At 45.3% G+C, this 71,871-nt stretch overlaps 2 protein-coding genes and 2 non-coding genes across 4 annotated transcripts in view; 3 read left to right on the forward strand and 1 right to left on the reverse strand.

The window, feature by feature from the left end:
* The first annotated feature begins 9,642 nt into the window (after positions 1–9,642).
* HSD17B2 (hydroxysteroid 17-beta dehydrogenase 2) lies at positions 9,643–39,821 on the forward strand. Its single transcript, XM_038753800.1, has 5 exons — positions 9,643–10,108; positions 26,298–26,510; positions 27,403–27,588; positions 37,342–37,479; positions 38,242–39,821. Exons 1-5 carry the CDS (start codon positions 9,832–9,834, stop codon positions 38,598–38,600), a joined length of 1,173 nt encoding a protein of 390 aa, XP_038609728.1. The 5' UTR covers positions 9,643–9,831; the 3' UTR covers positions 38,601–39,821.
* On the reverse strand, positions 24,113–24,250 carry LOC119935362. The gene has a single exon (XR_005453247.1). It is a non-coding gene; the product is annotated as a small nucleolar RNA SNORA7 (small nucleolar RNA).
* A 20,144-nt stretch (positions 39,822–59,965) lies between the features above and the next one.
* Positions 59,966–60,102, forward strand: LOC119935358. The gene has a single exon (XR_005453242.1). It is a non-coding gene; the product is annotated as a small nucleolar RNA SNORA7 (small nucleolar RNA).
* Positions 60,103–68,701: 8,599 nt separating this feature from the next.
* Positions 68,702–71,871, forward strand: part of LOC119934774 (arylamine N-acetyltransferase, pineal gland isozyme NAT-10-like) — a 3,415-nt gene continuing 245 nt past the window's right edge. The window contains exons 1-3 of the mRNA XM_038754316.1: positions 68,702–68,765; positions 70,838–70,945; positions 71,363–71,857. Of these exons, the coding sequence (XP_038610244.1) occupies positions 68,702–68,765; positions 70,838–70,945; positions 71,363–71,857 (667 nt within the window). The remainder of the gene's footprint in view (positions 68,766–70,837; positions 70,946–71,362; positions 71,858–71,871) is intronic.

Here is a 71,871-nt window from a genome sequence, read left to right on the forward strand (position 1 = left end):
CCCACCTCTGCCACTTGTCTGCTGTGTGACCTTGGACAAGCCACTTAAATTATCTGTGCCTCAGTTACCTCATCTGTAAAAGGGGGATTAAAACTATGAGCCCCATGTGGGGCAGCCTGCTTACCTTGTAAGAACAGTGCTTGACACCTAGTAAGTGTTTAACAAATACCGTAATTATTGTTATTATTGTTATTAATATCTCTCTCCCCCTCTAGACTGTAAGATCCTTGAAGGGAGGGAGTGTTTCTACCAACTCTGCTGTGTTGTATTGTACCCTCAGAAGTGCTTAGTAATAATAATAATAATGACATTTATTAAGCACTTACTATGTGCAAAGCACTGTTCTAAGTGCTGGGGAGGTTACAAGGTGATCAATTTGTCCCAAAGGGCAATCCCAGTCTTAATCCCCATTTTACAGATGAGAGAACTGAGGCACAGAGAAGTTAAGTAACTTGCCCAAAGTCACACAGCTGACAATTGACAGAGCCGGGGTTTGAACCCATGACCTCTGACTCCAAAGCCCGGGCTCTTTCCACTGAGCCACTCTGCTTCTACTGTGCTCTGCACAATAAATAAATAAATACTATTGATTGATAGGCAAGAATAAAAATAAGCTTTCGCTACATTCAGTATAGTTTTGGAACTACTTTTCAAATACTGTGTTTAATTTTGGCCTCTGCTTTGCCACAGTGAGAATCTGGTACTAGTTGCTAAATAAAATGAAGAATCAATCAGTCAGTGGTATTCTGGGGGTGCTTGTGTGTAGAGCACTGTACTAAGGGCTTGAAAGAGTAACAACACAGTTGATAAACATGTTCCCTGTCTTGTAGAAACTTTTAGTCTCACAAAGATATTCATTCATTCAATCGTATTAATTGAGCGCTTACTGTGTGCAGAGCACCGTACTAAGCGCTTGGAAAGTACAATTCAGCAACAGATAGAGACAGTCCCTACCCAACAACGGGCTCACAGTCTAGAAGGGGGAGACAGACAGCAAAACAAAACAAGTGGACAGGTGTCAATACCATTAGAACAGATAAATAGAATTACAGATATGGTGCCTGCCTTCGAGGAGCTGGAAGTTTACAGAGTACTAGTACCTTAAATTTTTTTAAATTAAAAAGCAGTTGATAATACCTTTAAAAAACTGTCCTTTAGAAGTTGCTGAAATAACTGTCTATTAACTGGGAAAGACATTAAGGGATGGAGTTTCTCTAATGCTTATCCTCCACTGCTGTTTACAACCTAAATCGTCTTTTACGTACCCAGCATTTAGTACAGTGCTTGGCACATAGTAATTGCTCAACAAGTGCCATAATAATAATAATAATAATGATCCCTGCAGTCCTAAGCTTTAATGGACTCTCTCAGAATAGCAGACAGGGACCATGATTACTAGAATGTTTCTGTGATCATCTATGCCATTCTACATTCAAAGATAGATGACAAAAGTTTTCACCATGAGGGAAATTATGACCTGATTGTTGAAATAGTATTCTAAATGCAAATGGGGTGAAAGAAGGAGTTATGTATAGAATGTGTGAACTGTATGCATAGACAGAAATGACAGCCCTAAGATTTGCATGAATGCAGGGCATAGATAATGAATAATCAAAGTTCTCAGTTAATCTTTGATGGTGCTATTACTATGTCTTTTTTTCTCAATTTAATTTTTATCCTTTTAACAAATAGCCAATTTCAAGGAATATGTCAGTAAAGATGAGACTCACTATGATACTTCAGTGGAGAATGTCAGGAGCTGTTTACATAAAGTCTATTTTCTTTTGTCAATTGTATAAGTACCGCATGCCAGTTTTGAAGCTTCATCGGTTATCCAGCTAAAAGAATCCTTTCAAAATCAGTCAAATCTATAAACCATACACACGTCTCTGATCCTTATTCACTCCGGTGTTACTAATATTTTGTCCTATAGGTCTGCTGTTCTGATTTTCATTCATCTTCTCATCGTCATGGCAAAGTCACCCAGCTCTGAATATCACTGACTCACCCACAGGATAGGATTAACCTAGAAACCCACATATTCAATCTGTCACTAAATCCTGACAGTACAACCTTCATAACATAACTAAAACCCACTCTTTCCTCTCCAAACTGCTACTCCAAACTGTTAATCCAAGCCCTGATCTTATCCTGCTTAGATTACTGTACCAGCCTCCTTGCTGACCTCCCTGCCTCCTGTCTCTCTCGACTCCGGTCCTTACTTCACTCTGCTGCCTGGATCATTTTTCTACAGAAATGTTCAGTCCATGTTTTGCCACTTCTCAAGAACCTCCGGCAGTTGCCCATCCACCTCCACATCGAACAGAAACTTCTTAACAACGACTTTAAAGCTCTCAATCACCTTACCCCCTCCTACCTTACCTTGCTGCTGTCGTACTACAACCCAGGCAGCACACTAAACTCCTGTATTGCCAACCTACTCACTGCACCTTGATTTTGTCTATCTTGCCTTTGACCTCTCGCCCATGTCCTGTCTGTGGCTTGGAACATCCCCCCTCTCCATATCTGACAAACGATTACTCTCCCTACCTTCAAAGCCTTATTGAAAGCACATCTCCTCCAAGGGGCCTTCCCTGATTGAGCCCTCATTTCCTCTTCTCCTACTCCCTTCTACGTCACCCTTGCACTTAAATTTGCTCCCTTTATTCAGCCCTCTCTCAGCCCTGCAGCACTTATGTACATATCTGTAATTTATTTATATTCCTGTCTGACTGTAAGCTCGTTGTCGGCTGGGAATGTGTCTACCAACACTGTCATATTGTACTCTCTCAAGTATTTAGTACAGTGCTCTGCACAGAGTAAGCGCTCAATAAATATTATGGATTGATAAGAAGAAATCAGGCAAAGGCCTGCTGAATGATAGGGTAATGTGCACTTTTCTGGTGGGCGGAAAGGAGAATGAAGTCTTGCCCTTGAGTTCTGCTCATGGGAAAGTCAGACGAACTTATTTTCCTGAATCCCCCACTTAGAAGAGCATTTTGGTTCTGGTAATCCCACCCGGAGTCCAGCTCTCATGGAAATTTGTGAATCCTTCCCCTATTAATCCCTCTTTCCCCCATTCCCTCTCCCTTCTGCATCACTCACACACTTGGATCTATACCCTTTTAGCATTTGATAATCACCCCATAGCCCTGATGTGCATCACCATAATTTATTCATGTTAATATCTGTCTGCCCCTCTAGACTGTAAACTCTTTGTGGGTAGGGAACTTGCCTGCCAACTCTGTTGTGTTGTATTCTCCCATGTGCTTAGTACAGTACTCTGCTGCACAAATTGTGTTCTATAAATGCCATGGATTGATGCCATGGGCTAGGAAGCAGCATGGGAGAGTGGGTAAAACACAGGCCTGAGAGTCAGAAGTCATGGGTTCTAATCCCAGCTCCGCCACTTGTCTGCTCTGTGACCTTGGGCAACTCACTTTGCTTCTGTCAGACTCAGTTACCTCATCTGTAAAATGAGGATTAAGACTTTGAGCCCTATGAGGGACGGGGACGGTGTCCAACTCAATTTGCTTTTGTCCACCTCAGCACTTAGTACAGTGCCTGGCACGTAGTAAGTGCTAAACAAATGCCATCATTATTATCATTATAATTAGCCCGAACCTAGTAATTAGTAACGATATTTTCTGAGGGCTGACATTGTGGGGTACAACAAGATCATCAGACCACACACGGCACCCATCCCACATGGAGCTCACGATCCAAGTTGTAGGAGAGAACAGGTTTCTTAGCCTCAGTTTCATTATGAGGGAATTGAGAAGCAGAGAGGTTAAGTGTCTTGTCCAAGGACACACGGCAGGTCAGTGGCAGAAATAGGACTGGATAGGATGATTTAATTCCATTTGTTCTGACAACTTTGACACCTGTCTACATGTTTTGTTGTCTCTGTCTCCCCCTTCTGAACTGTGAGCTCTTTGTTGGATAGGGACCGTCTCTAAATGTTGCCAACTTGTACTTCCCAAGCGCTTAGTACAGTGCACTGCACACAGTAAGCACTCAATAAATACGATTGAATGAATGAATGAATGAATGAAAGAATCATTTAGTCTCTTCTCTCTTTGTAAAAAATATCGGCTGGGATTAATAACCTAGAGGAGCTACTGCTTGGGATAGGAGTTTGGAAAATCAAATTTGCTCAGGGAAGGAATCGAGTCCTAGACCTAAAAAATGGATTATATTCAAATATGTAGGGCCTAGGATCCTTAGAAGTTACCATAGATTTTTATCCATTACTTTTCAGAATTCATAAAGGAGTCCCCGAAGATTGGAAAAGGGCAAAGTTGTGTGACAGTCTAAAAAAATGTGGTATTTGTTAAGTTCTTACTATGTGCCAGGCACTGGACTAAGCACTGGGGTCGATACAAGCAAATTGGGTTAAATAATGTCCTTATCATTCATTCATTCATTCAATTGTATTTATTGAGCACTTACTGTGTGCAGAGCACTGTACTAAGTGCTTGGGAAGTACAAGTTGGCAACATATAGAGACAGTCCCTACCCAACAGCGGGCTTACAGTCTAGAAGGGGGAGACAGACAACAAAACCAAACATATTAACAAAATAAAATAAATAGAATAGTAAATATGTACAACTAAAATAGAGTAATAAATCTGTACAAACCTGCATGGGGCTCACAGTCTTGATCTCTGTTTTACAGATGAGGTAACTGAAGCCCAGAGAAGTGAAGTGACATACCCAAGGTCACACAGCAGACAAATGGTGGAGCTTGGTTTTAGAATCAAACCAAACAATCAATTTGCAACTATCAGGAAGAAACACTAGCTCAATCAATAAATCATATTTATTGAACATTTACTGTTTGCAGAAGCACTGTGCCAAACACTTGGGAGAGTACAGTATAACAGAGTGGATGGACACATTCCCTGCCCACCAGGAGCTTACAGTCCAACGGTCTTTTTTAACTCACAGGGAGCTTCCACCACGGTTTTGTGAAGTTCATATCAATCAGTCAATCTGCCAGTCAGTGGTATTTATTGAATGCTTACTATGTGCTGAGGACTCCTCACTCTTGGCTTCAAGGCTGTCCATCGCCTCGCCCCCTCCTACCTCACCTCCCTTCTCTCCTTCTCCAGCCCAGCCCGCACCCTCCGCTGCTCTGCCGCTAAGCTCCTCACTGGGCCTCATTCTCGTCTGTCCCGCCGTCGACCCCCGGCCCACGTCCTCCCCCTGACTTGGAATGCCCTTCCTCCGCTCATCCGCCAAGCTAGCTCTCTTCCTCCCTCCAAAGCCCTACTGAGAGCTCACCTCCTCCAGGAGGCCTTCCCAGACTGAGCCCCCTCCTTCCTCTCCCTCTCCCCATCCCCCCGGCCCTACCTCCTTCCCTTCCCCACAACACCTGTATATATGTTTGTACAATCAATCAATCAATCGTATTTATTGAGCGCTTACTGTGTGCAGGGCACTGTACTAAGCACTTGGGAAGTACAAGTTAGCAACATATAGAGACAGTCCCTACCCAACAGTGGGCTCACAGTCTAAAAGGGGGAGACAGAGAACAAAACCAAACATACTAACAAAATAAAATAAATAGAAAAGATATGTACAAGTAAAATAAATAAATAAATAGAATAAAAAATATGTACAAACATATATACATATATACAGCTGCTGTGGGGAAGGGAAGGAGGTAGGATGGGGGGATGGAGGGGGGGACGAGGGGGAGAGATTTATTACTCTATTACTCTATTTTACTTGTACATATTTACTATTTATTTTGTCAATGATGTGCCTCTAGCTTTACTTCTATTTATTCTGATGACTTGACACCTGACCACATGTTTTGTTTTGTTTTGTTGTCTGTCTCCCCCTTCTAGACTGTGAGCCCGTTGTTTGATAGGGACCATCTTTATATGCTGCCAACTTGTACTTCCCAAGTGCTTAGTCCACTGCTCGGCACACAATAAGTGCTCAATAAATACGATTGAATGAATGAATGAATGACCATACCAGACACTTGGGAGAGAATAGTTCAGTAGAATTCATAGACACGTTCACTGACTCAGTAAATACAATTGATTGATTTGGAGAGTATAAAATGAGTTGGTAGACACATCCCCTGCCCACAACGAGCTTACAAATAACAGCAGCCTAGTTGCTTTCACACAGATGAGAAAGGGGTCTTAGAGATGAGAACACATCACTTGATCTGTTATAGAGTTTGCAGCATTAAAGAAAGGGTCCTATGAAGACCACCTCTTTCATCAACATGTGAACCCCTATCCTTCACATAGGTATTTGATGAAGTTGCCACTTGTGCTTAGAGCTTAAAAGATGGGAGAGCGCCCAGATTTAATAGTGCACTGATTGAGATGAGCCAACAGGGAAGTGATGAATGGCACAAATGCCTGCATAAACCCTTCCTCAACATCTGGAACTTTGAGAAACTGCCACATGCCATCATTACTACCATTCTCAAGAATAAAGGCCAAATCCGTATTCTGGAAACTCTCATGGAAATTAATTGCTTTCTGTTGTGTTTTTTTGTAAATGGTATTTAAGTGCGTACTCTGTGTCAGGCACTGTGCTAAACGCTGGGGTAGATACAAAATAATCAGGTTGGACACAGTCCGTGTCCCACATGGGGGCTTATAGTCTTCATTGCCATTTTACAGATGAGGTAACTGAGGCTCAGTGAAGTTAAATGATTTTCCCAGGGTCAGACAACAGACAAATTGCAGAGCCAGGGTTAGAATCTGAGTCCTCCAAATCCCAGAACTGGGCTCTTTTCACTAGACCTTGCTGCTTCTCTGTTACTTGTACGAACCAAGCCAGGGTCTTTCTGGACTTGTTACTAAAAACATTGCTTACCAGATTCTTTCAGCTTCTTAATGTGGCTTCAGACCACATTGGGTCTCAGTGGGTACAATCTCTGCAGTTGTTCAGATGCTAAAGAAGAGCAGAGAATAGCAGTAAACATCAAACATCGCCCGGGAGAAACACCTGCCCGAGGACACTGAGATCTCTCTGCTGAGATGAGGATGGTAAACCCCCCCTAACTGTGGGGGTCCCTCAAGGTTCAGTTCTGGGTCCCCTTCTATTCTCCATCTATACCCACTCCCTTGCAGAACTCATTTGTTCCTGTGGCTTTAGCTACCACCTCTACGTGGTTAGTATCTCTCTGGCTGCTCATTCTCAGTCTCCTTCACGGGCTCCTCCTCCCCCTCCCATCCCCTTACTGTAGGGGTTCCTCAAGGATCAGTTCGTGGCCCCCATCTGTTCTCCATCTATACTCACTCCCTTGGTGAATTCATTCGCTCCCACGGCTTCAACTATCATCTCTACGCTGATGACACCCAAATCTACATCTCTCTCCTTCTAGGCTCATATCTCCTCCTGCCTTCAGGACATCTCCATCTGGATGTCTGCCCACCACCTAAAACTCAACATGTCCAAGACTGAACTCCTTACCTTCCCTCCCAAACCCTGCCCTCTCCCTGACTTTCCCGTCACTGTAGACAGCACTACCATCCTTCCCATCTCAGAAGCCTGCAACCTTGGTGACATCCTTGGCTCCGCTCTCTCGTTCACCCCACATATCCAATCCATTACCAAAAACTGCCAGGCTCACCTCCACAACATCACCAAGATCCGCCCTTTCCTCTCCATCCAAACCTCTACCTTGCTGGTTCAATCTCTCACCCTTCCCTGACCAGATTACTGCATCAGCCTCCTTTCTGATCTCCCTCCTTCTGTCTCTCCACCCTTCAGTCTGTACTTCACTCTGCTGCCCGGATTACCACTGTACAGAAATGCTCTGGGCATTTCACTCCCCTCCTCAAAAATCTCCAGTGGTTGCCTATCAACCTTCAAATGAAGCGAAAACTCCTCACTCTCTGCTTCTAAGCTCTCCATCACCTCGCCCCCCCCTACCTCACCTCCCTTCTTTCCTTCTCCAGCCCAGCCCGCACACTTCTCTCCTCTGCCGCTCACCCCTTCACTGTGCCTTGTTCTCACCTGTCCCGCCATTGACCCCTGGCCCACATCCTACCTCTGGCCTGGAATGCCCTCCCTCCAAACATCCACCAAACTAGCTCCCTTCCTCCCTTCAAAGCCCCACTGAGCACTCACGTCCTCCAGTAGGCCTTCGCAGACTGAGCTCCCCCTTTTTCCTCTCCACCTCCTCCCCTCCCCATCACCCCCCTCCCTCCCTCTGCCCTCCCCCCTTCCCCTCCCCAGAGCACTTGTGTATATTTGTACATCCATTTTATTAATGATGTGTATATAGCTATCATTCTATTTATTCTGTTGGTATTGACACCTGTCTACTTGTTTTGTTTTGTTGTCTGTCTCCCCCTCTAGACTGTGAGTTCACTATGGGCAGGGAATGTGTCTGTAGTTATAGTGTACTCTCCCAAGCACTTAGTACAGTGCTTTGCACACAGTAAGTGCTCAATCAATACTATCGAATGAGTGAATGAATGGAACACCCTTCCTCCTCATATCTGACAGACAATTACTCTCCCCACCTTCAAAGCCTTATTGAAGACACATCTCCTACAAGAGGCCTTCCCTAAGGCCTCATTTCCTCTTTTCCCCCTCCTGTGTCGCCCTGACATGCTCCCTTTATTCAGCACTCCCAGCACGTATGTACACATCCGTAATTTATTTATACTATTGTCTGCCTCACTATTGTCTGCCTCCCCATCTAGACTGTAAGGTCTCTGTGTTGCATGCTCCCTAGAGCTTAGTACAGTGCCCTGAGCAAATAGGTGCTCAATAAATCCGATGGATTGATTGATTCTACATAAATAAAGTGGGCCCAAGAGCCTCAATTTTTCTGTATCTTTGATTGTAAGCATAGAACTTGGCGCATAGCAAGTGACACCTAGAGAAGCAGTGTGGCCTAATGGATAATGCACCCCAGTGCTTGGAACGGTATTTGACACCTAGCAAGCACTTAACGAATACCATCAAAAATGCTTAATAAGCACCATGAAAATAATAACAGCAATGTCTATATCCCAGAGGGCCTTCATATCTATCATCTCACTGAGTCAGTTGAGGGAGGGAGAGAGAGACATCACCAGTAGGCTAAAGACCTAGTTCTTCATAGCCTCCTGCTTCCCGAGGGCATACATTGCAGCTCTTTCCTTTGGTCCCACAAAAATGGTACAAGAACCAAGTCAGAGTGGTGAGCTATCAGGAGATTCCCCCCCGATTTGAAAGAAGACGAACTACCCCATTCGGTTGGTGGATACAATTCTATTTTAATCAGGAAAGGGTTTTGGGGTCCTGGACCCTGGCCTGTTTTCCTCATGGAAATCATATCCAAGTGGTTAGTAGGGTGCATCAAACCCTGCGGGTGCTCAGTAAATACCATTATTACTACTTTTGTGTGTTGGAATATTGTGTGCTTCCAGGCTGCGGGGAAAGATTCATCCAGTCCATGACTCAACATATTTCTTCACAGAGGCTCCCTTTGGAAAGAGAAGGATGTTTAAGCCGAGCAGTCACATTTCCTCTTAGCTTAAGGTTCGTTCGTGATTGTTCAGTGCTGACTCTGTCAATCATTATCCAATCCATGCTATCGCTCTGAAGGTGGGGTTTCCTTCTCTTTTTTCAAAAAGAAAAGTCGAGGAAGTGCTTTAGTATTTATAGAATTGCCACTGGAGGTTAGAGAACCCATTCTTAAGTATAGAAGTATTTTCTTTAATCCATGCCCATAAAAGGTGTGCCCTTTTTTTTTTCTTCCCTTTCCCCCTCTTCATATAGCACTGACTGCTGTTCGCCAGAGGTTCCTCGCACACCTCGCTTGCTCCGGCTGGGCAGGTGAATTTGCCCTCAGAGAGAATGAATGCTTTCTTCTCTGCAGCGGGCTTGCTTTCCTTGGGTGCAACTGCAGTGTTTGGAGGAATAGTGCTGTATAAACTGGAGAAGAACCATGGCAAGATAGGGAATAAGGCTATTTACAGTATAGCTCTCCTTTTCTTGGGTGAAGTGTACTGCTTTTCCAGCCTGTCATATTTTTGGGGCTTCAGTTTGTTCTCTCTGGCATGCATCATCTCCCACATCTATTTATCTGGTCAAGAAATGTTACCCGTGGATCAAAAAGCAGTACTAATCACAGGTAAGAAGCAATGTATGAAATCTTGGCTCAGGACAAATTAGCAACTTACTTTTCCTAACTTTGAAATGTGTGTTTGTTTTTCCTCCATGAGGACTGAGACTTGCAATTAAGTCAACTCAAACACTTACCAGAGTCGTTTGAAATATTTTTCACTGCTCTGTGCTCTTTGGTCATTTTTGGTCCATTCATTGGGGGAGATTCACATCCATTTCCATTTTGAAATACTAGGTGTTTGTGGTGAGGTTTCTATCAAAAAGAGGCAGAAGGAAGTATTGTCTCTTTTTTTAAGTAGTAGTGACTACCAAGTCTTTTTAACACTCCCTGTGACTTAATGGGATTTCATTTTCCAGATGTGCTGGAAAGTTTATATGGTAATACTAGGTTCTTTTAAGTACGATTTCTTTCTTTCTGTGGCTTATAAATATTGAAAACATTCCTCTCCGCTGAAAGTGCTGGTGTCTTTCTCTCTTTCGAAGAAACTCTTTTTCTTTCTGAGATTTTTCCTCTTTTATTTCATGACAACTTTTTTCCGCTTGCTTAATAAGGTCATTCTGGGATTGCCTCACACCGCTTGTGTACAGAGCCCTGCTTTTCTTTCCTTTTGTGTTTTTTTAGCTGCAATTCTAAGGCTATATTAAATTACTTTGAGTTGTAAAACTGGTTTGTTTGGTTGCGAGTTTGAGCATGGATAGTAATTTAATTAAGATCACCAAGTGTTATCCTAGGTAAGCAAAGATGAGAGACGTAACAATATCAGCATGAGATTCATTTCTGTTCCCTTCTTTTGGACAGTCTGACTGCTGTATCCGGGGAATATTAACCTGAAGGAGAGAAGCAATGAGTGGGAAGGCAATGCTCATTGAAAATGATAAATGGTTAGAGAAATTTGCTCTAAACTGGTTTAACCTAGTGAGAATCTTGATTCAACCAGCTAATGAAAGTCTCACATCTCCAGTTGATTCTGGAAAAGCATAGTTCCTTTCATTATGCATTAAATGATTGATATATATATATTATTTGTATATACATGCATATATACACACATATAGTATTGTATATACTATATATAAATATATATATACTTCATGGTTTTTCAGAACGGCAAAAAGTCTTCTCTGGTTAATACTGTGGATACTTTGGACAGAACAGGGTCAAAAGTCTCTGAGTTTGCTGTATTGTGTTCAGTGAAAGCCCATCTTGGGCTTCGGATCTTGGGAAAGGGAAGTCAAACCTCAGAAGACAGATGTTTTGGATAATTTATGATTTCCATTTTGCAACAATTCAGAGAACCCCAAAGGTGCCTGCAACTTTTCAAGTGTGTGACAAAGACTTAAAATTAGGTTTACTTTAAAGCCATTAAGATGAAGGAGGCACAAAGTGATTCAGAATTTATGCTCTGCATACCCCCAGATTCAGCAGCATTCATGAGCCTAATAAATAAGAACTGAGGCAGAATAAGGACTGTTTTGGAGAGAGGGGAATTTAGCTTAAAACAGAATTATTTACCTCATAAAGAGGCACACTGAGGGCTTGCAATTTCCTTCAATACTTGCTTAACATTCATTCATTCATTCAATCACATTTATTGAGCGCTTACTGTGTGCAGAGCACTGTACTAAGCGCTTGGGAAGTACAAGTTCACAACAGATAGAGATCAATCAAGGAATGGTATTTATTAAGCCCTTACTGTAGGCAGAGCACTGAACTAAACACTTGGGAAAGTACCATCCACCTGAGTTGGTAGACATATCCCCTCCTCATCTGAATGTCTTATAGTTTTGGCTTCTTTTTACAGATTTAGAAAGTAGTAGTAGTAGTAGAAATATTAAGTACTTACTGTGTGCAAAGTATGTATATATGTTTGTACATATTTATTACTCTATTTATTTATTTTACTTGTACATGTCTATTCTATTTATTTTATTTTGTTAATATGTTTGGTTTTGTTCCTGTCTCCCCCTTCTAGACTGTGAGCCCACTGTTGGGTAGGGACTGTCTCTATATGTTGCCAACTTGTACTTCCCAAGTGCTTAGTACAGTGCTTTGCACACAGTAAGTGCTCAATAAATACGATTGATTGATCGATTGATATTAAGCATTGGAAAAGAAGTACCTGAGTGGGACATAGACACTACCCCTGTTCCTCAAGGGGCTCACCTTCTAAGAATAAAGTGAGGAGGAGGTTAGTGATGGAAATGAAAAGAAAGGTGAACAAAAATGTAAAGTGGTTCAGTGGAAAGGGCACGGGCTGTGGAATCAGATGTCATGGGTTCAAATCCTGGCTCCTCCAATCGTCAGCAGGGTGACTTTGGGCAAGTCACTTAACTTCTCTGTGCCTCAGTTACCTCATCTGTAAAATGGAGATGAAGACTGTGAGCCCCCCGTGGGACAGCCTGATCACCCTGTAACCTCCCCAGCGCTTAGAACAGTGCTTTGCACATAGTAAGTGCTTAATAAATGTCATTATTATAATAATAATAATTATTATTAAAGGACAAGGATAATGCTAAACATGAAAGCCACAGCAGACTCCTCATGGTGCAGACTACCACAACTGTGGCTCTGACAGTATTCTTTTCACCAATTTGGAAGTTGAGGCTATCTCACCTTTTAAACAGAGGCTTTTCGAGGGTTCGGGGCAGTGGCCAGTGGGCATTCTGTGCCATGAGGGATGGGGCAGTGTCCCTCCCACATGATTGGACCCTGGAAATCGGGTGTAAAGGAGGGCAGTGGATGGCTTACGAGGCTGCCTCTGTTTGATTCCTCCCCGACCTGGAGTGGAGCCAGAGCTGGTGAGAGTCTTGGTGACTTTCTAGACTGTGAGCCTGCTGTTGGGTAGGGACCATCTCTATCTGTTGCCAACTTGTACATCCCAAGCACTTAGTACAGTGCTCTGCACACAGTAAGCACTCAATAAATACGATTGAATGAATGAATGAATGACTTGGAAGTGGGGCAGTCTCTTTCCCACAGGGCTGGACACCGGAGAGCATCTGTAAGGGAAGCAGAGGATTGCTCAAGCTACTACCTCTGCAGAGGCTCTCCCTAATAAAGGTTTCTAGGTGACATATTCATTTCTCCTTCCTTCCTTCCTTCCTTCAGCAGAACTTAATAATAATAATAATAATAATAATGATAATGAAGGCATTTGTTAAGCACTTATTAGGTGTCAGGCACTGTTCTAAGCACTGGAGGGGATACAAGGTAATCAGTTTGTCCCACGTGGGGCTCACAGTCTTAATCCACATTTTCCAGATGAGGTAACTGAGGTGTAGAGAAGTAAAATGACTTGCCCAAAATCACACAGCTGACAAGTGGCAGAGCCAGGATTAGAACCCATGACCTCTGACTCCCAAGCCTGTGCTTTTTCCACTGAGTCACGCTGCTTCTTTACTACTACTACTACTACTACTACTACTACTACTACTACTACTACTACTACTACTACTACTACTATTAATTGTGGTATTTGTTAAGCACTTACTATGTACTGGGGTATATACAAGCAAATCAGGGTGGACATAGTCTCTGTCCCACGTGGGGCTCACAGTCTTCATTCATTAATTCATACAATTTGATTTATTGAGTGCTTACTGTGTGCAAAGCACTGTACTTAGCATGCTGGAGAGTACATTACAACAACAAACAGTCACATTCCCTGCCCAGAATGAGCTTACTAGAGGTGGGGGAAACAGACATCAATACACATAAATAAAATAAAATTACAGATACATTCATTCATTCATTCATTCAAGTGTATTTATCGAGAGCTTACTGTGTGCAGAGCACTGTACTAAGTGCTTGGGAAGTACAAATCGGCAACATATAGAGACGGTCCCTACCCAACAATGGGCTCAGAGTCTAGAAGGGGGGAGACAAACAACAAAACAGAACATGTAGACAGGTGTCAATACCATCAGAATAAATAGAATGATAGCTATATATACATCATTACTAAAATAAATAGAGTAATAAATATGTACAAATATACAAAAGTGCTGTGGGGAGGGGAAGGGGGTAGGGAAGAGGGAAGGCAGAAGAAAAAGGGGGGACTCAGTCTGGGAAGGCCTCCTGGAGGAGGTGAGCTCTCAGAGGGGCTTTGAAGGGAGGAAGAGAGCTAGTTTGGCAGATGTGTGGAGGGAGGGCATTCCAGGCTGGGGGTAGGACGTGGGCCAGGGGTTAGTGGTGAGATAGGCAAGATTGAGGCACAGTGAGAAGACTAGCACTAGAGAAGCCAGGTTTGTGGGCTGGGTTGTAGAACGAGAGAAGCGAGGTGGTAGGAGGGATAAGGTGGTGGAGTGCTTTAAAGCCAATGGTGAGGAGTTTTTGTTTGATGCGGAGGTGGTTGGGCAATTTTTTGAGGAGCAGAGTGGAATGTCCTGAACATTTTTGTAAAAAAATGATCCGGGCAGCAGAGTGAAGCATGGACTGGAGTGGGGAGAGACAGGAGACAGGGAGGTCAGCAAGGAGGCTGATGTAGTAATCCAGGAGGGATAGGATGAGTGATTGTATTAACATGGGAGCAGTTTGGATGGAGAGGAAAGGGCAGATTTTAGTGATGTTGTGAAGGTGGGACCAACAGGATTTAGTGATGGATTGAATATGTGGGCTGAATGACAGAGAGGAGTCAAAATGACGCCATGGTTATGGGAACAGGAAGGATAGTGGTGCTGTCTACAGAGAGAGAAAAATCAGGGGGAGGATAGGGTTTGCTTGGGAAGATAAGGAGCTCTGTTTTGGACATGTGAAGTTGGAGGTGGTGAGTGGACATACACGTAGAGATGTCTTGAAGGCAGGAAGAAATGCGAGACTGAAGAGAGGGAGAGAGATCAGAGCTGGAGTTGTAGATTTGGGTATTATCCGCTTAGAGGTGCCATCTTGGGTATATAATGATATGCCTAATCTGTACATGTTTGATGAAGTGTGTAACCAATTTTTTTTTCTTGGTTGTCCAAAATTCCGGTGTCAGGAGTTGGGAATTTTTAACCTGGAGTTTATAATGGACCTGCCTAAATGGAATAGAATAGTGTCTAAATCATACCATAACTGAAAGATAATGAAGTCAGAAAACTGGGGACATTTTTGGCAAGTATTGTTGAAGCACGGTCTCAACTTCCTCATCCCCAGATAATGCCATCAAAGAGGCATGGGAGCCCCTTGGGAGTTAGAATACTTTTGTACTGTGTAGGAAAACTTTTTATTAAATATCTTCGTTAACTGTCCATCTCCGTCATGAAGTATTGTTGTCTCAAAGTGAAGCAGAAAAGGGTTGAGTGAAACCTGATTACTTCCTTAAAGTATAATTCTGTGTCTAATTTACATTTTTTTTTTGCTTCATTTACGATTTGGTGTGTCTTAAGATTCAGGACGTGTCACTAGACTTGAGTGCTGAAGTAGATTTGTGTATTGGCCATGCAAGTTCATTGCCATTTCGATAGCATATATTTGCCAATTCTATATCCCTAGCCCCAGGACACAGGTTGCTCTTATAATAATAATAATGATGATGATGATGATGGTATTTGTTAAGCGCTTACTATGTGCCAAGCACTGTTCTAAGCGCTGAGGTAGATACAAGGTAATAAGGTTGTCCCACGTGGGGCTCACAATCTTAATCCCCATTTTACAGACGAGTAACTGAGGCACAGAGAAGTTAAGTGACTTGTTCAAAGTCACACAGCTGATAAGTGGCAGAGCTGGGATTAGATCCCTCGACCTCTGACTCCCAAGCCCGTGCTCTTTCTACTAAGCCACACTGCTTTTCTAAAGTATCCATGGTCCTATTTCAGTCTTTGCCTTCCACGGGAAGCATGTTCAGAATTTCCATAAACCTGGCTTGGTTCCTATCTTAGTCACAGATTAGGAGTTTCAGACCTAGTTTTCTGGCTGTGAAAAATGTCAATAGTCAGTTGACATCTTCTTAATCATTGACAAAATTCACTGAAATCATCTGGCCACCTCTTGGCTAAGCCGAGGAGTACCTGGAAAAGTTGCCCATACATTTAGAGAATTTATTGTCTTTGGCACCTTGGCTGGGATAAAGAAGACTGAAAGGGCAGTTTGGGCATTGTTGTGGGTGGATTGGTTCTGCGGGAACTTTACTTCCAGTTACTAGATTGCTCTGGATATTGTATGTCGTGATTTGGCTGGAGCAAGCAGCTATCTGCTCAGAAGTCCCTTCAAGGCCCTACTGAGAGCTCACCTCCTCAGGAGGCCTACCCAGACTGAGCCCCCTCCTTTCTCTCCCCTTCCTCCCCCTCTCCATCCCCCCCGCCTTACCTCCTTCCCTTCCCCACAGCACCTGTATATATGTATATATGTTTGTATGGATTTATTACTCTATTTATTTTACTTGTACATATTTACTCTATTTTATTCTGTTAATATGTTTTGTTTTGTTGTCCGTCTCCCCCTTCTAGACTGTAAGCCCACTGTTGGGTAGGGACCGTTTCTATATGTTGCCAACTTGTACTTCCCAAGCGCTTAGTACAGTGCTCTGCACACAGTAAGCGCTTAATAAATACAATTGAATGAATGAATGAAAGTCTAAGAAGTTGAAATGGTCAGAACATCCCACTATCACAAGATCAGGTGACTCATAAAATACCACTGTTTGTTTCTTTGCTTTCTTCCTTTGGTTTGAGGGGAAAATAGAAGATGAGAAGCAGTGGGGATCTATGGAAAGAGCACGGCACTGGGAGTCAGAGGACCTGGATTCTAATGCCGGTTCTGCCACGTGTCTTCTGTGTGATCTTGGGCAAGTCACTTCTCCGTGCCCCAGTTACCTCATGTCTAAAATGGGGATTAAGACTGTGAACCCCCTGTGGGACAGGGATTGGGTCCAACCTAATTAGCTTGTAACTACCTCAACATCTAGTACAGTTCCTGGCACATAGTAAGCACTTAGCATGTACCATTAGAACAAAATGGTGATTATGACCAGTAACTGCTTGTATGTGCTCCCATAGCTGAAGGCTACCATTGTGGCACTTTCCTGGGATTTGTGTGAATTCCTCATGGGCCATTGGAGGACTACGTGAGAAGCAGCTTGGCTCAGTGGAAAGAGCACGGGCTTGGGAATCATCATCATCATCATCATCATCAATCGCATTTATTGAGCGCTTACTATGTGCAGAGCACTGTACTAAGCGCTTGGGAAGTACAAATTGGCAACATATAGAGACAGTCCCTACCCAACAGTGGGCTCACAGTCTAAAAGGGGGGTTTTGGTTATCAGAGGTTATGGGTTCTAATCCTAACTCTGCCACTTATCAGCTGTGTGACTTGGGGCAAGTCACTTCACTTCTCTGGGCCTCAGTTCCCTCATCTGTAAAATGGGGATTAAGACTGTGAGCCCCATGTGGGACAACCTGATTACCTTGTATCTCCCCGAGTGCTTAGAACGGTGCTTGGCACATAGTAAGTGCTTAACAAATAACAACATTATTATTATTAATATTATGCACCTGTTTGGTCAAATTGACGTCAATGAACCTTGCAGAAAAATAGAGAAGGGCAGATTCATCACTAAGAGCTTAGGTCTTTGGGTAAATCAGGTGTTTTGAGACAAATCACTATTTGAAAGCCAAGTGAATGTTATCTGGAGATGCCTGAGGAGTCCATTCTGGGATCAGATCTAAGACGTGGCCCTCTTGATGAATTTTCTTCCCCTCATATGGGGCTTTCGATCTCATTTTTGGAACATTCGTGTGCTACAATGGTCAGTCCCTTTTCCGGGAGCCTGTTATTCTCCTGGCACAATGTTCTGACATTTCAAGGAGTCAGCGAAATTACCTGAGCATCTAGCATGTCCTGGTGGGTAGAGCAAGGACTTGGGAGTCAGAAGGAGCTGGGTTCTAGTCCCGGCTCCACCACTTGTTTGCTCGGTGACCTTGCATAAGTTACTTAGCTTCTTTGTGCCTCAGTTACCTCATCTGTAAAATGGGGATTAAGACTCTGAGCCCCATGTGGGAACGGGACTGTGTCCAACCTGATTAGCTTCAAACCTTCCCAAGGTGGCTCAATAATTGTGGTATCTATTAAGTGCTTACAATGAGCTAAGCACTGGGGTAGGTACAAAATAAATATGTGAGACACAGCCCCTGTCCCATATGGGGCTCAGAGTCTATGTGCTCTGCACACAGTAAGCGCTCAATAAATACTATTGAATGAATGAATGAACAGATATTTAATTCCCATTTTAAGGAGGAGGAAACTGAAGAGTGAACTGACTTGCCCAAGATCGCAAAGCAGGCAAGTAGATTAGAACCTTAGACCTCAAACTCCCAGTTCTGTGATTTTTCCTCTAGGCCACATTTACCTAGTGGGATTATGAACCAAACCAGACCCCTGGCCTAGTGGAACTGTAACCTGGACCTTAGTAGGATGGCCAGAACCAAATTTTCCCATGGAATCCTTGGTTCAGGTGACGTTCCAGGTTTCCCAGGGGATCCCTAGGTTGTTTTGATTCCAGCCTGAACTCAGATTCAGGCAAGGTCCCACTGGGCCCCAAACCAGAGGAAAGGAGCCTGTGAGATTAAAGTTTGTCCACACTTTTGTTCCTTCTATCCATGACAGTACCGCGAGGTCTAGGCCAATGATGGCCATCAGTTCCTATGGACTCTCCTACAGCGCCCTAAGAACACTATATGTGGCTCAACTTCTGGAAGAAATTCAAAAAATCCTACAGCAAAGAGCTATTGATCAGTGGTATTTTTTGAATCCTTATTGTGTGCAGAAGACAAGAGTTGGTAGACACATTACTTGCCCACCAGGAACTTACATTCACTCATTCATTCATTTATTCAATTGTATTTATTGAGCGCTTACTGTGTGCAGAGCACTGTACTAAGTGCTTGGGAAATACAAATTGGCAACATATAGAGATAATCCCTACCCAACAACGGGCTCACAGAAGAGAATGGGGGAAAGGAGGAGGAGAATGGGGGAGAGGAGAATAATGGGGAGAAGAGGATAGAGGAGAGAACAGGGGAGAGAGGGGAGAAGTGCGTGGAGGGAAAATCCCCCTTCCTCCACAAGGTCTCATCTTTCTCTCTTCCCTCTGCTACCTCTTCTTCAGACCCTACACCCTTTGAAACAAATCTTGAGTGGATTGGCTCTGCCTAATTACCCAGATGGGATTCACCAAGCATTGCATCAACACCATTCAATGATTGATTAATAGCTAAGCCCCCCCATAGCTAAATGATTTGGGAGGTTGGTAACAAAATTATTCCTCCAGGGCAGTTCCCCCCTACCCGCTTTCTAATTGTGTTATCCTCCATGGGAACCTGGTTAAACCAAAATAAACAAACTCTTTCCTCTCAATATTGTATTTAAATCAGCTAGCAATGGGGGTTTTTAGTTGCTAACCTCACCCTACCTCCTTTTTTACTGCACTGGGGTGAAATGCTCTTTAATAAATAACTCACCCAAGGTCATCTGGCAAAGTCCTGGAGGATTTTGAGGAACTTTGTCTCAGTCAATCAATAGTATTTATTGATTGCTTACTTTATGCAGAGCACTGTAGAGCAGGTAGAGAGCACTGATAATTTTCACTTTAAGTAGACTTCCTGGGCCGCAGAAGCCAGGAATTGAACAGGCCTCCTCCAAGTAAGAGGAGCTTTCATGAAGGAGATCCTCACATCCAAGAGAAGCAGCATGGCATAGTGGATAGAGCACTGGTGTGGGAATCAGAAAGTTGCGGGTTCTAATCCTGTCTCTGCTGCTTGTCTGCTTTGTGACTTTGGGCAAGTCACTTCACTTCTCTGTGTCTCAGTTACCTCTTCTGTAAAATGGGGATTAAGACGGGTGAGCCCCCACGTGGGACAACCTGATCACCTTATAATAATAATAATGATGGTGGTTTATTAAGCACTTACTATGTGCAAAGCACTATTCCAAGTGCTGGGGAGGTTACAAGGTGATCAGGTTGTTGGGGGGGGGGTCACAGTCTTAATCCCCATTTTACAGATGAGGTAACTGAGGCCCAGAGAAGTGAAGTGACTTGACCAAAGTCACCCAGATGACAATTGGTGGAGCTGGATTTGAACCCATGACCTCTGACTCCAAAGCCCGGGCTCTTTCCACTGAGCCACGCCGCTTCTCTACAGTGTGCTTATATAGATATAAGCGGTGCTTATATCTACCCTAGAGCTTAGAACAGTGCTTGGCACATAGTAAGCACTTAACAAATGCCATTATTATTAATAATAATAATAGAAGAATGCACTTCCACAACCTTGGAGGATCAGTCAGGCTTAACTCCCTTTTCAAGAGAGGTAGACTGAGAAATCCAGAAGAAACGGGGCAAACAGAAAATCAACAACAGCACTAGGATTTCTAGACAGTGAGCCCGTTGTTGGGTAGGGATTGTCTCTATTTGTTACTTAACTGTACTTTCCAAATGCTTAATACAGTGCTCTGCACACAATAAGTGCTCAATAGATAGGATTGAATGAATGACTTGGAACCCTGTGGGCAGAGCAATGTACTAAAAGTGCTTGGGGTGAATTCCTGCCCTCAAGGAACTTACATTCTAGTGGAGGAGTTTCTAGTCTAAGTCCTAGTGCCTTGTAACCTCATGAACCAACTGAGGCAGGTTTGTCAAGGGCTACAGTTTCCTTTCTTTGGCTGCAGGGAATTTAAGGCAGTGAGGATTTCCCAAAGGCATTTTTTTTTTGGCAGACTGCAACAGAATCTTTGATTAGTCATTCAACAATTTCTTGAAAGATGCATCAAAGACATGGAAAATGTCTTTTTTAACACCTCTTTGTTTCAGAAAAAGAGAACAAATTTCAATTACTTTTTTGGTTGCTTGGGCTTTTTATGTACTGCTATCTAGTCAACATAAACTTGCTTCTGTAAGATAAAGGTGACATTGCTTTATCTGCTCTGGATTTTCATTTGAGATTGTATTATTCTTTTCAGGCTATCAGGAGTGAGTAACAGAGAAGGCTCAGGAAAAACAGAATTCCTTGAACTAAAAGATAAGGCTCTATCCAGCAAGGTCATAGTCATTTGGATTCTAATATTGGAAGGAGAAGACATATCTCTTTAGGGCATCCCTAGTTCTGTCAGTGAATTTTGAGTCCTTCTGTTGTACTCATCCAAGCATCGAGTATAGTACTAGGCATTCAATACCAGTAAGCAGAAAAAGATCAGGAGAACTCTGGAGCCATAGTGGCCTTGGCAACTGGCCTCCTCCAAGAGTCCCAAGTGGCTGGAGAAGAGTGTCCTTGGGAAGAGAGAAAATGATGATGATGATGATGGTGTTTGTTAATGCTTACTGTGGGCCGAGCACTATTTTAAGTGCTGGGGTATGTACAAGGTAATCAGGTTGTCCCACGTGGGGCTCACAGTCTTAATCCACATTTTACAGATGAGATAAACAAGGCACAGAGAAGTTAAGTGACTTGCCTGAAGTCACACAACCGACAAGGGGCAGAGTCGGGATTAGAACCCGCGACTTTTGACTCCCAAGCCCGTGCTCTTTCCACTAAGTCACGCTTCTTAGCTTCGTGGGTGGGAGGGGGGGCAGCTTGGATGGCAAACTGACAGCAGGCTACGCTTGACCTTGCTGGCCAACGATGCTGAGGAGGCAGCTTTCCAGCACCTCTTTTCAAGTGTTTTTTTGCTTTTCTTTTGGGTTCTGGGGAAGCTATCTGCCGAACCAGAGTGCTGAGTTTATTGGGAGCCGAGCACCGTGCTGATTGTAGCAGAAGGGATTTGATGAGGGTGACTCTTGGGCAAATGTACACAAAAATGCAATGCAAATAGAAATATTTTAATCTTTTTCCTGTCAGAGATGCCAGGCGGATGGCCCCAGGCACAAGGATCCTGTGTGAGCCCTTGGGACACGGTCAGGACGGATGACTCCTGGGGAGAGACGTTTAGATATTTGTCTCCCTGGAGGAGTGGCCACCTTGTCTCACTCTTGGCCCTGCCCTGCAAAGGGGCAAGTGGGAGAGGCTGGGGGGTGGGGAGGGGCCCCTGCAGAATGAACTAAGAGACAGTGGTCTGGAGGATAGAGCAAGAGAGACATAATAATAATAATAATAATAGTATTTGTTAAGCGCTTACTTTGTGCAAAACACTGCTCTAAGCGCTGGGGAGGTTACAAGGTGATCAGATTGTCCCACGGGGGGCTCACTGCTTTTGAACCCCCATTTTACAGATGAGGTGACTGAGGCCCAGAGAAGTGAAGTGACTTGCCCAAAGTCACACAGCTGACAGTTGGCGGAGCCGGGATTTGAGCCCATGACCTTTGACTCCAAAGCCCGAGCTCTTTCCACTGAGCCCCACTGCTTCTCAGAAGGAACTTCATTCATTCATTCACTCATTCATTCATTCAATTGTATTTACTTACTGTCAGCAGAGCACAGTACTAAGTGCTTGGGAAAATACAGTATAACAACAAACAGACACATTCCCTGCCCTCAGAGAGCTGACTGTCTAGAGAGATTCTAATCTCTGCCTCTCCACTTGCCTGCCTGTGTGAGCTAGGGCAAGTCACTTCATTTCTCTGTGCCTCAGTTTCCACATCTGCAAACTGGAGATTGAGACTGTGCGCTCCATGTGGGACAGGGACTGTGTCCAACCCGATTTGCTGGTATCCACTCCAGTGCTTACTACAGTACACTTAACAAATAGCACTTAGAACAGTGCTTTGCACATAGTAAGCACTGAATAAATGCCATCATTATTAAATACCATTATTATTATTATTATCTGTTAGCTGGGGATTAAGACCTAATGATCTTGTATCTACCCCAGCATTTAGTTCAATGCTTGGCACATACTAAGCACTTAACAAATGCCGTATTAAAAAAAAGTGGGTGAAGGGGAAAAATTTATTGCCCAGGGAGGAGCGAGATGGGGAGCAATCCTTGAAACAGAAATGGAGAGACAGAAAAAGAGAGGGAAAGAGGCGGGGAGAGAGAGAGAGAGGGAGAGAGAGGGAGGGAGGGAGAGAGAGAGAGAGAGAGAGAGAGAGAGAGAAGAATGAAAGAAAACTGATGATAGTGAGAGAAGAAACTGAGGAAGGGAAAGGTGAGATAAAGATATGTTTTGTTTTGTTGTCTGTCTCCCCCTTCTAGACTGTGAGCCCGTTGTTGGGTAGGGACCATCTCTATATGTTGCTAACTTGTACTTCCCAAGCGCTTAGTACAGTGCTCTGCACACAGTAAGCGCTCAATAAATACGATTGAATGAATAAAGGGTATCGGCTATGAGATACCAACCAAAGTGACAGGCAGGGAAATTCTTAGGTTTTCAGTAGATCATGGAAGGCTGCTGGGAACTGGGATTTTGGGTTATGGAGGTTGCTGGGAGTTTCCTGTAAATGCCCACAGCCTGCTGTGGCTGAGAAAGGGCAGGCAGACAACCTGCCATCTCCTCTCCACCTCAGAGGCCAGCAGCGAGAGCCCTCGTTCCACCCAATGCTGGCCGGTGGCTCGGATGAAGGCCCCTTGCAAAGCTCCTGGCTTCCTTCGAGAACAAGAGCTGGAGAAGCAGCGTGACCTAGGGAAAAGACGGCTGGCCTATGAGTCAAAGGACCTGGATTCTAATCCCAGTTCTGCCATTTGTCTGCTGTGTGACTTTGGGAAAGTCACTTCACTTCTCTGTGCCTCAATTCCCTCATCTGCAAAATGGGGATTCAATCTCTGTTCTCATTCCTACTTAGACTGTGAGCCCCATGTGGGACCTGCTTATCTTATATCTACCCTAATGTTTAGTACTGTGCTTAACACATAGTAACCTCTTCACCAATATTATTATTATTACTAGTCTTTTCTTTTGCTGTCAAGTCGTCTCCTATCCATAATGATGCCACGGACACCTCTCGCCCAGAATGCCCCAACTCCATCTGCAATCGTTCTGGTAGTGTATCCATAGAGTTTTCCTGGTAAAAATATGGAAGTGGTTTTCCATTGCCTCCTTCCATGGAGTAAACTAGAGTATCACCCTTGGATCTCTCCCATGCCGCAGCTGCCCAGCACAGTTGGGTTTAGCAGATTGCCTTCCTCTCGCTAGCCACTGCCCAAGCTAGAAATGGAATGGGTAGACCTCTGCTTGACTCTCCATCCTATAGTTGAGGCTGGTAGAGTACTGGAAACTCTCCAGGTGTGATCCTGAGAGGGGATCTCAGTGCTGAAAGGAAGGCAGAGCGAAGGCCCTCTCGTGCAAGTTTTGGAATAGGAAATAGAAAAGCAGCTCTTACTACTACTGCTACTAGTAATAGTAATAGTAATAATAATAATAATAATAATAATAATAATAATAATAATAATAATGGTAAGAGCTGCTTTCCTATTCCAAAACTCTCCCCAGAGAGCCTTCGTTCTGCTCTCTTTTCAGCAGTGAGATCCCTGGAGCAGCGAGCAGAAAGCCTGTGGCAAAAAGGTGGGGAGGGACGTGTAGTAGCGAGTAGGGAGTTGCCCTCATTCACATTCCAGCATTGTCCACAGCTCATATGTGGATTATCACAGGTCTTAGGGGTCTCCTTCAGTGCATTCTCTCCATTGCAGAGGGCTATCGACCAGTGAAAGTGTGGGACTGGAAAAGGCAGAGAAAAAACAGGTGGAGGAGATGGAACCAGGTAGTGAGATGTCAACATTCGTGCCCAGTTGGTCACTTCCAGGGTGTCGTTTCAGTACCTATAATTGACACCAATTTAGGAATTGGAGGCAGTATAGCTAAGGCCTCCTACCTCACCTCACTACTTTCTTACCTCAACCTAGCCCCCACACTTAGCTCCTCTAAAGTCAACCTACTCACTGTACCTCAGTCTCATCTATCTCGTGGTTCATTTCTCACCCATGTTCTGCCTCTGGCCTGGAATTCCCTCCCTCTTAATATCTGACAGACAATTGCTCTCCCCACCTTCAAATCCTTATTGAAGGCACCCCTTCTCCAAGAGGCCTTCCCTGACTAAGCCCTCAATTTTTCTCTTCTCACTCCCTTCTGTCTCTCTCTGACTTCTTCCCTTTTTTTGCTACCCACCCCAAGCCTCACAGCACTTATGTACCTATCCATAATTTATTTATTCATGTTAATGTCTGTCTTCTCCTCTAGACTGCAAGCTCATGGTGGGCAGGGAATGTGTCTGTTACATTGTTGTGCCGTGCTCTCCCAAGTGCTTAGTACATGGAAAAAGCACGGGCTTGGGAATCAGTGGACATGGGTTCTAATCCCACCTCTGCCACTTTTCTGCTGTGTGATCTTGGGCAAACCACTTAACTTCTCTGTGCCTCAGTTACCTCATCTGTAAAATGGGGATTAAGACTGTAAGTCCCATGTGGCACAACCTGATTACCTTGTATCTATCCCAGCGCTTAGGACAGTGCTTGGCACACAGTAAGCGCTTAACAAATACCATCATTATTGTTATTACTAGTAAGCTCTCAATAAATACTTGTTATATTTTTTAAGTGCTTACTATATGTCAAGCACTGGAGGTAGATGCACTCCCAGTGGCATTTATTCATTCAATCGTATTTATTGAGCGCTTACTGTGTGCAGAGCACTGTACTAAGTGCTTGGGAAGTACAAGTTGGCAACATATAGAGACGGTCCCTACACAACAGTGGGCTCACAGTCTTACTGTATACAGACCACTGTAATTACCTCTTGGGAGAATACAGTGTGACAGATTTGGTAGACATTTTCCCTACCCTCAACAAGCTTACAGACTAGAGGGGGATAATCAGATCACACCCAGCCCACCCCCCAACACAGCCTCCCCACCTCAGAGGGAGGGAAAATGGGATTTTCACCTCCATTTTACAGATGAGAAAACTGAGGCACAGAGCAGCTAAGTGACTTACCCAAGGTCACCCAGCAGGCAGGTGACATAGCTGGCACTAAAACCCAGGTCAATTGATTCCCTCTCCCATGCTTTTTCCCGGGCCACATGGCCACTGAAACAGATTCCACCGTTTTTTTAAGGATTTTAAAGGCAAATAACTAATTGGCCAGATGGCAAACATGGAAAATTACTGCCTTTACCGTCCTGTCAGAATAGAGGAATGATTTTATGGTTGGTTTTGGCTTTTCTTTCTTTTTTAATGTTTCCTTCCTCTTAAGTGTCTTAAGCATGAAGTCACTGTGATGGTGGAAGGAATTCCTGAAGCCGGGCGAGGGGAACGTGTGATGGTTCTCACTGCCTGTTTGTTTGGCTGGATTTCAGGTGGAGATTCAGGGATTGGCCACACACTGGTGAAACACCTGGATGAGTTGGGTTTCACAGTATTTGCTGGCGTTTTGAATGAAAAAGGACCCGGAGCAGAAGAACTCAGAAGGAGCTGCTCCGAGCGACTCACGGTTCTCCAGATGGATGTCACCGACTCTGCTCAGCTGAAGGAAGCTCACAGACGGGTTTTGGCAAAGGTGAAGGGCACAGGTAGGAAGCTAGCATCGCTCCGGTCAAGAGGCCGTTCACTTAGCATAGAATTCCTCAGATGGTAATCCCGGAAGGGTGTTGGAGAAGCGAGCAGAAAGGAGGGATGATTTGCAGGTTGGAAGTAAGCCGAGTCGGCAGCTAATCATCCGCATTCTCTTTACCCAGAAGGGAGGCAGTCAAGTCCCCAAGCTGAGGGGCACTCTGACCTGCTGGCACTCGAGACTAGGTATTCCCTTCTCTCAGTGGCCCCCACCACCTGGTCAGCTGGGCGACCGTCCCGATGCACCACCTGACCCCCCACCCTGTGACCGGAGCACCTTTCCAGCAGCTCTGACCTGTTCTTTCCCACTCCTGGTGCCCTGGTCAACTTCCTCTGGGCCGCTGGCCAGTCCGAGAGACCCAGGGTGTGGAGAGTACACTTATGCCCCTGGCCATGGGCTAAATGAGAGCCCCTCTTGGCTCTTCCTGGAGCTCACTCTTGTCTAGGGCTGACCTGGCTCGGAAGACCTGTCTCCCCAAACTCCACATTTGGAGCCCACCGTTTCCTTTTGAAGTCAGACCCACAAGAAATGGGCCGGATCGCCTCTTCTCCCAACCCCCGGGCTGGGCGTCTCCTCCCTATTAGCTCATCGATCTGCGGTCTTTTCTGGCTCAATCTGTCACTGAGAGTGAGCTGGACAAACAGAGGCATGGAGTTGAAATTGGGCCACTTGTTTGAAGGGGTAGAGAGGTCACAGGGCATTTTGCTGACCTGTTTTTGGTCAGTGGTCCGGTCTGTGTACACAAATGCACGCCAGAGGCAAGTTCCAGGAGTAAAAACCATCGTAGTTAACTTCTGGACCAACTAAGAATGTCATCTAAACCCACTGAATCTTTTCCTTCACATCTCCAGGACTGTGGGCGGTTGTCAACAATGCTGGGATAATTGGATTCCCAGGAGATGGTGAATTAACTTCCATGAATATTTACAGACAGTGCATGGATGTGAACTTCTTTGGAGCCGTAGAGGTCACAAAGACATTCTTACCTTTACTCCGGAAAGCCAAAGGGAGGCTTGTAAATATAAGCAGTATGGCAGGTGAGTGGCCTTGGAACTGGCAGATTATTCAACGCAAACACACGCAGACTCTCTTCACATGTCACTCATTTCTGCCTTTCCAAATGCATGGTGATGAAATTTTCCATTCGACAGAACAGCTTCAAGCTAAAGTTGGTGTTGTTTCAGTCCGGGCCTAAATTTACATCTCCACATTCATGGTGTGTCCCCTTTGGTAATCAGCAGGGATTCTGTTCTTAGCTTCACACATGCCCTTTAGCTTCAATACAGAGTGAAATGTGTGTAGGTTGAAATTTTTGAATCTGCATTTTATTTTGCATTGGGTGGGAACCTGCTTAACCCACTGAGCAACTTCCCAAGTTGGTAAGGAAGTTGGAGGGTTCTTTGAAAATGGGCTGTGCAAACTGGTGTTTGGTTTTTTTTTTAGGAAGCAAAAACCTTACTTTGGCATTAGAAGCAATAGGGTCTAATGAAGAGAGAGCACAGGACTGGGAGTCGAGAGACTTGGGCCCTATTCCCTGGCTTTTCCCCTTGACTTGGAGCAGTCACTTAACTTTTTTGTGCCTCAGTTTCCTCATTTATATCTATTCTCCTTTCCCCTTAGACCTTGAGTGCCACAAGTTACTGTGTTTGCCATTGAGTTGTCTTTAACCCAGCGCTTAGCACGGTGCTTGGCAGATAGTAATCGCTTGACCAATACCACAAGTTTTATCATTCTACTTATTAATTTTAATGATGTATTAATCTATCAATAATTTATTAACTGATCTTATTGATTAAGTTTTATTAATTTATTATTGTTTTAACAATAGTAATACTTTCAAAATCCAATTCTATTACCACTTATACGTCTCCGGTTTTGTGTCACTTCACGAACTGGAATCCAGGTTGTCCACACCTTTCCACGATTCTTATGCATCCCTGGACCTCAGCCGTTCCACACGAATGCCTCCGGTATTCACCCTGCCTGCAGCCAGCCATCTTGGAAAAAACCCCCAAAGAACTTTCTTCTTCGGATCCCAGGTCTTTTTCCCCCTCACCTGCCCCTCCATGGCTTTCCCCCCTTTGGGAAGCTGAGTGTCTGCAAACTCCGTGTCCTTCAGTCGGCAACACCTGCTGCCCCAGGCCGGTCCCCAAGCCTTTACTAAGCAACCATTCGATTTGGCCATGCAGCTCAGCTGACCACAGAGCCCAACTTGCTCTAATCTGGACCAGAACTGTGTAGATTCTTGGTCAGTCAAGTCATTGTTTTAGCCGTCACTACTGAATGCATATATCGGTTCGGTTGAAAGCTAAAATACTGTCAATCAATCGGTAGTTTTTATTGAGCGCATAATGTGTGCAGAACGTTGTACTAAGTGCTTGGGAGAGTGCACTAGAACAATAGAAACATTCCCTGCTCACAAGGAGCTGATGCTTTAGAAGGGAAGACAGACATTAAAATAAATTATGGATAGGTACACTGAGCTGTCCACGCTGTCACAAGATTTTTATGCAGCAATATTAGAAATCATTCAATCAGTGGTATTTATTTATTTTTTAACTGTATTTACTAAGCACTTATGTGCCAAGCACTGACCTAAGTGCTCGGGGTAAATACAAGATATTCATGTTGGACACAGTTCTCATCCCATATAGGCTCATAGTCTTAATCCCCATTTTACAGATGACGTAACTGAAGCTAAGTGACTCGCCCAAGTTCACACAGCAGACAAGTGGCAGATCCGGGATTAGAACCCAGGTCTTTCTAACTCCCAGGACCATGGTCTTGACACGAGGTCTTACTGCACACTGTACTAAGCCTTTGAAAAATAAGTAGGGTGTTAGTAGGTCTCAATTTGGCAAGGACAGTTGGGAACAGCTTCATGGTTTTTGGCATATCTTCCTAGGGCTTATGAGAACAGTAGTCATAGGGTAGGTGTTGGCACCTTTTTTGGCAGAAGAGGCAAATGAAATGAAAATTTTGAGCAATCGGCACACTGAACCAATCATACGACACACTTTAAAGTTGACTTGATTGGAACAATCTTACATTTTTCAGTGACTCGTTTCTCCTCAACCCCGTAGCTTGAAAGCCACATTATTTTTATGGCACTTACTATGTGTCAGACCCTATACTAAGTGCTGGGGGTGGAAACAAGCTAATCAGGTTGAACACAGTCCCTGTCCCACATGGAGTTCACAGTCTTAATCCCCATTTTATAGATGAGGTATCTGAGGCCCAGAGAACTTGGCCAAGGTGACACAACAGACAAGTGGTGGAAGCAGGATTAGGATCCAGATCCTTCTGTCTCCTAGGCCCGTGCTCGATGCACTAAAGCCACTTTTCTTCTCAAATAGTTGCAGGAAGAATCAAATAGGGGCCCCTCCCATAGACTGCAGACCCCTGCATCTACTCATAATATAGGGAAAGCAGCATGGTCTAATGGAAAGAGCACAGACTGTAATGCCGGTTCTGCCATTTGCTTGCTTGACTTTTCTGTGCCTCAGTTTCCTCATCCATAAAGTGGAAATTGAGCATCTACTTAGACTGTGAGCCTCACGTGAGACAGGGACTGTGTCTCATCTGATTGCATTGTATCTACTCCAGTCAATCAAACCATGACATCTGTTGAACATTGCGTGCAGAGCACTGTGCAGAACAAATAACAAGTCTTTAACAGAATATCACTATTATCATTTTCAGAGCAACTCCAGTCCTATATTCCTTGGTAGCCCTTTCCCCTTATACTCTGACTTCCCTCACACACAGTCTGAGTCGCAGTTTTTGGCTACCAAATTTATGGTTGCCCGAGTGCAATTGAACACCACTGAAAAAGTTTCTCTCTGGGAGGCTGTAGGTGGGCTCTGTAAACCGGATTACCCCTGCATTAGAACCCAAAACTCAAGGTGACATGCCGTTTTGAACTGCATCTTGCAGCCCATGTTCAGTGGCCAAGAAATATAGCTTCCAGGGTCAGTTTGAGTGGGTAGCGACCGGAGACCTGGGGGCAGAAGCAGGACATTATCATCTCCTGGAGGGGAGTGACCGTTGGTCTGGCTTCTGGGCTGGTCTCCCCTGAGTTTAGTACAGTACTACACACTCAGTAGGTGCTAACCCTAACCCTAATCCTAACCCTAATTCTCCCTTTAGAAAAAGGAGAAGGAGGAGGAGGTAGTGTGTACCTGTACTGCCACAGTTCTGCTTTATTCCCATAATGGATACCACAGTAATAATAATAATAATAGTAGTAGTAGTTTTAAGTGATTACTGTGGGCCAAACACTGTGGCAGATAAAGGATAATCTGATGGAATATAGTACGTCCCACATGGAGCTCACAGTCGAAGCAGGAAAGAGGACAGATATTTAATTCCCACTCTTCAGATGAGGAAACCGAGGTCCAGAGAAGTTAAGTGATTTACCCAACATCATACAGAAAGCAAATGGCGGAGCAGATCCTCTGAGTCCCAGGACTGCGTGTTTTTCACTAGGTCATACTGCAGGGCAACAAGGGGATTAGCCTTTAAAGACTGGATAAATAATAGAGTGAAAAACATTTCTCAGCTGAAAATAACATGAGTGCTCACCTTCCCTAAAACAAATACTGTAGCAACCCATTATCAGCGGGGCTGGAAGGTAAATATTTAACCTAGATTTCCTGCAATGAATTTGCAGATTCAGCAGTTGGGTGGATTAAGAAAATAATGTGTTATTGAATGTACAAAGAACAGACATTCCAGGGATTAAGGAGCTTCATAATCCTAGGAGGGAAGACCATTTTACCTCTTTAATTCCCCTGTCTCCCAGTCTCTCCACCTCGCCCAATCCTACTGCACTATTTCCTGGTGCAGAGTAATAAAATACGCTATCTTCATTGAAGTTGAACTAGATAAAATACCAGCAAGATAACATTTTAATGTGTTGGCTTCTTCTAGTTGGCTCACATTTCCAAAACGAGTACCTAATTTATGAAACACACATGTACCCAATGGCTCATGAGGAAATAAAAAAGCTGGTGAAATAAATGTCACAACTCGAAGTAGTTTCTTTTCATAGTTAATGAACAAAAAGGCTATGTTCCATTTTTTTTTGTTTGTTTTGGTGATGCAGTTTTGTCTGGCCGAATACTTCGTATTGAGGGCATGCAGAGCTTTCCCGGCCAGGGGATTAGGTACCTTGTGTTCCTCCCAGTTGACCTGGAAAAACCCATAGTGTTTTCAAGCAGTCATGGGGCATGCCACTGCCAGGTGTCCCATGGTGAAGGACATTCTATACCGTGCAAGACATTCTATATGGTGCAAAACTCCATGCATATGATCTCTTTCGATCCTTTTTTCAATCCATCTGTCACCTTTGTTTGGGGCCAGTTTTTGGCTACCAAACGTAGGGTTGCCCAAGCATAATTGAACGCCATTGAAAAAGCTTCTATCTGGGGATGGGGGGAGGCTGTAGGTGGTCTCTATAAACAGAGGTCCTTTCGGGGCTGGCGCTCAGCCCATCCGTCACCTCGATTTGGGGCCAGGTTTTCGGTCTACCCCACGCAGTTCGATCAATCCATCAGTGTATCTACTGAGCGCTTACTGTGTGCAGTGCACTGTACTATGACTTGAGAGGGTTCAATACAACAGAGTTGGTAGACACATTCCCTGCCTTCAACAAGCTACGGGGTAGAGACATGCTTACAGTCTAGAGGATCAGACGTGAATAAATCATCTCAAGAAATACCTAGGCCTCACGGAGACCCACCCCGAGTGGTTCATTCATCTTTGAGGGTGTGGAGAGGAGAAATAAGTCATAAGGGGCCATTACACATTTTATTACTTCCATTCACTCGCATGAATTTGGTAATTTTCACCCATAAATTTAGCTGACAGCTAAGGAGAGTGGAAAGTGCAAAGGCTGTTTAAAGCTGAGGTTTTGCAATGAGCAGTTCCAATGTGCCACTGAGCAGGTGCCAGAAACTCAGCTTCTGTTCCGGGTTTCTGCTGGGTTCTTTGATTCCATCACTAAGTCAATAGATATTTATGGCTGGGGTACGCGAGGCAGGTGTATTCTTTTCAAGGGGTTTTCTGATTGCAAATTGCCCCAAATCTTAACAACCAGCACTAAAGAAGACAAAATGGGGAGGAGGGTAACCCCTTTGGGGCCATATACCACCAGGTATCCTGCAGAGCCTGTGTCGGGAATAATGATTATTATAATAATAATAATAGTATTTATTAAACACTCACCACATACCAAGCACTGTGGTGGATGCAAACGACCAGGTCGGACACAGTCCCTGTCCCACAGTCTAAGTAGGAAGGGAAACAGGCATCAAATCCCCCTTTTACAGATGAGGAAAATGAGGCACTGAGAAGTGAAATGACTTGCCCAGTGTCATGCAGCAAGCAGGGGAAGCATGAGAAGCAGCATGGCTCAGTGGAAAGAGCCCGGGCTTTGGAGTCAGAGGTCATTGGTTCAAATCCCGGCTCTGCCACTTGTCAGCTGTGTGACTTTGGGCAAGTCACTTAACTTCTCTGGGCCTCAGTTCTCTAATCTGTAAAATGGGGATTAAGACTGTGAGCCCCCTGTGGGACAGCCTGATCACCTTGTAACCTCCCCAGTGCTTAGAACAGTGCTTTGCACATAGTAAGTGCTTAATAAATGCCATTATTATTATTATTATTATTATTATTATTATGGGGCAGCACTGCAGAGCGGGGACTAGAATCCAGGTCCTCTGACTCCGAGGCCCGGAGTCTCACTGGACTGCAATGAGGGGGCTGTTACAAAGGTGGAATCAGGATGCTCAAGGCTCTAGAGATTCGATCACGGGCTCCCCTCCGCTTCTGATGACCGTCCCCATCCCCCAATTGCTCTGTCCGTAACAACATTTCATCCTGAACCAGCCAGGAAAGGGGACTTTTCTCAGCCGCTGCACTGCCGCTGAAGCTATTCACCAGGAATTGCTGGGTGGAGAATCCAGGGCAGGCCAGTGGGAGGAGATGGGATGACTGGAGAGGAAAAGAAGTTAGAGGGAGTCCCAGGAGAGGATGGGTCTCATATTTTTAGGGGTCTCTGAAATCCTGGGGTAAGAGGATGGGCAATACGATTTAGCTAGGATGGATCTTGCCACTTAACTGCCACTTGGCTTCTCCTTGTTCTTGTTCTTGAGTAGAGAAGCAGTGTGGCTCAGTGGAAAGAGCACGGGCCTGGGCGATAGAGGACCTGCATTCTAATCCTGGGACTGTGTCTGATCTGAATGTATTGTATCTACTCCAGTCCTTGCCCCAAAGTAAGCACTTGACAAACACCTTCATCATTATTATTTTTACTATTATCCTGCTCGATCTCTGCTGAAGCACTTTTCACTTCTGGTAATGTAGTTATTATCTGAGCTGGGATGAGGGCGGCTGCCCTTGATTCTTCTTCAGCAGTTATGGGAGAAGGAAAGGTCCTGGGATAGTTCAGGTGCACAGACTGCTTTTTCCTGAGTTTCCCAGATAATGAAGGCAGGTCTTGGGCCTGAATTATCCAGACCGATTGCCTGTGCTGCTGCCCGAATTCCCTGGACGACAACCACTTTTTGCTTCCTTTGGTCCTCAATGGACTGGGTGTATATAGAGCTGAGCTCCTTAACGATCTATGACCTTCTCTCCTCCACGCCCAGAAGGGTACATTTTTTCATTCTTCTGGGCTCAGAGGGAATCGATCACTTGATCAATTGCATTTACTGAGCATTTACATTGTGCAGAGCACTGAACTAAGTGCTCAGGAGAGCACAGTACAAAAAGCCACACAAGAAACAGAACTTCCCATCTTTCCATCCAAACCCTGTCCTCCCTGTCTTTTCCATCAGTGTAGACAACACCACTATCCTTCCTGTCATCCAAGTCTGTAATTTTGGCATTATCCTTGACTCATCTCCCTCATTCAACCCACATATTAATTCTGTGACTAGATCCGGTCAATTCTACGTTGATAACATTGTTAAAATCTGCCCTCCTTCTTCATCCCAACTGCCGCTATGCTGATCCGAGCCTTTACCCTGTCCCACCTTGGCTCCTGCATCAGCCTCCTCGCTGACCTCCCTGCTTCCTCCTGTTTCTTCCCACTCCAGTTCTCATTTTACTTTACTGCTGGATCATTTTGCTAAAAAACGTCCAATCCATGGCACCCCACTTCTCAAGAACCTCCAGTAGTTGCCCATCAACCCGCATCCAACAAAAACTCCTTACCACTGGTTTTAAAGCAATCAATCAGCCAGCTCACTCCTCCCGCAGCTTGCAGATTTCTTTCTACAGTCAAGCCTGCACACTTCATTCCTCTAACGTCAACCTGGCCACTGTACCTCCATTTTGTCTGACTCACTGCTGACCGCTTGCCCACCTCTTCCCTCTGGCTTGGAACTCCCTCCCCCTTCATCAGTCAACCGATTAGTCATTGGTACTCATTAAGCACTTACCGTTTGCAGGACACGGGGCTAAGCGCTTGGGAGAGTACAATACAACAGAGTTGGACAGACACATTCCCTGCCCACAAGGAGCTTGTACTCTGGATGGGGAGACAGACATGAATATAAACGAATACATAATGGATATATTCACAAATAATGTGGGCTGAGGGTGGGATGGATATCAAAGCCTCAAAGGGTAAAGATCCAATTGCATAAGTGAAGCGGAAGGGAGAGAGAGTTGGAGAAAGAGGCCTTAACTGGAGAAGGCCTCTTTGAAGAGATGTGACTTAAATAAGGCTTCATTCATTCATTCATTCATTCATTCAATCATATTTATTGAGCTCTTACTGGGTGTAGAGCACTGTGCTAAGCACTTGGGAAGTATAAGTCGGCAACATAAAGGTGGTGGCAGTGGTGGTGGTCCATCATATGTGGAGGGGAAGGGAGTTCCAGGGCAGAGGGAGAGGCAGAGGGAGAACGTAAGAGGTGTGTTGGCAGGGAGACAGACGAAATAGAGGCTCAGCGAAGCCAGCTGGCATTGGAGGAGTGAAGTGGGCGGACAGTAGGAAATAATGAGGTAAAGTAGGAGGGTGTGAACTGCTTGAGTACTTTTAGGTTCGCCTGCCAAGCCTTGTTAAAATCACGTCTCCTCCAAGAGGTCTTTTCCAACTAAGCCCTCATCTCCCCTAAGTCCTCTTCTTTCTCTTTCCCCTACGCACTTGGATCTGTCACCTTTCAGCACTTCATATTCACCCAACCCTCTCGCCCTGGCACTTGAGGACATACCTGTAACATCTGTCTTATATTAATGTGTAAAATTAATATATAAACAAATTTATATATATATAAATAAAATAATAAATATATTATATATTAATAGGAGGTCTTCCCAGACTGAGCCCCCACTTCCTCTCCCCCGTCTCCCCCTCCCTATCGCCCCGCCTTACCTCCTTCCCCTCCCTCCAGCACCTCTATATATGTATATATGTTTGTATGTATTTATTACTCGATTTATTTTATTTGTACATATTTATTCTATTTATTTTATTTTGTTAACATGTTTTGTTTTGTTCTCTGTCTCCCCCTTCTAGACTGTGAGCCCACTGTTGGGTAGGGACCACTGTTACCAACTTGTACTTCCCAAGCGCTTAGAACAGTGCTCTGCACACAGTAAGTGCTCAATAAATATGATGGAATTAATGTCCGTCTCCCATTCTAGACCGTAAGATCCTTTTATGCGGAGAATATGTTTACCCAATCTGTTGTATTGTACTTTCCTAAGCACTTCATTCCTTCATTCATTCAATTGTATTTATTGAGTGCTTACTGTGTGCAGAGCACTGCACTAAGCGCTTGGGAAGTACAAGTTGGCAACATATAGAGACGGTCCCTACCCAACAGTGGGCTCACAGTCTAGAAATCCAGAGCTCTACACAGGTTTAATTGTTCAATACCTACCATTGATTGACTGATTGAAGTAAGTTAAATGATAACTATTATCAAATTGAGGTTATTATTTTTTGGACATTATCTTTCCAGTTGGCCAATGGGTAAACAGGGGCAGAGAGTTTGAAGAGCTTGCCAAATCCCTCAGGGGGAGCTCAGCCATCGTTCGGAGTTCTAAGGTGCCCATTCAGGGTCCCACCTCTTTCGGCGAGTAGCTGCCATTCTCTGGAGAGACACCATCCTTGCCCTCTCACTCATATTTTCATCCTGCAAAACCTCCCCAAACCAACCTTGCGGCTTAAATAAATATTTCCTCTGCTGATATTCTTCCCTGATGATTTTCCCTGCCACCCAGATATATGACTGGAGTCCCATCCTTTGCCATCACCCTGGAGTACAAATCGTGCAACCTGCACTTAAAAGCAAATAAAGACCAGTTGTCCCACTTTCATATTAGCCACTGCTGTTTTAAAACTCTTTTTCAGGGACATATGATTCCCCTGGATTCAGCTTGGTCACCTTCTCTCAGTGCTCTAGTCTTTCTGGTTTTTAGGGTTTTTTAAAATATAGTATTTGTCAAGTGCTTACTATGTGCCAGACACTGTACTAAGCACTTAAGTAGTAGATAACAAGCTACTCAGGTTGAACACAATCCATGTCCCACTTGGGGCTCACAGTCTTAATCCCCATTTTACAGATGAGGAGACTGAAGTGCAGGAAGTGAAGTGACTTGCCCAAGGTCACCCAGCAGACAAGTGGCGGAGTTGGGATTAGAACCCAGTTCCTTCAGATTGACAGGTCCGTGCTCTATCCACTAGGCAATGCTGCTTCTCAAATGGTAGCGATGGAACTGTGCTGTCTCAGCCGAAGGGGAGGTTCAACTCTCTCATGTTTATATCGCTCCTGCAGGAAGCAGCCCCTTGCCAAATTTCTCCGCATATGGCTCGTCGAAGGCTGCTCTGACCATGTTTTCGGGCGTAACAAGACTGGAGCTTTCCAGATGGGGGGTAAAGGTAACTTTAATTCAACCAGGAGGCTTCAGAACAAGTAAGTGGAGAACACTTGGGCAAATCAAAGTTGTCTCATTTGGTCTGTGGGTTACAGTATGAGAGACAGGTTCCCCCTTAGGTATCAGTGGGTCACACCAGCACCGAGCCCTTTATTTCTTCAGATAAAGTCTCCAGAAGGCCCAACCCTAACACGTGCATTTTTCCCTGGAGCATCAAGGACCGGAGGGCAAAATCGATCAGGGAGGAGCTTTAACTAGGAAAGGAATGAAGTAATGCATTATGCCCTTTCCCTGCCCCCTCCCCGACTCCCACTCTAAGGGCAAGCTTTGCGGCTTGAGAAGCAGCATAGCTTAGTGGAAAGAGCATGGGCTTGGGGGTCAGAGGTTGTGGGTTCTAGTCCCGACTCTGCCACTTATCAGCTTTGTGACTTTGGGCAAGTCACTTAACTTCTCTGTGCCTCAGTTACTTCATCTGGAAAATGGGGATTAAAACTGTGACCCCTACATGGGACAACTTGATTGCCTTGTATCTATCCCAGTGCTTGGCACATAGTAAGTGCTTAACAAATGCCGTCATCATTATTATTATTATTATCCAGCCAACCCGGGGTCTTTAACTGGGAGATCTGCCCCGGCCCCAGACCCATTTAGCAATTAAGTAATGAGTCCAAAGCGTAGCCAGTCATCAGTCACGGGCTGTGGCCATTTACGTTCATTTGTTTAAATGGATGGTTTTGATGTTGGGTCCCAGACAGTCCCTTCTTGTGGTTTTGCTAACTGTGAGGAGTGTGGCGTTGCAGATATCCAAGGCTCACCGGACCAGTGGGAGGCACAAGAAAAGGATCTCCTGGAGAACCTCCAAGAAGATGTCAAGGAAGACTATGGCAAAGACTATATTCAAGCCCTGAAAAGTGTTCTAAAATCCATGAGCAAGTCCTCCAGTACCGATCTCTCGCCAGTGGTCTTTGCTGTTCTCCATGCCATCCTGTCCAAGCATTCTCTTGCCTTATACACTCCGGGGACAAAATCTTATCTGACCCTCTGTCTTTCTTCTTTCTTCCCCATCTGGGTTTCTGATGCCTTTTTTAAGAAACTCTTCAGCCTCAGAATACTGCCCAAAGCTTTACAAAAACCTGATCCTCCAAATAAAAAACTTTAGGCGAGGATCGGCTCCCAAAGAGACCGATCAGGGATTCAGAACATTTATTTTAATCAAATGGAAGTTGCTATGAAAATGAGTTTTTTTGCACCTTTGCTCCTTATTGATGGCTCGGGGTCGATTTAAGCTCAGGAGAGGTGGGCTGGTAGAGTTACGTGACGGAACCAGACTCCAAGAGGAACCTGAATGGAACCTCCTTTCTTGCAGAGATTAAGTTTGACCTTGGTCAGGTGGACACCTATGAGAGAGATTTCCCATTAGGTTGTATTAGCGCTGCTCTCCTCCCCTGTACCCTCAAAATGGTTAAGATCAAAAAGATATCAATCAGTGGTATTTACTGAGTGCTTAACTGTGTGCCAAGAAGTGTGCTAGATACTTGGAAGAGTATAGTCCAGTAGATTTGGTGGACCCAAGCTTTGCCCGCAAGGAACTTATAGTCTAGAATACTTTTCAAGAACCATGAAAAAGGTCTTGGCAGTCGGCTCTCAGTTTAGTGTGGAGGGTCTGTCAATGGACCGTCCGTTAATGCCCTCCTAATCAATCAGTCAGTTAGTTAATCGTATTTATTGAGTGCTTAGTGTGTGCAGGACACTGTACTGAGCGCTTGGGAGAGTACAACACAACAATATGACAGATACATTTCCTGCTCTGACTAGAACAGTTTAAAGTCTGCTCTGAGGACTGCTCCTCTCCTGAGAAACAGGAGATCTGTCTTTACTAGGGTCTCTTCTATAACTGGTTGGAAGGGTCCCTCTGGGAAAAGGAACTCTTGGCCCAGGCTCTGCTTTCGTCTTTGATGTCTGTGTGTTGATGATGGATTTATGCTTGGACTCAGCTCAGGTCGGATCAGTCGGAAAGGTAGTTTAGACGCAGTTCCAAATGCACTGACTTGGAGATCGCGAAGAATGGATTCTCAGCCCAGTGCTTCCTCTGCCTCACCTTGGAAAAGTCACTGAACTCTCTTGATCGTCTCATCTGTGAAATGGAAATGCTCAGTCTTACCGCTTTCTTCACAAGTATTTGCAAAGGCTGAGTGAAACTACAGTCCTTAGAGATCCAGACAAAAAGGGTGCAGCGTAAACAAGCATGGCAGGGAATGGAGTGTCGGCCTGTGGGAGAGGCCCCAAATGCTTTCCAAACGAAGTAGTAATCACTGTTGTAGTAGTAGTAGTACTTCTAGACTGTGAGCCCGCTGTTGGGTAGGGACCGTCTCTATATGTTGCCAACTTGTACTTCCCAAGCGCTTAGTACAGTGCTCTGCACACAGTAAGTGCTCAATAAATATGATTGAATGAATGAATGAATAGTACTACTAAAGGCAATGCCCTATACTAAATGTTTGGGACAGTTCAACAGAAACATGAGGAGGGTGTCATGGAAAAATCATGGGCTTGGGATTCAGAGTAACCCAGTAGTCTAATCCAGGCTATACTACTAGTCTGCTGTGATTTTGGGCAAGTTATTTAACTTTTTTGGGCCTCAGTTACCTCAACTGTATTCTTTTCTCCCTCCTACTTAGTCTGTGAGGTTCATGTGGAACCTAATTATGTTGAATTTCTGCCAGAGTTTAGTAATAATAATAATAATAATTGTATTTGTTAAGTGCTTACTATGTTCCAAGCACTGTTCTAAGCTCCAGGGTAGATACAAGCTAGTCAGATTGGACACGATCCCTTTCCCACATAGGGCTCACGCTCTTAATCTCCATTTTACAAATGAGGTAACTGAGGCCCAGAGAAGTAAAGTGTCTGGCCCAAGGTCTCACAGCAGACATGTGGCGGAGCAGGTATTAGAACCCATGACCTTCTGACTCCGAGGGCCGTGCTCTACCCACGGAGCCACGCTGCTTCTCAGTTGACACATAATAAGCACTTAACAAATACCACAATGTTCCTGCTCACAAGGAGTTTACATTCTAGTGGAGGAGACCGGCATAGAGATATTCACCAATGGAAAAATCAGAATAAATTTCCTTCATCCTGACTGATAATGAATTCTCTTTAATGGGATCCAGAGGCTTTACTCTACTTTTCTCCCTCTCCTTGGATACTTTAAGTGAAATGATACCTGACATTCTCAAAAATGTCTGATCAGATCATGCTGGAGGAAAGTGGAGCACAGGTCCTCTGCCCCGGCGTCCCCCCTCTCCCTACTTCACCCCAATCCAATTTATGGAAACCAAATGATCGAAGATGATTTGGGGTTCTTAAAGACATCTGGAATTTTATCTTGTCTGAGAAAAAGACCCATCTTTTTCTGACTCCTCATTATTTAATCTCTCCTTATTGATTGTTGAATACATCTTCAACATCAGGTATTTATTATATCTAAATAAGGACTGATCCTTATGCCCAGTGAGTTTGCATTCTAATAGGTGATGGGCTGAATGGAGGCTTTGTGAACTTGGCCTCCCTCCCAGAGATGACTGTCTCTCCATAGCACTAAGCCTGCATAAACTTTAGATCAATGTGGTAAGACTACGATGTACTGGACTATGAGCATGAAAATGTGAGGATTTAGATCTGAGGGGGCTCATCAGGCAGCACTTGTTCTCATATCTGTTTAATGCTCGAAATTCGAATTTGGAACATTTTGCGATTTATTGTTTCCAAGTTTGTTTCTCTTACAGATTTTGAACTCCCTGAAGACAGGGAATGTGTCTAATTCATTGTCTTTGTAATTTTCTAAGCCTCTGGAACAACGCTGTCTGAGATGTCAGCAGGCTCTTGATCAATCATTCTCATGACGGGAGTTTGGTAAAGGTGCGGTGTTTGGCTACCTGCTCCTCCTGTGGGGTCACCAGTTTCAAAGAATCGTGTTCTGACCTGGGTTGGATGGTGGGAGAGCATAGAACACCCCTCTCTTCCTAGGCACCGGGAATTTATCAGTCCGCTTCCTTTTTACTGGAAGAAAACCACGTTTTCAAGTATTACATGACCCTACCCAATGCCAATTCGTATTCAGGAAGAGTTTGATCTGCAGATGCACTGTATTATTGAATAATAAAGCAATTAGTTTTTATGGACATCTCGCTTCCCGTTCACTGTGTTTCTTGAAGCTATTGTCTGAAAAATTATGGATGAAGTATCCAATAGAAATGAGTTAGTTTTATGGTTTGCAGAGAGGGTTTAGAATGGAATGAAAGTTTTCTTTCAAGAGAAGATCACACGATGAGCCGTGGATCGTGTAGAAGGAGGAATTCCCAAGCAATTCATAAATGCCGTCTGCCCTGTCCAGGGGGAGACCAGGGGGCTATAACTGGCCTAGGATGGGGGTGCAGTCAATTGGAGAGCAGACACTGGCAGGGACAATCTTCTAGACTGTGAGCCCGTTTTTGGGTAGGGACCGTCTCTATACGTTGCTGACTTGTACTTCCCAAGCGCTTAATACAGTGCTCTGATGATGATGATGATGCTCTGCACACAGTAAGTGCTCAATAAATACGATTGAATGAATGAATGAATGAATGACCAGTCCATAACTCTCTGGCCCGTGGCAAGAGCCTGAACGGGTTGGGCTCAGACTATGGGTGCAGAGTTCTAATGGCCCATGGGCTGGGCCCGATTTGGTGCCTGGAAAGCTAAGGCATTTTAGAAGGTGTATTGCTCCTCAGCCCTCACCCCGCACTGCATGGTGGGCTAGCTTCAATGTCCATCTCCCCCTCTAGACTGTAAGCTCTTTGAGGGCAGGGGATGTGTTCATTGTATTGTTATATAGTACTCTCCCAAGGGCTTAGTACAGTGCTCTGCACACAGTAAGTGCTCAATAAATATGATTGACTGACTGAGTGACTTGGGTCCAGGCTGGTTGCCATGGGGCAGCTGGGGCATTCCTTAGCCTGAGCGATGGGTTTGTTTGCATGTGGTGAGCTAGATGGCTGGCATATAATGGTCAGTCAAATCAATCAATTGCATTTACTGAGCCCTTACTGCATGCAGAGCTCTGTACTAAGTGCTTGGGCAAGTACAATATAACAGAATTGGCAGAGATGCTCCCATAATTACTCTGGTACTTGCTAAGTGCTAACTATGTGCCAGACTCTGTACTAAGTCCTGGGGTAGATACAAGATAATCAGGTTGGAAGCAATCAGGTATTGTGATTATCCCAAGATAATCAGGTTGTACTAAGCCCTGGGGTAGATACGAGATAATACTTTCAATCAATCAATTGTATTTATTGAGCACTTACTGTGTGCATAATTCTGTACTAAGCACTCGGGCGAGTACAATATAGCAGAGTCAGTAGACATGTTCCCATAATTTTTATGGCTCTTACAATGGGCCAGACTCTATTCTAAGTCTTGGGGTAGATACAAGATAATCAGGTTGGACACGGTCCCTATGAGTCAGTCAATCAATCAGTCATATTAATTGAGCATTTATTGTGTGCAAAGCACTGTACTAAGCAATTGGAAGAGCACAATACGACATGTTCACAGTCTAATTATGAGCAGGAGGACAGAGCACTGTATATGTGCAAACTCTCTGCAAACACAGGGCAGTGCCCCTGGGGAGTGTGGTCCCAGCCCCATTCTTTGCCCAGATGTGGGTGTCCTCTCCCCCACCTAATCCCCCCTTGCTGTTTCCCTTCCCTTCTAGCAGCTGGGAACCCAAATGTCCTAGAAATCTCTGAGGTTCGGTGGACACTGGACCAAATGTCCGTTCTTGCTCTCCACAAGTTGGGGACTATCTGTGAGGAAGACACACAGAGTTTCAGCCATCTTGGGCTTATTATCCAAGTGCATAATAATAATAATAATAATAATAATAATGGCATTTATTAAGCACTTACTAAGTGCAAAGCACTGTTTCAAGCGCTGGGGAGGTTACAAGGTGATCAGGTTGCCCCACATGGGGCTCACAGTCTTCATCCCCATTTTACAGATGAGGTAACTGAGGCCCAGAGAAGTTAAGTGACTTGCCCGAAGTCACAAAGCAGATGTGTGGCGGAGCAGGGATTTGAACCCATGACCTCTGACTCCAAAGCCTGGACTCTTTCCACTGAGCCACGCTGCTTCTCATCTCCAGACCAACTGGCCTAAAGAGAAGAACCAACAGTGACTGGTCCCTTTTCCTTGGACTGATGTCACCAAGATGGAGTATTGGTTCAACCCACTGCCCACAGTCTCCCTGGAGACTCCCGGGCCACGGGGTACCCTCAGTGGCCCAGCCCAGGCTCACCACAGTCTACTTCAGAGTCACCGTGGTGGACCGAGTCAGTGAGCCCATTCGGTGGGTTCCCCAAGCATTGTCACTCTCCCGGGGAAGAATTGGATTCGGACTCTTATGCTCCATTTGGCAGGCGGAGGCATCCTGGTTCTTCCTTCTGGGGAAGTTTAATCCCACAACAGGTTTTTCAGGGCTTTTCCCAGCACAGCCAGTGAACTCCCCCACTGAGAGAGCCTGGGCCGCTGCCATTGAGATCCGAGATGCCACCGGATCACTTCCCAGCACCTCGGAGGTTAGCCCCAGACCAGCCTGAGCCACCTCACCCAGTGTTATCTGAGGTAAACATGATCCCAAGGAACCAGCCAGAGGTGCCTGGTCCGCCCTGATCCGGCTACATTTCCGTGATGGATCTGCACATCTGAGGAAACATGATCCCACGGAACCGGCCAGTGGTGCCTGGTCCGCCCTGATCCGGCTACATTTCCGTGATGGACGTGCACCTTGTGTGTGCCCTTCCTCCCTTGCTCAAACAGATCACATCCTCTCACCTCTCTAGACAGGTTTTTTTTTTTTTTTTTGGTCACTTTCAACTCTATGTGCCCCTCCTCACCCTGTCCGGAGGTCTGAACACAGTAAACACTCAATAAATACCATTGACTGATGGACTGATGGGTTGATTTTAGACTGAGTCTCAGGTGAGACAGGGACTGGACCCAATCTCCTTTTCTCGTAATCTCCTTTCTACCCCAGTGCTTAGCACAGTGCTTGGTACACATAGTAAGTGGTTCACAAATGCCACTGTTATAATCACTGTGCTGCCCCTGCCTAGATTCTCTTCAGCCAGAATTGAAGTGAACTGCAATGGTGGTAGAGCATAACATGAGGTTTCCTTCCCCGACCCCAACCTCAACAATGTTTTAGCGGGTCCTTGGATGGGAAGGAGCAGGGTTGCTCAAAGTCAGCTGCTCCCTGGAAGTCTGTCCCACCACAAAGAGCATCCTGATTTGGCTTTTCGTCCTCCCTTTCTCCCAGCCTTGGGGGGAGAAATGGGGTGAATGGTTTAGGCAGTGGCTTCCTCATACGCAAGAGGAGAGAATCCCAAGTTCTGTCCATCTCATGGTGAATGAAGCTGAGAGGACCCTAACGTCCCATCAAACACCTCCAAGGTGTCCTTCAACCCTGCAACTTGCCACACATACACAGAATCGACTCAGAAACTGGGATCCCCCGGGAAAGCTTGGAGCAAAGATTCACCTTTAATTCGACTCCCTTTCCCAAGTTGACCCTTGGGTACCAGCTATCTCAAGGTCAAACGCTATCTCGTGGCCGCCTGAGCCAGCAGGCAGAACTCGGAAGTGAGGGTGGGATACCACCCCCACAACCCAAACTACTAGACTGACAGCCCAAGCTGGGATAGCCCGTTGTTGGGTATGGACTGTCTCTATATGTTGCCAACTTGTACTTCCCAAGCGCTTAGTACAGTGCTCTGCACACAGTAAGCGCTCAATAAATACGATTGAATGAATGAATGGATACAGAAGTTGTCCCTCGCCCCCGCGCCAATCAAATTAGTATGGAGGAGGGGGGAGGGCAGAGCTTGGATAAGCTGAGGCCGGAAGCTGGAACGGCCTAGGAGCACAGGTGATAAATACCTGCGGTCTCTGGCCCTCTGGGCAGAGGATCGAGCCCCCTCCTACCTCACCTCCCTTCTCTCTTTTACAGCCCACCCCGCACACTCCGCTCCTCTGCTGCTAATCTCCTCACCGTACCTCGTTCTTGCCTGTCCCACCATCGACCCCCGGCCCACGTCATCCCCCGGGCCTGGAATGCCCTCCCTCTGCCCATCCGCCAAGCTAGCTCTCTTCCTCCCTTCAAGGCCCTACTTAGAGCTCACCTCCTCCAGAAGGCCTTCCCAGACTGAGCCCCTTCCTTCCTCTCCCCCTCATCCCCCTCTCCATCCCCCCCATCTTACCTCCTTCCCTTCCCCACAGCACCTGTATATATGTATATATGTTTGTACATATTTATTACTCTATTTATTTATTTATTTATTTATTTTACTTGTACATATCTATTCTATTTTATTTTGTTAGTATGTTTGGTTTTGTCTTCCCTTTTAGACTGTGAGCCCACTGTCGCGTAGGGACTGTCTCTATATTTTGCCAATTTGTACTTCCCAAGCCCTTAGTACAGTGCTCTGCACACAGTAAGCGCTCAATAAATATGATTGATGATGATGATGAGACTTGCAGCAGACGGCTGCAGGGCGCCTCTGTCCAGAGCATGAGAAGCCCGTTCTGCCTGCACCAAGCGAGGAGCCGTGGGATGGGGGAGTGAGAGTCCTGTCCCGCTGGATGCTCATGGGGCCGGAAGCCAGGTGCTTCTCCATGGGTATGAAACGAATGAAAGGATCCTCCCAAATGGAAAATACTTGTGGGTGGGAGCTAGGGGCTTCCCCATGGATGTGTACCTCAAGTGGATTCCTCCTGAGTGGGAAGTACGCATGAGTGCAAACAAACTGTAAGGGAATATTGCCTGGGTGGGATCTGGGGGTTCTGCCACGCCGCGAGTAACGTATACGTGTGTTCCTCCCATTAGGGAAGCTCTAATATTACTAACTGATTACATTCCTCCCGAAAGGGAAGTTCAATCCATTGCGCCTAAACAATTAAATTGTTTAATTAAATCTAATCAATTAAATCTAACAATTAAATTAGAGAAGCAGCCTGGCTCAGGGGAAAGAGCACGGGCTTTGGAGGCAGAGATCATGGGTTCAAATCCCGGCTCTGCAAATTGCCAGCTGTGTGACTTTGGGCGTGTCACTTAAATTCTCTGTGCCTCAGTTGCCTCATCTGTAAAATGGGGATTAAGACTGTGAGCCCCCCCCCCTCCCCGTGGGACAACCTGATCACCTTGTAGCCTCCCCAGCACTTAGAACAGTGCTTTGCACATAGTAAGCGCTTAATAAATGCCATTATTATTTATTATTACTATTAAATAATTCAATTTGCCTTCCGGAATAAATTTTATATAAAACTCAGGCTTTCCGTCCCTGGTCTCTCTCTCTCTCTCTCTCTCTCTCTCTCTCTCGCTGAGCTGATTACTGAACGAACCTGTCCTCGGACGACGGGTGACACTCCCCCAGGAAAGCTCTGAGCAAAGGCCCACTTTTTCCCACACACTTCCTGGAGCTATTTTCACCTTGCTGCTTTCTTCAGCTATTAGGCAAATAGTTTGGCTTCACCTCCGCAATCCAATTGTATTTGGCTTCGGCTGAGAAGACAATCGCTGAACTTCCCTGTAAAGGGAAAAACCCCATGTTTCTGGTTTGCCTCCACATATCCAGATAACTCGATTATCTGGATGGACTGAGGTTTAGCAGAAAAGCACACAGAGTGCCACTGGGGCAGTCAGGACACTTAAGGTCACTTGAAATCAGGAACCTGAAGAGTTATTGTCTATCCCTTTCTGTTTCCCCCTAGGGAAAGCCAGGTAGCGTGAATGGTCCAGATGTAATTTTGAACCTAAAAATTATGTTTGGGTTCTAACCTCTGACCCTGAAGTCTGCGCCACACTTCACCTGGAGGAGAAGATTCCCAGGGGGTAACTGGATTGCCGCCCTGTCGCTACTGCAATCCAACTCCGGCGCTTCCAGAAATCCAGACGAGCTTCAATAATAATAATAATAATAATAATTATGGCATTTGTTAAGCGCTTACTATGTGCAGAGCACTGTTCTAAGCACTGGGGGTGGATACAAGGTGATCACGTTGTCCCACATGGGGCTCACAGTCTTATCTCATCATGGCAGACAGCTGATCTCTTCCTGTCCTGATAAACACACCTCCTAGGCTTTCTTCTGGTGCCACTGGTCTCACATCTGGACCCCACCAATTAATCAACCAGTCACAAATATAACACAATTGCCCCATATTTCCAATTTTCTTTAATGACATTTGTTAAGCACTTACTATGTGCCCCACACTGTCCTACGCCCTGGGGTAGATACAAGGTAATCAGATTGGACACAGCTCATGTCCCATATGGGGCTCACAATGAGGTGAGGCAATTGAGGCCCAGAGAAGTGAAGTGACTTGCCCAAGATCACACAGCAGATGGAGTCCCAGTATGTGCTGGATCTCCTAGGCCACGCTGGTTTTTGTTATATTCAGATATGGGTGGGACAATTGTGCTGATCATAGAAGAATTAAGTCTAGCAATAAGGGGGAGAAGAGGAAAGGAGGGGAGAAGGAAAAGGAAGGTAATAGGGTATTTAAGACTGCATCTCTTCTGTTTAAATGCTGTATATACTTCAGTGAATAACCTCCAACCAGCTGCTTTGTCCTGGGTTTTTTAAAATGGTAAATAGATGCTTACTATATAACAAGCACTGTTCTAACCTCTGGAGTAGCTGCAACTTAATCAGACCAGACACAAGCCGGTCCCACTTGGAGCTCCCAGTCAAGTAGGAGGGAGAACAAGTATTGAATCCCCATTTTACAGTTGAGGAAACTGCAGAACAGAAAAATTAAGTGACTTGCCCATGGTCACACAGCAAGCAAGTAGTAGAACTGGGAGTAGATCCTCGGTCCTCTCACTTCCAGGCCCGTGCTTTATCCACTTGGTCATGTTGTTTCTCACCCCTCTCCTCTTCCCCTGGCTCCTCCATCTAAATAAAGAAACTCCTCCTCTCTGCTGCGTTGTCACATACTCATCTTCCTCCTCTGGCACACATCCCTCACATTGTTTCAAATTACGTAACACACACAAAAAATATTTTTATTTCTCCCTGAACAGTTAAGGTGGGGCAGTTATGCGAAGGGAGGCAATTACGTGAATGTAAATGTGATACCTGCTCATTAAACGCTCCACTTATCCTAACCTGAATGTCCCTTTCAGATTTTCTTTGTCATATTCAAGCGGCATTTTGATTTGCTTAGTTTTAAATAAAATCAGTTCCTGCAGTTTTTTTTCCTCAGGAAGCTAGAGCTATGGATGTCACGCCAAGTAAAGAAAATACTAATAAATTAAGCACCCACATTTACTTCCAAACCTCTGGCTCAGTGCGTGGTAGTAAAAATGGCCAGGCTTCAGGCAAAAGGAGCCCTGATTGGCATTAGCTCTTGACCAACTTTGTCCTTTTTAAAAACTTAAATCAGTTCAATTTTCCCGAGGACTTGGGAAAATGTACCAGCTCACCCACTGAACCTCTGATCTACCCAGTATTCCCACATCTCCCCCTCCTCACCAATAACCTTGTCAGACTGGGGGAGTCCATCTGAGTGAAGACACCATTCGGGGTGTGAAAATCAGCTGGCCCAGGCTGGCTCCGTGGAGGTAATAGAGTAGAAAACACTAGAACAAAATCCTATAGGTTTCAGTTTTACCCCACTCTTCCCTAATAATAATGTGGTGATTGCTAAGCGCTCCCATCGTTGTTCAGCTATTTCCCCATCAAACAGAAACTCCTTACCATTAGCTTTAAAGTCACCTTACCCCTTGTTACCTCAACTCACTCATCTCCTACCGCAACCTAAGCTGCTCATTTTATTCCTCTAATCCCTACCTACCCAATGTACCTCCAATTCATCTGTTTCACCACCAACTCCTCGCCCACACCCTGCCTCTGAGCTGGATTTCCCTGCCCCTTCATATCCGACAGACCATCACTTTCCCCACCTTCAAAGCCTTGGAACAGTGTTTGGCACATAATAAGCACTTAACAAGTACCATTATTATTATTAAAATCATACCTGTATATATATGTATGCATGTTTGCACGTATTTATTACATATCTATTTGTACATATCTATTTGTACATATCTATTCTATTTATTTTATTTTGTTAGTATGTTTGGTTTTGTTCTCTGTCTCCCCCTTTTAGACTGTGAGCCCACTGTTGGGTAGGGACTGTCTCTATATGTTGTCAACTTGTACTTCCCAAGTAGTTAGTACAGTGGTCTGCACACAGTAAGCGCTCAATAAATACGATTGATTGATTGATTGATTATTACTCTATTTATTTTATTTGTACATATTTATTCTATTTATTTTATTTTGTTATTATGTTTTGTTTTGTTGTCTGTCTCCCCCTTCTAGACTGTGAGCCCGCTGTTGGGTAGGAACTGTCTCTACATGTTGCCAACTTGGACTTCCCAAGCGCTTAGTACAGTGCTCTGCACACAGTAAGTGATCAATTAATACAATTGAATGAATGAATGAATGAATGAATGAATTAAAATCCCCCCTCCTTCAAGAGGCTTTCCTTGACTTAGCTCTCATTTCTTCTACTCCTTGTCCCTTTTGTGTCACCCTTGTACTTGGATTGTTTTTTCAGCCCCACAGCCCTTATGTACATTGTGAATATTGTATATTATATTATGTACAAGAGTATGTATTTATATCGGTGCTGTTCTCCCCCTCTGGCTGTAAGCTCCTTGTGGTCAGGGATTATGTCTACCAATTCTGTTACATTGTACTCTTCCAAGCACTAGTACAGTGTTCTGTACATTACAAGTGCTTAATAAATATGACTGACTGATTGAGAAAGATCTTGGCATGGAACTAAATGTCCCCTTGATGCGATTTTAGGAAGGACAGCAAATTCTGGGAAGCGGCTGGTTTTCAAATGGGGAAGATCAAAATATCCCAGAATCACCCGACGTAACTCCTCGGGTGGTAAACTGTTCTGAGGGGAAGGAGGTGTGCTAAACGCAGAGATTTTTGTCGACCCATGTCGAAGCAGCTTGGCCTAGTGGATAGAGCATGGGCCCGAGAGTCAAAAGGACCTCTGTTCTAATCCCGCCTCTGCCACTTGTCTGCTGTGGGCAAATTAATTCACTTCTCTGTGCCACAGTTACCTCATCTGTAAAATGGGGATTAAGACTGTGAGCCCCTTTTGGGACTGGGACTGGGACAGACTTGATGAACTTGTATCTTCCCAAGAGCTTAGAACAGTGTTTGCCACATAGTAAGTGCTTAACAAACACCATCATCATTATTATTATCGTTTTTTAGATTTTTATAGACTCCTCGTGGGCAGGGAATGTATCTACAAACATTATTGAACTCTCTGAACCATTTAGTCCAGTGTTCTGCACACACTGAATGCTCAATAAATATCATTAATCAATTAGATAAGTACGGTATCATCAAGCGTTAGTACCATGCTCTATACATAGTAGGAGCTCAATTAATAGTCTTAAAGCTGAATAATGGTGAGGGACATCCAGGTCAGACTCCTTTAGAATTTTCAGCCTGTTTCTATTTCTGAATGGATAAGGTTTTCATGTCTAAAATTAATGTACAGAGACTATAAAGAGAATTTAAATCAATCAATCAATCGATCATATTTATTGAGCACTTACTGTGTGCAGAGCACTGTACTAGGCACTTGGGAAGTACAAGTCGGCAACATATAGAGACAGTCCCTACCCAACAGTGGGCTCACAGTCTAGAAGAGATTGATGGAAGGAGAAAGTTAAAGCTTAGGGCACCAAAATCAGGTTGTAGGGTACTAAACGTCCAAAAATAAGCCAAACTGATTCTCTGTCTGAAATGTGTTGAAGAACTCTGTCTCTGATTCTATTTTCTTAAGTAAAGGTAAATCAATCAATCGTATTTATTGAGCGCTTATCTACCTGACTACTCCTTTCAGCTGTCCCGCGCTGGACTTTTGGATAATACCGCTTTTTGTTTCCTTTGTTTTCCTGCATCACTCTCTTTGGTGTGTCCTGTAGGGTTACAGGTTTTGGGTTTTTTTCTCCACTAGTTACTTTCAGCAAGTCCCCTATTGGATTGCAAGCTCTTTGAGGACAGGAACCATGTTGGGTTATTTCTATTCTACGTTCTCAGGCACCTTATAGCTAGCTCTGTGCACAATAGGTCCCCAATAAATTCTGATGGACGAATGTCTGAAAGAATGAATTTGGGCAAATATTTAATGTCTCTCTATCTTCCCTTCCATCTTCTCCTCAGTCACCTCACTCCGTTTCCTCTTCTCTCACTTTTTTACCTCCCAGATTCTCCCCTTCCCTCACAGCTACCTATGAAAACCCCTAGCCCCTCCCTGCCCCTATCCTGAATACAGAAACTAAGAATTTAAAGAGGAAAGGGATTATGTGGGGAGAAGAAACCAGAGGGAGGAGGGGTTCAAGATGAAGGCCTGAGCTCACTGTCTGCTGGCTGTCAGGGTTGGGAAATCAGGAACAAGAAAGGAAACAGAGTGGCTTAGCCAGAGTGACCCTCTGGTGAGCCCTGAAAGTAAGGGCATCCCCTCTTCCTTTTCCTCCTCCTCTTCTTTTTTTATTAATGGTATGTTTTTAAGTGCTCACTATGTATCAAACACTGTTCTAAGAACTGGGGAAGGTACAAATTAGTTAGGTTGGACACAGTCCCTGTCCTGAATGGGCCTCACGATCTAAGTAAGATGGCTAACAGGAAACTGAGGCACAGAGAAGTTAAATGACATGGCCAAGGTCACCCAGGAGGGATATGGCAGAGCTGACATTATATCCCAGGTCCATCTGACTCCCAAGCGTGTGCTCTTTCCACTAGGCTATGTTTCCTCTTCCTTCTCCTCCTTCTCTTCATCATCCCTGTCCTCCTTCACCTCCTCCTTCTGCTCCTTCTCAGTCTTCTCCTCCTTCTCCTCCTCCTCCTCCTCCTCCTCCTCTTCCATTTTGTCTTTAAAGTCAGTGCTCTAAAGGTTGACCATGATAATAATAATAATAATGATGGCATTTCTTAGGTGTTTACTATGTGCAAAGCACTGTTCTAAGCACTGGGGAGGTTACAAGGTGATCAGGTTGTCTCACGGGGGCCTCACAGTCTTAATCCCCATTTTACAGATGAGGTAACTGAGGCACAGAGAAGCAAAGTGACTTGCCCAAAGTCACACAGCTGACAACTGGAGGAGCCGGGTTTTGAACCCATGACATCTGACTCCAAAGCCCGTGCTCTTTCCACTGAGACACGCTGCTTCTGACTTGATGTTTCTGAAATGCTCACTATTTTGGGAGATGAACTCCTACCTTGACTGAGCACTGGTCTCTAACTATCTCGATGGGCAAGGTGAGAGTTCAGCAAAAGTGACAGATTTTGCACTAGTGTTTGTTGCCCATCTCTCATCCTGGTGAGTCAATCAATCAATGATATTTATTGAGTGCTTACTGTGTGCAGAGAGCTTGGGAGAATAGAATATGAAAAAGTTGGTAGACACATTCCCTGCCCACGACCAGCTGCATTTGCAGGTGGAGGAGGGAGAAGAGGCCAGCATCTTGTGTCTTTCTTGGAACCCAGGCTTCCCAACTCTATAGGAAGTGAAGGAGCTCACAGCTATAGAAGAAATTGGAGGGAGATCTGGTTTTACTGGAAAAGTGTTTTAACAGGAGGAACAGAGGTAGGTGGCTTTTAAAGAAAATAACATTTGTTAAGGGCTTACTATGTGCTAGGCACTATATTAAGTGCAGGGGTAATCAGGTTGGACACAGTCCATGTCCCACATGGGGCTCACGGTCTTAATCCCTATTTTACAGACGAGGTAACTGAGGTAAAGAGAAAAGTTAGGTGACTTGCCCAGGGTCAAACAACAGACAAGTGATGGATCTGGGATTAGAACCTAGGTCCTTCTGACTCCTAGCCTGTGGACTATCCACTAGGCCTCCTGCTTCTCAATATCTTATCTATTGACCTCTCTAACCTGGGTAAAGATCATCCTTTGATGATAAGCCCACTGTCTTTGGGACTTTCTGTTCCCTTAGGCAAAGGTTAACAGTTAACCTAGGCTTCCAGAGCCAATGGTTTTCAGAGACTTTGATTCCCCAGGTAAAACCAAGATCCTCAGTCTAACTGACACAATTGGTTCAACCTTTCACCCCGAGAAGTTGCTGGGGGAATAGAAGGAGGGTTAGGGGAGAAGGGAGAGAGAATGGGTGGACTGGGGACTGCAAGCTAGGAGGGCGGAGAAAGCATCGGAAAATTCTGTGAGATACAACTCCAACTCTTGGGAAAGAGTTGCAAATTGCTGGGAAACCACTGTGGCAGCCAGACACGACCCCGGCGTGGCAGGGAACGGGGTGGCTTCTGGAAAGCTGCAAATCTTAGAAAGAGTCAAGGCCTGGGAACCAGAGGACCTGGGTTCTTATTCTGACTTTACCACTGGCTCACTGTGTCACCCTGGGCAAGTCACTTCACTTCTCTGGAACCTCAGTTTCCTCATCTGTAAAATGGGGATTTCGTACTGCTCTCCCTCCTACTTAGATCGTCCGGCCCATGTGGGACAGGGCATGTGTCTGATCTGACTGATTTGTATCTACCCCAGTACTTAGCAGAGAAGCAGCGTGACTCAGTGGAAAGAGCATGGGCTTTGGAGTCAGAGGTCATGGGCTCAAATCTTGGCTCTGCCAGTTGTCAGCTCTGTGACGTTGGGCAAGTCACTTCACTTCTCTAGGCCTCAGTTCACTCATCTGTAAAATGGGGATTAAGACTGTGAGCCCCCCATGGGACAACCTGATCACCTTGTAACCTCCCCAGCACTTACAACAGTGCCTTGCACATAGTAAGTGCTTAATAAATGCCATTATTTTTATTATTATTATTACTTAGAAGAGTGCTTGGCACACAGTAATCATTTAGTGCTTAGTACAGTGCTCTGCAAACAGTAAGCACTCAGTAAATACAATTGAATGAATGAATGAACAAATGTAAATACCATTAAAGAAAGAGGCAGTTTTGAAAGCAATGCAGCAGTGTCTGACCCTTCAAACCACAAGTGAGGCGGACTGGGACAGGCTTTGTGTGTGTTCCGTCATCATCATTATCATCATCATTGGTATTTATTGAGTGCTTACTATGTGCAGAGCACTATACGAAGTGCTTGGGATAGTTCAACACATCTGGCAGACACATTCCCTGCCAAAGCTGAGCATACAGTCTAGAAGGGGAGAGCCACATTGATGGACTGTTTGAACATTTCCATCAACATCTTTTACAGGCTCTAGTCAACAGCAAATGGGTGGGCAGAATCACAAATACTGGACCAAAAGCAACCTCCTAGCACTGAAGCTACGCTCACTGCAGCACAAGTACCTCGGGGGTGGCAGGCAGAATGGTCCGTGTGACGGAGCCGCTGTCACACAAACGTTGGTCTTTGCAGTCACTCAGAGGATCACCACTACTTTGAACATGTTGCAGAGTGATTTATGTCCTTTTCCCACCACATGGGGAGTTCCCAATTGCTCTTCTACCCAAATAATGGGTAGATCGTCTGTTACAGGCATTTAGTGCGTGGACCAACATTTTTCTTTCGGTTTCCAGGAGAATGATGCGTCTGTGGTTCTGACACTACTCAAGGGATTTTTTTTGACACCAGGATTGGCCTTCAAGTGGGGCGAGTTGTGGCCCTCTAGATGGGGGTGCCTCACTTGTGTGATGGTATCAATCCTGAACCAGGCTGGGGACACTCTCTCCTGAGAAAGTGGGGTGGAGAAAGGGAGAAGCACAGCCTGCCTACACCCATTCAGTGCCCTCAACCTGGAAGCAGGGAGAGGAAATGACTGAACAAGGTGACCAGATGTCCCGATTCGGCTGGACAGTCACACTTTGGGGGCGGATGGCAAGGGGGAGGTCTGTCCCCCTTACCAAAGGGCCTAAGGCAGAGATCCATTAGATTCCCACCATGGTTTTGGCTGTTGTGTTCCATGCACCTTGTTTAACATCTTCTGGAGCACCTCAGGTGAGCAAATTCAGGTAGTCATTTGATGAGTTTAGTGCTCATTTCTGTTTTCAAGGAACTGTCAGTGGAAGAGCTGAAGGTGGGAAAGTCCTGGCCCCAGACCTAGCTAGCTCGTCCTTTGAAGGAAAGGAGGTTGATGGGATGTCTAAGGGGGTTATAATGGGTGCCATGGAATATTTGGATCATTCCCACATTCACTTCCGAATGGCAGGGCCTGGGTGTATTGGAGGAGGAAGTTATCGTCCCTGCAGGTATCCTCATAGCCGTCTTGATTCTCTCTCCCCTGTCTTTTTACTTCTTTCCTTCTCCAAAGGATCTCATTCTTCTCCTACATTCCCCTGACTCCTGTGAATGCTGCATGCTAATTTCACCTCTGCCCTAACTTTTTAATACCTCTTGCGTAACCTTCAAACCTTTCTGTTCTCTGATTTCCTCATCCAGAAACAGGCTGAATGAGCAGCCTTCTTCCCCTTCCTTTTTGCTTCATTAGGTTACAAATCATTGGCCTGGACTCCCTCAGGTTTTGAAACGTGAGCAGATTCAGGTAGAAGGAGGTTATCTGGGACAGACGTGTCAAAGATTGGAACAGGGTGGTTATTTGTGTGGATTTACAACACCCTAGCCCGCAGCTATTCTGTGGAGCTGAACTCATGTCTTCACTAATGGCTGAGCTTCTGCCCACTAGATTGCAGACTGTGAGTTTGTTGTGGGCCAGGAATGTGTCTGTTGTTGGTTATATTATACTCTCTCAAGCGCTTAGTACAGTGCTTTGCACACAGTAAGCTCTCAGTAAATATGATTGATTGATTGATAGACTGTTCTTAATCTGGGATGGGTCTCAGCAAAGAGTGGCTACCGGCAGGTCTCTGACAGGCCACGGACTGGTCTCAAAAATACTAGACACTGAGATACATGTGATATCACATGGTGACCCCAAGTTCGCAGCACTGTTTCCCCAAACCTAGAGAGTTTCACTGGGGGAGTCTCTGAACCCCCCGTTTTCTCTGGACATTTTGCAGTTCCCCTCCCAGGTCTGTGTAACACAAGGCACCACTTCCAAGCTGCAGAACTCGGCCATGGGAGCTATGGTTGGGGGAGGCTGGGAACTGAAAAGAAAGATCAATCTTTCAGTGATATTTATTGAGCACATACTGAGTGCAGAGCACTGTACTGAGTGCTTGGAAGAATACAATAGGGTTAGTATCTCCCCACAATCCCAGCCCATGAGCACCTTACAGTTTAGCAAGAAAGACAGACCTTTGCTACAGATAGCTCTTTGTGAGAAAGAGAGACCTTTGCTCCTTGTGGGTAGGGAGTGGGTCTACCAACTCTGTAGATTTGTACTCTCCCAAGCACTTAGTACACAGGTCGGCACATGGTAAGAGCTGAATAAATACCATCGATGATGATGAAAAATCTGTAAAATGGGGATTAAGATTGTGAGCCCCCTGTGGGACAACCTGATCACCTTGTAACTTCCCCAGCGCTTAGAACAGTGCTTTGAACAAAGTAAGCGTTTAATAAATGCCATTAAAAAAACCCAAAAAAACAAATACCAACATCATTATTATTATTATCATTACTGAGCGCTTGGGAGAGTTATAATAATAACTGTGGTATTTGTTAAGCACTTACTATGTGCCAGGCATTGTTCTAAGCATGGGGGTAGATACAACCTTAATAGTTTGGACAGAGTCCGTGTCCCACATGGGACTCACAATCTTAATCCCCATCTTAGGGATGAGGTAACTGAGGCACAGAAAAGTTAAATGACTTGCCCAGGGTCACACAACAGACAAGTGGCAGAGCTGGGACTAGAACCCAGAACCTTTTGCTTCCCAGGCCCACATTCTAGCCAGTAGACCACACTGCTTCAAAACAGCGTTGGTAGACATGTTCCCTGCCCACAGTGAGCTTACAGTCTAGAGGTGGAGACAGACAATAATGTGAATAATTTACAAATATTTAATGTTATATTTTATGTAATTTAAAGATATGTTACAGACAATAATGTGAATAATGTACAAACATTTAATGTTATATTTTATATAATTTAAAGATATGCTACAGACAATAATGTGAATAATTTACAAACATTTAATGTTATATTTTATATAATTTAAAGATATGTTACAGACAATAATGTGAATAATTTACAAATATTTAATGTTATATTTTCTATAATTTAAAGATATGTACATAAGTGCTGTGGAGTTGAGGATGGGATGAATATCGAATGCACCCCCTTGGCCCAGCCAATGCAGATTAAGCATTACCTGAAACCAGGAAATGTCATGAACATCCCACTGTTGCAGATGCTAATTATCCACGTTCTCCTCCTTCCGGCTACAGGAAAACTGAGCAAGCATATGTCTGCAAGAACATTAATTTCATCTTCCGCGGCCTGCCCGAAAAACGAACAAATGGATTTTTGAGCAAATTAAGCCAAAGAGGTCTTTGGAAGGCCAAATGACTTAGATCAGCATATTTTGGACACAAACTCAGGAGGACTGATTCTCTGGAGAAGACACTAATGCTAGGAAAAATCCAGGGAAGACGTGGAAGAGGCAAACCGGCAGTCAGATGGATAGAGACCGTAACATCGATAACGGAAGAAGCGTTAGCAAGGTTACGGATTGTGGCAGAAGACAGTATGTTCTGGAGAAAATATATCCGTAGAATCGACCACGCATGATAATAATAATTCCGCTTTTCGGGGCCTCAACTCTATTACTATGACATCTAGTTTTGTTTTGTTGTCCGTCTCCCCCTTCTAGACTGCGAGCCCATTGTTGGGTAGGGACTGTCTCTATATTTGCCAACTTTTACTTCCCAAGTGCTTAGTACAGTGCTCTGCGCACGGTAAGTGCTCAATAAATATGATTGAATGAATGAAGTAAATATTACACCCCATCAATGGGGCCATCGCGCCCAAACTTTAATACTGTGCTGTACCGTTCTGTCGGTCTAGGAACGGTAGAGTTGCATTGGCTCAGAGGGTGACGGAGAATTCAGTGCAAGCTCCGTGTGGGAAGAAAACATGTCCCTGTTTGCTTTGTAGTTTCCAAGTACATAGTACAGTGCCTAGCTCTAACGAGCACTCAAGAAATGCTACTGCTGCTTCTGCTACAATTTTTTTTTGGTATTTGTTGAGGGCTTACTGTGTGCTGGGCACTGTACTGATCTCTAGGATAAGAATAATAATAATAATGATGGTATTTGTTAAGTGCTTACTATGTGCAAAGCACTGTTCTAAGCACTGGGGGGGATACAAGGTGATCAAGGTTGTCCCACGTGGGGCTCACAGTCTTAACCCCCATTTTACAGATGAGGGAACTGAGGTACAGAGAAGTTAAGTGACTTGCCCAGTCACACAGCTTATTGGAGGAGGCAGGATTTGAACCCATAACCTCTGACTCCAAAGCCCGTGGATAGATACGGGATAATCAGGTTGAGCACAGTGCCACAGAGTGCTCACTGTCTCAGTCTCCATTTTACAGATGAGGCACCTCAGGCACAGAGAAGTTAAGTGACTTGTCCAAGGTCACAGAGCAGGCCAGTGGCGGAGCTGAGAACTGAGGTTCTTCTGATCCCAGGCCCGTGCTGTATCCACTCTGCGACTACTACCACTGAGAAGCAGCGTGGCTCAGTGGAAAGAGCACGGACTTTGGAGCCAGAGGTCATGGGTTCGAATCCTGGCCCTGCCACTTGTCAGCTGTGTGACTTTGGGCAAGTCACTTAACTTCTCTGGGCCTCAGTTACCTCATCTGTAAAATGGGGATGAAGATTGTGAGCCCCACGTGGGACAACCTGATCACCTTGTATACCCCCAGCGCTTAGAACCGTGCCTTGCACATAGTAAGTGCTTAATAAATGCCATTATTATTATTATTATTATTACCACTGGATCCTTAATCATGTGACCATGCAGGGCACCATCCCTTCTTCACCACCTCCAGAGTCCCGCCCCTCTCCACACCTCCGGGCACCCGTGCAGGACAAACCAGCAAAGTGGACAAGAGTCCTCAGACATGGATATAGCACTGTCCCTGCCATTTACTACTCGATTTATTTAATTTGTGCATATTTATTACTCTATTTTATTGATGATGTTTACGTAGCTATACTTCTATTTATTGTGATGGTATCGACACCTGTCTACTCGTTTTGTTTGGTTGTCTGTCTCCCCCTTCTAGACTGCGAGCCCATTGTTGCGTAGGGACTGTCTCTATAAGTTGCACTTCCCAAGCACTTAGTACAGTGCTCTGCACACAGTAAGCGCTCAATAAATACGATTGAATGAATGAATGAATGAATCTAAGAGATCTGCTTTCTACGTAGGACATCAGGCTATCCCATATTTACACTGTTGGCAACCCCTCTTCCCGCAGCAGCCCTCCTGCCTCCCTCTGCTAAGGGATGGGGGCTCTTTTAAATTGCCGCATAATAAGAATAGTAATTTCCCTCTCAAGGTCGCACCTGGAGAGTTTCCAGTGCTCTACCAGTCTCGACTATGGGAGGGAGAGTCGAGCAGAGGCCTACCCATATCATTCCTAGCTTGGGCAGTGGCTAGCGAGTGGAAGGCATCTGCTACATCTCAAGACTCCCCTGTGCTGGGCAGCAGCGGCACGGAAGAGTGTTAAGGGCAGAGACTCAAGTTGACTACGCGGAAGGAGGTAATGTTAAATCATGTCTGTATTTTTACTAAGAAGACTCTATGGATACACTACCAGAACGATTGCAGTTGGAGGTGGGGGGTTCTGGGAGAGATGTGTCCATGGGGCCGCAATGAGTCGGAGACAACTTGATGGCAAAAGACAAGACAAGAAGAATAGTAATAATAATACTAACAATATTTGTTAAGCACTTATTCTGGGTCAAGAACAGTTCTAAGTGCTGGGGCAAATAAAAATTAGTCAGGTAGGACAGAGTCCCTGTCCCACTTGGGGCACCCAGTCTAAATAGGAGGGAGAACAGATAGTGAATCCCCGCTTTAAAGTTGGGGAAACTGAGGTGCAGAATAGTTAAGTGACTAGCCCAAGGTCAGAGAGCGAGGAAGTGGCAGAGCAGGGGTTAAAATCGAGGTGCTCTGACTTAATAATAATAGCATTTGTTAAGCACTTACTATGTGCAGAGCACTGTTCTAAGCGCTGGGGAGGTTACAAGGTGATCAGGTTGTCCCAACGGGGGCTCACAGTCTTCATCCCCATTTTACAGATGAGGGAACTGAGGCCCAGAGAAGTGAAGTGACTTGCCCAAAGTCACACAGCTGACAATTGGCAGAGCTGGGATTTGAACCCATGACCCCTGACTCCAAAGCCCGGGCTCTTTCCACTGAGCCATGATGCTTCTCTGACCTCTAGGCCCCTGATTTTTTTCCACTAGACTGTGCTACCACCTTTGTGTTCTCTCACAGCACTTAGTACAGTACTTGTTATATAGTAAGTGCTAAATAAATTCCCCCTCCACCCAGAGTCATTTACCTTTCTCAAGGCAACCACAGAGAAGCACTGTTCCCTTGTGGATAAAGCAGGGGCCTGGGGATCGGAGGACTTGAGTTCTAATTTTGACTCAGCCACTTGCTTGCTCTGTGACCTTAGGCAAGTCATTTAACTTCTCTGGGCCTCATTTTCCCCAACTGATAATGGGGATTTAATACCTGTAATTTGACGGTGAGCCCCGTGGGGGACAAGGCCTATACCTGGCCTGACTAACCGAATTAAGAGGGGAAGAGGAACGTTAACTCATTTTCCTCATCTGAAAAATGGGGTTTCAATACCTTAAGTGCTTAGTACAGTGCTCTGCACACAGTAAGCGCTCAATAAATATGATTGAATGAATGAATACCTGTTCTCCCTCCTACTTAGACTGTAAGGGATAGGGATTGTGTCTGACCAGTTTCTCTTGTATCTAACCCCAGGGCTAAGGACATTGCTTGACACACAGTAAGTGCTTAACAAATAGCACAATTTAAGAAGCAGTTGTGTCTGTCACTCAACTGAGATGTCTGCGGCCTTCCTTTTGGGAAGATTTTGGCTCCAGGGGTTGCCCTGTGACAGGACATAACTGCTGGCCTGAAAATAGCCAGTTCTACCAGATCATCCCAACTTCACCCAAAAAGGGACCTTGGGGAGTGTACAGGGGATGAATGCCCCTTCCTCGCCATTCCCATTACCAAATTATCTTAAAACTGAACCACTTTTTGTACCATAGATAGCCCAGAATGTCTCACCCTCAGAATCTCCAAGTGGGAAGTGAAGGTGCCACGAGTTTGGGTTGGAAGTAGCCCGACCTACAAGACAGAACAAACGTCTGGGAATCGGGGGACCTGGTTTCCAATCCCGCCTCCACCACTTAATGATGGCATTTGTTAAGCGCTTAATATGTGCAAAGCACTGTTCTAAGCACTGGGGGGACACAAGGTGATCAGGTTGTCCCATGGGGGGCTCACAGTCAATCCCCATTTTACAGATGAGGTAACTGAGGCCCAGAGAAGTGAAGTGACTTGCCTAAGGTCACACAGCTGACAATTGGCGGAGCTGGGATCTGAACCCATGACCACTGACTCCAAAGCCCGGGCTCTTTCCACTGAGCCACGCTGCTTCTCTACTTCTTCTGCTTCTTCACTTGGCTGCTATATAATCTTGGACAAGTCACTTAACTTCTCTGTACCTCAATTTTCTCATCTGTAAAGCGGGGATTAAATCACTGTTCTCTCTCTCCTTTAGACTGGGAGCCTCACGTGGGGCAGGGGCTCTGTCTGATCCGATTGTACTGTATCAAACTGAGCTCGGCACAGAGTAAGCACTTAACAAATGCCACAATTATTGTTGTTATGGTCCTGGCCCCCGACATTAATAATCTGATCAGTTTAGAGCTGGTGCATTCCTGGCATGGGGAACTGGGTGATGCCGTCGCCCCACAGGCCCCGTTGGAAATCCAATATTGATTGAGTCCAAGATAGAGAGAGCCGATAAACAGGGTGAAATAGGACGACTACCCGGAATCCTTCTGTAATTCACTGAAGCTGGTTCCGCTTCACCAGTTGGGGGAATAAACTCTTGAGGAACTTTGTGTGCAGCCATATAGCTGTTGTGTTTGTTGTTTGTAGAGCATTTAGGGGGCTAACGCACCTACCCGAGCCACAACAGATGAGGCCAGCTGACTTCGGATGCGATGAGGGATGGGAGTCAGAAGGACCTAGGTTCCGATCCTGGCTCCCCCACTTGTCTGCTAGGTGACCTTGGGCAAGTCTCTAACTCCTCCGTGCCTCAGTCACCTCATCATCATCATCATCATCAATCATATTTATTGAGCGCTTACTATGTGCAGAGTACTGTACTAAGCGCTTGGGAAGTACAAATTGGCAACATATAGAGACAGTCCCTACCCAACAGTGGGCCCACAGTCTAAAAGGGGGAGACAGAGAACAAAACCAAACATACTAACAAAATAAAATAAATAGAATAGATATGTACAAATAAAATAAATAAATAAATAAATAGAGTAAAAAATATGTACAAACATATATACATATATACAGGTGCTGTGGGGAAGGGAAGGAGGTAAGATGGGGGGATGGAGAGGGGGACGAGGGGGAGAGGAAGGAAGGGGCTCAGTCTGGGAAGGCCTCCTGGAGGAGGTGAGCTCTCAGCAGGGCTTTGAAGGGAGGAAGAGAGCTAGCTTGGCCGATGGGCAGAGGGATTGGGGGCATTCCAGGCCCGGGGGAGGACGTGGGCCGGGGGTCGATGGCGGGACAGGCGAGAACAAGGTACGGTGAGGAGATCAGCGGTGGAGGAGCGGAAGGTGCGGACTGGGCTGTAGAAGGAGAGAAGGGAGGTGAGGTAGGAGGGGGCGAGGGGATGGACAGCCTTGAAGCCCAGGGTGAGGAGTTTCTGCCTGATGCGCAGATTGATTAGTAGCCACTGGAGATTTTTGAAGAGGGGAGTGATATGCCCAGAGCGTTTCTGGACAAAGATAATCCGGGCAGCAGCATGAAGTATGGATTGAAGTGGAGAGAGACACGAGGATGGGAGATCAGAGAGAAGGCTGGTGCAGTAGACCAGACGGGATAGGATGACAGCTTGAACGAACAGGGTAGCAGTTTGGATGGAGAGGAAAGGGCGGATCTTGGCAATGTTGCGGAGCTGAGACCGGCAGGTTTTAGTGACGGCTTGGATGTGAGGGGTGAATGAGAGAGCGGGGTCGAGGATGACACCAAGGTTGCGGGCTTGTGAGACGGGAAGGATGGTAGTGCCGTCAACAGAGACGGGAAAGTCAGGGAGAGGGCAGGGTTTGGGAGGGAAGACAAGGAGTTCAGTCTTCGACATGTTGAGCTTTAGGTGGTGGGCAGACATCCAAATGGAGATGTCCTGAAGGCAGGAGGAGATGCGAGCCTGGAGAGAGGGGGAGAGAGCATCTGTATGTATATGTGTTTGTACATATTTAGTACTCTATTCATTTTACTTGTACATATTTATTCTATTTATTTTATTTTGTTAATATGTTTTATTTCGTTGTCTGCCTCCCCCTTCTAGATTGTGAGCCCGCTGTTGGGTGGGGACCATCCCTAGACGTTGCCAACTTGGACTTCCCAAGCACTTAGTACAGTGCTCTGCACACAGTAAGCGCTCAATAAATACGATTGAATGAATGAATGAATCAATCTGTAAAACGGAGATTGAGACTGTGAGCCCTATGATAGCGATGGTATTTTTTAAGCGCTTACTATGTGGCAAGCACTGTTCTAAGCATTGGGGGTAGATACAAGCTAATCAGGTTGGGCACAGTCCCTGTCTGACATGGGGCTCACAGCCTTAGTCCCCATTTAACAGATGAGACAACTGAGGCCCAGAGAAGTTAAGTGACTTATTTATTTATATTAATGTCTCTTTCCCCCTCTAGACCGTGAGCTCACTGTGGGCAGGGAGTGTGTCTGTTTGTTGTTGCATTGTACTCTCCTAAGTACAGTGTTTTGCATGCAGTAAGTGCTCAATAAATACGATTGAATGAATGAATTAATGAATAAACTTGCCCAAGGTCACACAGCAGACAAGTGACAGAGCCAGGATTTTACTTGTACATATTTATTCTATTTATTTTATTTTGTTGATATGTTTTGTTTCATTGTCTGTCTCCCCTTTCTAGACTGTGAGCCTGCTGTTGGGTGGGGACCGTCTCTATATGTTGCCAACTTGGACTTCCCAAGTGCTTAGTACAGTGCTCTGCACACAGTAAGCACTCAATAAATACAATTGAATGAATCAATGAATCTGTAAAACGGAGATTGAGACTGTGAGCCCTATAATTACGATGGTATTTTTTAAGCGCTTACTATGTGGCAAGCAGTGTTCTAAGTGTTGGGGGTAGATACAAGCTAATCAGGTTGGGCACAGTCCCTGTCTGACATGGGGCTCACAGCCTTAGTCCCCATTTAACAGATGAGATAACTGAGGCCCAGAGAAGTTAAGTGACTTATTTACTTATATTAATGTCTCTTTCCCCCTCTAGACCGTGAGCTCACTGTGGGCAGGGAGTGTGTCTGTTTGTTGTTGCATTGTACTCTCCTAAGTACAGTGTTTTGCATGCAGTAAGTGCTCAATAAATACGATTGAATGAATGAATTAATGAATAAACTTGCCCAAGGTCACACAGCAGATAAGTGACAGAGCCAGGATTTTACTTATACATATTTATTCTATTTATTTTATTTTGTTAATATGTTTTGTTTCGTTGTCTGTCTCCCCCTTCTAGACTGTGAGCCTGCTGTTGGGTAGGGACCGTCTCTATATGTTGCCAACTTGGACTTCCCAAGCGCTTAGTACAGTGCTCTGCACACAGTAAGCGCTCAATAAATACAATTGAATGAATGAATGAATCTGTAAAACGGAGATTGAGACTGTGAGCCCTATGATAACGATGGTATTTTTTAAGCGCTTACTATGTGGCAAGCACTGTTCTAAGCATTGGGGGTAGATACAAGCTAATCAGGTTGGGCACAGTCCCTGTCTGACATGGGTCTCACAGCCTTAGTCCCCATTTAACAGATGAGATAACTGAGGCCCAGAGAAGTTAAGTGACTTATTTATTTATATTAATGTCTCTTTCCCCCTCTAGACCTTGAGCTCACTGTGGGCAGGGAATGTGTCTGTTGTTGTATTGTACTCTCCTAAGTACAGCGTTTTGCACACAGTAAGTGCTCAATAAATACGATTGAATGAATGAATTAATGAATAAACTTGCCCAAGGTCACACAGCAGACAAGTGACAGAGCCAGGATTTTACTTATACATATTTATTCTATTTATTTTATTTTGTTAATATGTTTTGTTTCGTTGTCTGTCTCCCCCTTCTAGACTGTGAGCCCGCTGTTGGGAAGGGACCGTCCCTAGACATTGCCAACTTGGACTTCCCAAGCGCTTAGTAAAGTGCTCTGCACACAGTAAGCGCTCAATAAATATGATTGAATGAATGAATGAATCTGTAAAACGGAGATTAAGACTGTGAGCCCTATAATAACGATGGTATTTGTTAAGCGCTTACTATGTGGCAAGCACTGTTCTAAGCGTTGGGGGTAGATACAAGCTAATCAGGTTGGGCACAGTCCCTGTCTGAAATGGGGCTCACAGTCTTAGTCCCCATTTAATAGATGAGATAACTGAGGCCCAGAGAAGTTATGACATTTATTTATATTAATGTCTCTTTCCCCCTCTAGACCGTGAGCTCACTGTGGGCAGGGAGTGTGTCTGTTTGTTGTTGTATTGTACTCTCCTAAGTACAGGGCTTTTCATACAGTAAGTGCTCAATAAATCTGATTGAATGAATGAATTAATGAATAAACTTGCCCAAGGTCAATCAATCAATCGTATTTATTGAGCGCTTACTGTGTGCAGAGCACTGTACTAAGCGCTTGATGGTCACACAGCAGACAAGTGACAGAGCCAGGATTAGAACCCAGGTCCTCCTGACGGGCTCTATCCACAAAGCCATTTTACTTCCCTTTGTGGGACATGGACTGTATCCAGTCCAATTAGTATAGTGCTTAGTACAGTGCCTGGAACATAGAGGCAGCATGGCTCAGTGGAAAGAACACGGGCTCAGGAGTCAGAGGTCGTGGGTTCTAATTCCAGCTCTGTCACTTGTCTGCTGTGTGACCTTGGGCAAGTCACTTAACTTCTCTGTGCCTCAGTTCCCTCGTCTGTAAAATGGGGATTAAGACTGTGAGCCCCATGTGGGGTAACCCGATTGCCTTGTATCTACTCCAGTGTTTAGAACAGTGCTTGGCACATAGGAAGCGCTTAAGAAATGCCATCATTATTATTGTTGCTTAAGAAATAATAATAATAATAATAATAATAGTAATAATAATAATAATAATAATGGTACTTATTAAGCGCTTACTATGTGCAAAGCACTGTTTTAAGTGCTGGGAGGTAACAAGGTGATCAGGTTGTCCCACGGGGGGCTCACAGTCTTCATCCCCATTTTACAGATGAGGTAACTGAGGCCCAGAGAAGTGAAGTGACTTGCCCAAAGTCACACAGCTGACAAGTGGTGGGGTCGGGATATGAACCCATGACCTCCGACTCCAAAGCCCGGGCTCTTTCCACTGAGCCACACTGCTTCCCCATGCAAAGAAAAAAAAAAGTAGGCACAAACAGCCATGGTAACCTTTATCCTCTTCCCCATGACCGCCCCAATCGTAAATTAACAAAAAAGGTCATTTCTTTGAGCCCTCAAAGCTAATCCATGATCTGGGCAAAGTAGAGGCTCGTAAACACCCCGCCACACCAATTCTGCTCAGGTTTATGGCACCATCCGACTACTGGACCTATAAATTTGAATTTTGGACTTTGTTCATTCTGTTAAAAGGCAAATGTAATAAGTTCAAACCCAGTCACGTGAGAAACCCTATCCTCTCCTTTGGTGTCATACCCTGTTAATTTAATAAAGCCGTCCAGAGGGAGATCAGAGTCTAGTGCGGGTCAAACAGTGAGAGACTTAGCTTTGAGTCCCAGCTCCGCTGCTGTCTCCCGGACTGTTGAAGAACAAGTTGGCTAACCTCTGTGGGACTCAGTTTCCCTCTTTGTCAATGTGACCTTCTCCCCTCGCCAAGAATGCTGTGTAGTTAGATGAAGGTAACACATGGTTGGTAAAAGCAACCCATGAAGCAGCGTGGCTCAGTGGAAAGAGCACGGACTTTGGAGTCAGAGGTCATGGGTTCAAATCTCGGCTCCGCCAACTGTCAGCTGTGTGACTTTGGGCAAGTCACTTCACTTCTCTGGGACTCAGTTACCTCATCTGTAAAATGGGGATGAAGACTGGGAGCCCACCGTGGGACAACCTGATCACCTTGTAACCTCCCCAGTGCTTAGAACAGTGCTTTGCACATAGTAAGCGCTTAATAAATGCCATTATTATTATTATTATTATTAAAATGCTTTGAGTTCTTGGAAAGAAAGATGGGATTGGGGCAAGTTCATTGTGTGCAGGGAATGTGTCTACCAACTCTGTTATATTGTACTCTCCCAAGTGCTTAGTACAGTGCCCTGCACACAATAAGTGCTCAATAAATAGAATCGATTGATTCATTTTGTAGCCATTAACTCTGTTGGAGGGAGTGTTAGCTTCGATGCGGTTAAACTGATTCCATTCCAGGACTTAACATTTGACGTTCCGGAATTGCCCACCATACTATTCTATTTATTTTATTTTGTTAATCTGTTTTGTCTTGTTGTCTGTCTCCCCCTTCTAGACTGTGAGCCCACTGCTGGGTAGGGACTGTCTCTAAATGTTGCCAACTTGTACTTCCCAAGCGCTTAGTACAGTGCTCTGCACACAGTAAGCGCTCAATAAATACGACTGAATGAATGAATGAACTATTCAAGGACTAGGAATGTAGTGTTTAGAATGAGTTCCGGGTCTCACAACTATACAGCGGGTTGGACAGCACCCTCTTCATCTCGATCTGAAGCTTGATAATAATACTTATAATTATGGTATTTGTTGAGCGCTTGCTATATGCCAGGCACTGTACTAACCGCTGGGCATGTTGCCTTCACGCTCTATTAGACAATCTCCCAGAGGTCACGCTACTCTTTTTGTTTCAAGTGTTTGGCTTGCATGTTTATCAATTCATGATTGGAGAGCGTGCGGCTTAATTAACAAAATTCTGGGTTGGTGCTTCCTTCCGTGATGATGGGGCTTGTTGCCCGCTCCGCCCGCAGCGATAGCCAGCACGGTGGAGGATTTCGGAGTAAAGGTCGGGGATTAGCCTATCACTAGATTAGCCTAGCACTACAGGCCGTTCTAGCCGTCACGTGGTGGAATTGGTTGCCGAAGGTAGAGCTAGGAAACCCTGTTCCCTGCTGAACCTGGTGGCCGGCAAGATTATAGAAGCAGCGTAGCTCAGTGGAGTCAGAGGTCATGGGTTCGAATCCCGGCCCAGCCGCATGTCTGCTGTGTGGCACAATTTCTCTGAGCCTGTTACCTCCTCTGTAAAATGGGGATTAAGACTGTGAGCCCCACGTGGGACAATCAATCAATCAATCGATAAATCGTATTTATTGAGACAAGAAGAATAGTAATAATAATACTAACAATACTTAAGTATTCATTCATTCAATCTTATTTATTGAGCGCTTACTCTGTGCAGAGCACTGGACTAAGCACTTGGGAAGTCCAAGTTGGCAACATATAAAGACGGTCCCTACCCATCAGTGGGCTCACAGTCTAGAAGGGGGAGACAGAGAACAAAACAAAACATATTAACAAAATAAAATAAAAAGAATAGATGTGTACAAGTAAAATAAATAGAGTAATAAATATGTACAAACGTATATACATATATACAGGTGCTGTGGGGAAGGGAAGGAGGTAAGGCGGGGGAGATGGAGAGGGGGAGGAGGGGGAGAGGAAGGAGGGGGCTCAGTGTGGGAAGGCCTCCTGGAGGAGGTGAGCTCTCAGTAGGGCCTTGAAGGGAGGAAGAGAGCTAGCTTGGCGGATGGGCAGAGGGAGGCCATTCCAGGCCCGGGGGATGACATGGGCCGGGGGTCGATGGCAGGACAGGCGAGAACGAGGCCCGGTGAGGAGATTAGTGGCAGAGGAGCGGAGGGTGCGGGCTGGGCTGGAGAAGGAGAGAAGGGAGGTGAGGTAGGAGGGGGCGAGGGGATGGACAGCCTTGAAGCCCAGGGTGAGTAGTTTCTGCCTGATGCGTAGGTTGATTGGTAGCCACTGGAGATTTTTGAGGAGGGGAGTAACATGCCCAAAGCATTTCTGGACAAAGACAATCCAGGCAGCGGCGTGAAGTATGGATTGAAGTGGGGAGAGACAAGAGGATGGGAGATTGGAGAGGAGGATGATACAGTAGTCCAGTTGGGATAGGATGAGAGCTTGAACGAGCAGCGTAGCGGTTTGGATGGAGAAGAAAGGGCAGATCTTGGCAATGTTGTGAAGCTGAGACCGGCAGGTTTTGGTGACTGCTTGGATGTGAGGGGTGAACGAGAGAGTGGAGTCGAGGATGACACCAAGGTTGCGGGCTTGTGAGACGGGAAGGATGGTAGTGCCGTCAACAGTGATGGGAAAGTCAGGGAGAGGGCAGGGTTTGGGAGGGAAGACAAGGAGTTCAGTCTTGGACATGTTGAGTTTTAGGTAGCGGGCAGACATCCAGATGGAGATGTCCTGAAGGCAGGAGGAGATGCGAGCCTGGAGGGAGGGGGAGAGAGCAGGAGCAGAGATGTAGATTTGGGTGTCATTAGCGTAGAGATGACAGTTGAAGCCGTAGGAGCGAATGAGGTCACCAAGGGAGTGAGTGTAGATAGAGAACAGAAGGTGACCAAGCACTGAACCTTGGGGAACTCCCACAGTAAGAAGATGGGAGGGGGAGGAGGAGCCTGCAAAAGAGACTGAGAATGAACGACCGGAGAGGTAAGATGAGAACCAGGAGAGGACGGAGTCTGTGAAGCCAAGGTTGGATAGCGTGTTGAGGAGAAGGGGGTGGTCTACAGTGTCGACGGCAGCTGAGAGGTCGAGGAGAATTAGGACAGACAACTCTCCTTGTTACCTTTCTCTACCCCCCTTATGCAGAAAGTGAACCGGACTGTAACTCGTGGCCTCCACCTCCTTCTCCTCCTCCGTCTTCTCTCCCTGCCCTCCCCACACCGTGTCCCCTCCCTCTATTCTGCCACAACCTGGACCTGCTACTCCCCAGCTTGGCTGCTGGCCCAGCCTTCTGAGCCCGGAGGTTAGCAGTTCTGTGTGGCCCTGGGTCAGGTGTTTCCAAGAAGTCGTGGGGCTCAGAGACTTCTGGGCTCTTCCCGGCCTGTATGGCCTTAGGGACTCCAACTGGTCAAGGTTCCTCAGCTTCTGCTTGGCCAGAATCCACTGCCCTCAGGCTGTCTATGGCCCTGGCACAGGGCAGGCACTCTGGGGCCAACAAAGGCTGTAAGGGTAGTTCCACAACTCTGGGGCAACCAGCTGGACACACAGAGCTCAGAAACCTTAATGCATCTTGCCCAGGGAATCCCACGGCTTTACATTTATTCAGAATGGAAAATGATACTGGCCGGAAGGAGGGAATGGCCCTGAGGGTCAGTGGAGGAAAATGGGAGGTAATGTCTCAGCTCTTCACTCCCAGGAGCCAGTGGGACTTCACTGGAGAGATGGGTCCCCAAATGGCCATCCCAGGAGACAAGAGGTCCTTACCTCAGTCTGCAAAGCTCCTCAGCAGAAGGACAGTGACCCCGTTGTTGGGTAGGGACCACCTCTATATGTTGCCGACTTGTACTTCCCAAGTGCTTACTACAGTGCTCTGCACAGAGTAAGTGCTCAATGAATACGATTGAATGAACGAATGAATAGGCTATGAGGTCACCATGCTGGCGGCGAAGGTGTACAGTGTCCTAGAAGAGAGGTACTGTGAGAAATTACCTCGTCTCCTGCTCCTGATAACGGCTGAAGGTAAAGCCTACATAGCAGATAGTGGGTTTGGAATTGCCTCTTACCAAACGTGGCAGCCGATAGGGCTGGTTTCCGGAAAGGACCAGCCCCAATCTCCCGGCATCTTCCGCCTGGCGGAAGATAATGCAGCCTGGTACTTTGGTAAAATAAAAAGGAAACCATACACCACAAACCGAATACTCTCTCATCTGGGGAAGAGAGATTACAGAAAAATCTACTCATTCACTTTTGAGCCTCACACCATAGAAGACTTCTCTTATGCAAACAAATATCATCACAACTCTCCAGAATCAATGCTTACCAAAAATTCCATCTGTTGCCTATGGACTTTGGAGGGGTCGAGCACTTTAACTGGCTGGACCCTAACCACGGTGATATTCAATTATAAGGATGACATGGACTGTGAGCCC

The sequence above is a fragment of the Tachyglossus aculeatus genome, chromosome 11 (genome assembly GCF_015852505.1).
Source record: "Tachyglossus aculeatus isolate mTacAcu1 chromosome 11, mTacAcu1.pri, whole genome shotgun sequence".
In the NCBI taxonomy this organism is placed as follows: Eukaryota; Metazoa; Chordata; class Mammalia; order Monotremata; family Tachyglossidae; genus Tachyglossus; species Tachyglossus aculeatus.

Excerpts from the sequence above, each read along its gene's own strand:
- HSD17B2 (XM_038753800.1), top strand. The coding sequence starts at position 9,832 with ATGAATGCTTTCTTCTCTGCAGCGGGCTTGCTTTCCTTGGGTGCAACT. Across the intron at positions 10,109-26,297 it reads AAAAGCAGTACTAATCACAG|GTGGAGATTCAGGGATTGGC; the intron begins GTAAGAAGCAAT and ends GCTGGATTTCAG. Across the intron at positions 37,480-38,241 it reads ACCAGGAGGCTTCAGAACAA|ATATCCAAGGCTCACCGGAC; the intron begins GTAAGTGGAGAA and ends GTGGCGTTGCAG.